A 71,896-nucleotide genomic window follows, 5' to 3' on the forward strand; every position below is an offset into this window, starting at 1 on the left:
CTGTGAGGAAAGTTATTTATTAATATAGCCAATTGTGGCTGGTTCCCAGCCCTGCGAGAAGAAAGGGACTGCGCCAGAGGCATTCACACCAGCTCGCCCAGTTTTATTCTGTCCTGTGGCTTAGAGTTGAAGTTCCCCAAGTGAAATAAATTGTCCACAAAGGAGGAAAGGAACACATTTTCTTTTATTTTTCCTCCCCTAAAAAGCAAGGGTGAAACCAATCTAATGTGCCCAGTGGAGCAAGATGGGCCATGAAAGGCTGGGTGTTAAAAGTAAAAGCGGGCTGTGCAGCAAATGGGATGGAAAATTAAATGAAATTAAATAGCTTGAACGGCCGTATTGTCCCTTATTAAAAAGACACATTAATTACATGGTCTCAGCCTTATTCAAAGACAATGTTGAGACTCAATCAAAACATTCCACTCGGCTTTTTTAGGGACTGAAAATGGGCGTCCGGAGGCCCCGTTAAAGCGAAATCCCTTCTACGCCGAGGTGCCGGACCAGGCACGTTTGTGGGCCGCCCCGCTCGCTGCCCAACGCGGAACTGCGCGGCCAACACCGGCGTCCCGGTAACAGGTTGCCTCTAATCAGGCGTGGGCGCGGGAGAGCGGCGGCCCTCCCGCCACGGGACCAGCCCACCCCGAGCCGAGCCCCACCGCGCCGCAGGGCTCTGCCGGGCAGCGCTAGGGGGAGGCCCCGCCCGCGCCTGGTGGCGTCGGAGCGCCGAGCTGGATACGCTGCCCGCGCCGCGCACGTGTAAGCAGGCTGCGCTGCGCTTGGAGGGAAAGAGCCCCAGCAAGACTTCGCGCTGAGCTGGAGTCTCCGCGGCTCAAAGCCCTGGTGCCTCAGATTCTAGTGGGGCCCAGTTGGCTACTCCCCGCTCCCCCGCGGCCCTTGACCTTGAGGCCCCGGGTGTTAGGGAGTCACCAACGCCACCACCCTCCCCAGCCGACGCGCAGAGTCCCGAAACCCCGGGAAGGAGGGAGGGGCGCGGGGTCCAGGACTGCTGGCGAGACGGCGGGGGAGGCAGAGGCCTGGGGACTCCGCCGAGCTGGGGCCAGAGGTGACGGGGGCGCGCCCTCCGAGGGTGTCCGCGCCGGCCGGGAGGGCGGGTCAGTGCGGACCAGCTGCGCTGCCCCCGAGGCGCGGGTGGGACATTAAGGCCGGGTCTGAATAGGGCGGCGGAGACGGGCTCTGGGAACGCCACCAGATGACACGCCAGCGACGGGGCCATTTTCCCCTAATTGCGAGGCCGGTGGGTGCGCAGCGGCCGGGGACTCCAAACGCGCGCCGAGGACGCAGCCCGGACGCCGCTGGTGGGTTTTGTGGTGCCTTTTTTGTTGTGTTTTAAGTCCTTCATTGGAAGCGGCTCAATAAAAGTATTCAGAGTCCCTCTCAAGTTGCCTTTTAACCGGAGTTCCCGCAACTTATTTCTTGGTTCTTTCGGTTGACATGGTGCAAAGAAAAGTCAGCGAGCGTGTTGCTGAATTGCAATGTCTCGGGGCACCTCCACATTCAACGCTCCTCTGCCGGCCGCTGCCGAATGAGCCCGCACTCAATTCGATTTTCCTTGCTGTTGGGCACATTTAGGAGCGCCTCTATTTGTGAAGTTCATTTCTAGGCAAATGTATTCAAGAGCTGATGGGAATGAATAGGACCGTGTGTCAGCCGCCCCTAATTGGGATTAAAGCACTTAGGAGCATATGCAGAGAGTGACAGAAATTCTCAGGTTGCATTGTGTTCAGACTTCCACCCGCTTGGACACTCCTCCTCCAAGGGAGATTTATAAAGCTTGCAGGGAGAAACTGAGGAAAGAAAAGCGAAACGGAAAAGAGACGGGCTAATGGCTCAGGATGGGGCTGTGGTTCAGCAAGTGGTGGTGACAGCTTCTGAGAAAAGATGTTGGGGATAATTGAAGGCGGGCGGGGGAGCGGGTCTGAACTCTTTAATCAGAAAGGCGGAGAGTTAAAAGGCGAAATAAAGATGTTCTTTAGATTCCCAGACGGTTTTTCTCCCCCTTTCCCCGCCTCCCCTCGAAGAGCTCGGCTTTCTTTCTCTTAATCTCTGCCTCCCATCCCCACCGCCTAAGAACATACCCTCTCTTGGGGCAATAATAAGAACAATTTGGTATTTGAATTGGGGAGAAAAAGTCAAAAGAAACAAAAGTATCTTCTTGTGTATGTTAAAGAGAACTTCACATCCAAATAAGTCAATAAAAGTATTTTCTGATGTTTGTGTGTAAAATTCACACACAATAGTTAAATCACAAGCATAATGATGTGTCTCTATACAGTCATATGTGTATGAACATAGAGTCAGACGTATGTTTTCTTGTAAATCTCCAAAGAGGCCGCTGGGTTTCTGAGCTGAAGGAGACAAGGCCTTTTAAAAAGCTGGAAATCAGTCTGCTTTGAGGCTGGGACAGTTGTTTAAGCAAAGAGCAGTGACAGCCTCTTTTAGCCCCTGAGGAGCAGGGAAGCCAGAAATGACATGAAAACTAAAGAATACCAAGGGGAACACAGATTATCTGGATTTCCTTGTTTGTTTCTCAGCTTGGGGCCAGATGGAGACATCTCAGTTTTGGTGTCATTTTGGTACCTAAGAATGTATTTCCTCCTCCCTTTAATTGGAATGTATTTCCAATTAAACTTATTTTGAGATTTAATTCTGTTTGAAAATCTACATGCAGCAAGAGAAAAAAGAGGAAGAGAAAAGGCAGTTGATGTGTGCACCTGGAGAAGGAATAATATAACCAGTGGTTTTTGTAGTAAATTTCTACTCAAAATTGGTTCCCAGACTCAGTATATCTAGAGACACGTCCCCCTCCTTGCCTGATGGGAAGGTGAGCTCTCCAATTACAAGGAGGATTTCAGGTCAGAGAAGATGACCATGTGGCAGAGGGACAATCCCCATTGGTGAGCCATGAGTCAAACATTTTTTTCTCTCTTCAGTTCCTCCACGGACCTAAAGACTTCCTTTCTTCCCAATCAAGCCCACCTCATGAAGAAAAAAACATGTAAATTTATATTCAGGAAGCACAGAATTTTCCTTTAACCCATGATCCAGTGGTACATATGGGGCAGGGGGATAGGGGGGCAGGAAGCTGCCTAGCAGGCACCGTGTAATTCCTAGGACAACCTGTGAGCAATGGAAGTTCATTAAATAGTCATTATGATAGCAATAGAAATAGAACAATTAAAAAAAAAACACCCAGCTGAATGTCACAACTAAGAATCAAGTTCAGGTTCATAACCAGCATCTCTGAATAACAATTAGTAGATTCACTAGTAGGAGTAGCATCCTATGTACTCCCCTAATTCACCACTAGGTATGTGTTTGTCCAGTTGAAAAGTCAATTTCATCACTCATGTTATTCATGCTTGTGCTATTATGTCCATGACCAAATGATATGTTTTAGCTTCCTGAAAGCATGTTTGAATTTTATAGTAGGGACTTCACATTCAGAAAAGCTTTCCAAATAGATATATGATCATGACATAAAAAATTAGGTGCAGTTACAAAAGTACATTTTTATACATATATACAAAAACATTTTCTTCGTTAAACAGTTTTATTGAGGTATAATTTACTCACCATACAATTCACCCATTTAAACTGTACAATTCAATGTTGGTGGGTTTTATTTATTTACTTATTTTTAGTATATTCACAGGATTTTGCAGCCATCACCAGCAGTCTGATTTTAGAATATTTTTATCTCCTTTCCCCAAAAGAAAGCCTATACCCATTTGCTATCACTCCCCATATGTTCGCAAACTCCCTAGTTATAGGCAAGCATCAGTGCATTTTCTGTCTCTAAAAGTTTGCTTACACTGCACATTTTATATAGATTGAACCATGCAATACATGGTCTTTTGCAACTGAATTCTTTCACTTAGCATAATTTATCAAGGTTCATCCATGCTGTAGCATATGTCAGTATCTCATTTATTATTGTGAATGACCTTTTATTGCATAGATATATCATATTTTGTTTATCCATTTATCAACTAATAGACCTTTAGTTTGTTTCTACCTTGCTATTATGTATAATGCCACTGTGAACATTTGCACGCAACTTTCTGTGTGCATATATTTTTTCACTTGTTTTGGATGCATACCCATGAGTTAAATTGCTGGGTCTGTATTAAACTGTTTGACCAACAGTCAAACTGCTTTCCAAAGTGCTGCACCATTTTACATCCTACCAGCGGTTTACAAGTGTTAAGTTTCTTCATATCCTCCAAGATTTCTTATTATCTGCCTTTTTTTTCTCTTTTTTTACTATACCCATCTTAGCAGGGGTGAAGTAGAATCTCACTGTAATCTTATCTACATTTACCTAATGACTAAATGGCTAATGCCCAAGCATCTTTTCATGCCCTTCTTGCAATTTGTTTACCTTCTTTGGAGAAATGTCTATTCAAATCTTTTCCACATTGTTAACTGTCTTGTCTTTTTATTATTGAGCACAGATACATTTTTATAACTTAAAAAATACTCAACAAAAAAACAGGCTATTAAGTTTAACCATCATAACACCACTATGAGGTAGATTTTATTATTTATCTTTTGCCAATGAGAAAAGTTCAGAGGGGTTAATAAGCTTGCTTACAGTCACACAGCAAATAATAGAATTCCTCTCACACCGTCTGAGAACCAAGCCCAGGCTATTTTCACCTGACCACATTATATTCAGAACTTTTAATTGACTTCACATATCTTCACATGCTCCTTTCTGTGAGGATCATTAAGTTATCATGGGATGTCCTAGTGGTTGAGAGAGTGGGCTCTAGAGGCAGACTGCCTGGATTCAAATCCTACCTCTGATAGTTACTATGCATGTGACCTTTAGCAAAGGTAACCTTTCTATTCTTCGGTTTCTTCATCTGTAAAATATGCATAATAAGCAGACCTTCTTCATAGGATTGTTGAGAGGATTATGAGATGTTGATGAAAAGTGCTTAGCATTAGAACTCAGGACAGAGGATATACTCAAGAATGTGAGTTATTAATACTTTATGATACCTATGCTTACCATTCACTGAGTCCTATGATAAGGTATTGTACTACTAGGCTGGAAATTGTACATGATAAGTTAAATCAAGCCGGATTTCTGACACCGAGGACCACTTGCTAAGGCAGTCACATAAGATATATAGTCATGTGTGTCTCAGGGCAACAAATAATTCATGAGGGGAAGCATCATTTTATAGACACATGCTAGCTAACAAATGAAGGAAGAGTTCAAGAATTCCAATATTATGGCAACCCTTCATAGAATAATAGATAAAGTCAATGATGTTCAGTGATGACTAGCATCACAAAGAACAAGCCTCCGAATGGAAGTATACAACACTGCCTATGAAATAGGCTTGTCAAAACAAGCAAGCAAGCAAAATTGAACCTGAATCTGATTCCTCTGATAATAGGAAATAGAGAGGACCAATGATAAACAAACCCATGAGGATACAGTCAGAGAAACAGACGGTGGAATCCTCTACTGGACAAACGACCTGTGTCACAAGTAGGTTGCAGGGGCGAGTAGGAAAGAAAGGGGGAAGCAAAAGATTTAAAGAGGCTTAAAGAATGTCATGGTTTTAAAATATGTCCACAGATTCTTTGACAATCCTCCCCTCTAAAGGTGGAGCCTTGAGTGTGAGTCAGACTTAGTGATTTGTTTGTCACCAAGTTGCAAATGTGTGATTTTTGAGACTAGGCCATAAAAGGCATTGAAGAGTCCACCCTGATAATTCTAGAACTGATTAGATATTTAATGATAATTAAATAATGTTAACTACAAGTGGAATAATTGTAATTATTAATAGTATAATTGCAATTGTAGTAAATTTTTAATCCTTATTTTTCAGAAATACACGCTGAAATATTTAAAGGTTGAATATGATGTCTAGGGTTTGCTTCAAGTAATTCTAAGGTGGGAGGCAGTGGGTACAGGTATAGATCAGGGTTTTTCAACCTCAGAGCTATTGACCTTCTACATGGTAATTCTTTGCTGTGGAAGCCGTCCTGTGCATTGGAGGATATTTAGCATCATCCCTGATCTCTACCCACTAGATGACCAATAGAACCCCTCCCCTAATTATGACACCAGACATTGCCAAAATGTCTGACAATGTCTAAGGGTAAAAATTACCTCCAGTGGAGAACCACTGAGTATGGTGAAACAAAATTGGCCATAAATTGATAATTGTTGAAGTTGAATGATAGAAGCATGGAGCTGATTACGCTATTCTCTCTACTTTTCTATGTGCTGAAAATTTACCAAATAAAATGTTATTTTAAAATAAGACTAGGACTTTCCTGGTGGTCCAGTGGTTAAGACTCCGCACTTCCGCTGCAGGTTTGATCCCTGGTCAGAGAACTAAGATCCCATATGTCGCCTGGCTCAGCCAAAAAATAAGCAAATAAATGAGTAATAAAATAAGATTTAACTTTTTAAAAATAGTAGGGCAGAAGAGATCTGAAGCAAGCAATAAGTATGTATATGTTGCTTGTATCCCACTGAGATGCATGAAAAAAAAATAGATTCTTTGTTCTGTGTTCTTTCAAGAAGCTATACGAGAGATGCTTCTTCTTAAAAGGTCACAGAACAAAGAACCCTATTTTTTTTTTTCATGGATTTCAGTGGGATATAACAAAGGATGGGGTTTCCCTGGTGGCTCAGACAGTAAAGAATCCACCTGCAATCTGGGAGACCTGGGTTCAGTCCCTGGGTTGGCAAGATCCCATGGAGGAGGGCATAACAACCCACTCCAGTATTCTTGCCTGGAGAATCCCCATGGACAGAGGAGCCTGGTGGGCTAGCTACAGTCCATGGGATTGCAAAGGGATTGTCAGAGGAATGTGTTGAGTTTCAGAGTCTGTGATCTAAATGGCCATCTGGAATCTTCACAGCTACAGTGGTACCCCACCAGGCCTAAGGAGCCCACAGGCAGTGTCCAAATCTCTCACAATCAGAAATGCTAATCCGGTGGCATTAAATAAAACTTGTTCTCCTTTTCTCAGTTGTAAACAGAAACCACCAAACATGCTCTGCACTTAAGTCAGTTATAAATGGCCTACATTTGTTGCATTTGTACAAATACCTTCCTTTAAAAGAAATCAATAAAGTTAGTCTACATCCATCCTTGACATTTCAAATCCTGCAGTTTTGTTTTGGAGAGACCAGTAGAAGAGGAGGCAGCAGGGAGGAGCAGAGTCTTCTGTATTACTGCTGAGTTTGGGGTACTGTGCCCCTGACTTGATGCCCCTGACTTAAGACATCCCTTCATCAGGGAGGGTTCTTATGTATTGTTATGTGTTGAATTGTGCCCATCAAAGTTCATACATTGAAGTTCTAACCCCCAGTATCTCATCTGGAGATAGGGAATTCACAGAAATAATCAAGTTAAAATGAAGCCATTAGGGTGGGCTCTAACCCAATATAACTAGTGTCCTTATAAGAAAATGAAATTTGGTCACAGACAAGAATATAGGGAAAACATCATATGAAGACAACTGTCTATTAACACAAGCCGAAGAGTTAAGACCTGAAAAAAAAAAAAAATGGAGCCACAGAGTAAGATAGTCTCATCAAAGTTGTAAAGGTCTTAATAGATTCTGGTAGCAAAAAAATTATAATAATAATATGCAATTTCACTACATTACCTTATTCATTGTAGTAAAGTTTTCTATTTGCCTCCCAAGTATCGATTTTCTCCATCTTCTAACAGAACTCTTAATTACATCCCATTTCAGTTGGTTACATTGCTGTGGCAGCAAGGCTATGTGTCCCAGCTTTTTTGTAGCTAGACCTGGTTAATGTGATATAAGCAGAGTGCTGTCTGAGACTAAGAAGACAACTCAGTTCCCTTTGCCTTTCTCCATTCCTAAGTGCAGACACAATGGCTGGCACAACAGGCTTTTTGGTCTATGAAATGACCCTGGGTATAGAAGCCATATTAAAAAGCAAAGACATCACTTTGCTGACAACAGTTCATTTAGTCAAAGCTATGGTTTTGCAGTAGTCATGCAGGGACGTGAGTTAGACCATAAGAGGGCTGATTGCCAAAGAATTGATGCTTTCCAATCGTGGTGCTGGAGAAGACTCTTAAGAATCTCTTGGACAGCAAGAAGATCAAACCAGTCAATCCTAAAGGAAATCAACGCTGAATATTCATCGGACGGACTGATGCTGAAGTTGAGGCTCCAATACTTGGGCCACCTGATGCCAAGAGCTGCCTCACTGGAAAAGACCCTGATGCTGGGAAAGACTGAAGGCAAGAGGAGAAGGGGGTGGCAGAGGATGAGATGGTTAGAAAGCATCACTGGACATGAATTTGAGCAAACTCTGGGAGATAATGAAGGACAGGGAAGCCTGGTGTGCTGAAGTTCATAGGGATGCAAAGAGTCGGACACAACTTAGCAATTGGACAACAATGGCAACTTTTTGTTTTTTAAGAAACGTCTGTACTGTTTTTCATAGTGGCTGCACTAATGTTGATTCCCACCAACAGTGGAGGAGGGTTCCCTTTTATCTGCACCCTCTCCAGCATTTTTTGTTAGTAGAGTTTTTAATGATGGCCACTCTGACTGGTGTGAGGTGGTACCTCAATGTAGTTTTGAACTGCATTTCTCTAATAATTAGTGATGTTGAGCATTTTTTCATGTGCCTATTGACCATCTGTATGTCTTCTCTGGAGACATATCTATTTAGGTCTTCTGACCTTTTTCATTGGGGTTTTTTTTTTTTTTTTTTTTTTTGGTTATTGAGTTGTACGAGCTGTTTGAAGATTTTGGCAATTTAGCCCTTGTCAGTTACATTGTTTGCAAATATTTCCTCCCAGTCCCTATGTTGTCCTTTCTTTTTGTTTACTTTCCTTTCTATGCAAACACTTGTCAGTTTGATTAGGCCCAATTTGTTTCTTTTTGCTTTTATTTCTATTGCCTTGTGAGAGCGAGTGGTCAAGTTCTTTGGAGAATGCTAATCCCTCCAAATCCCAGGAACTGGAATTTGTTTATGTCAAATCTTTACGTGAATTAAGATGAGCTTACAACAAATACGACAGTTTGTTTTCTCTTACTGGGATTGGTTTAGAAATGTGCATGTGAAACAATTCTGGCCAAAATTACAGGAGGGTAAGTTTTTTAGAGATACCCAGGAAAGGTTTATATTGATCTTGGAAAGGGTGTACAAAAGGAAAGTAAGAGTGAGAATGTTAGTTGCTCAGTCGTGTCTGACTTTTGTCACCCCATGGACGGTAGCCTGCCAGGCTCCTCTGTCTACGGGATTTCCCAGGCAAGAATACTGGAGTGGGTTGCCATTCCCTTCTCCAGGGGATCTTCCTGACCCCGGGACTGAACCCAGGTCTGCACTGCAGGCAGACTCTTCACCATCTGAGCCACTAGAGAAGCCCCCCATTAATTCTGTCTTTGAATATGTGAGGATGAGATTCCTAGAATAGTGACAATCAATCACGAGGAACAAACCAGAGGACAGAAACCAATATGCTAATGAGACTAGACACTTGTCATTGAGCCATTCTGAGACATTGAATTAACCAGTCTTACAGTGGCTCAGATGGTAAAAAATCTGCCGGCAGTGCAGAAGACCCAGGTTCAACCCCTGGGTCAAGAAGATTCCATGGAAAAGGGAATGGTAACCCACTCCAGTATTCTTGCCTGGAGAATGTCATGGACAGAAGAGCCTGGCAGGCTACAGTCTGTGGTGTCACGAAGAGTTGGATACAACTGAACAACTAACACTTTCACATTCACAGCAGTTCTATCTTCAGATAAATAAATCCTATCTGAAATGATAAGTGCTATGAAAGAAAATAAAGCCAAGCAAATGGTAAAAAGATTGATGGAGGAAGATTCTAGTTTATATGAAATGGCTAGGAAAGGTCTGTCGGATAAGGTGATTTTTGAGACTCAAAGGAAGTGAGAGAGAAGGCCATGTGAGATATCTGGGGGATGTGCAAAGGCCCTGAGGCAGAGGTCTACCTAGTAACCTGCAGGTACAGTGAGGAGGGCAGTTTGACTGGAACACAGTGTGTGAGGAGAGTGGTAGGAGATGAGGTTAGAGAGAAAGTAATGGGGCCTATTCATCTAGGGCCTTTTGAATCATGTTAAGGACTGTGCTTTTTTTTTTCCTCTGATGATATGGGTAATCATTATAGAATTTTGAACAGGGGTGTGACACAATTGGAATTTCACTTTAGAAGAATGACACTGGCTGCAATATGAACAACAAGGTAAAGGGGAAAAGGTAAAGTAGAGACCAGTTATGAGACTAACAGTATCTGGGGAGAGATGATGGTGGTTTGGACCAGGATGGTAGTGGTGATAAGAAAAGGCAAACTTTGGGAGATGTTTCCAAGACAGAGCCACCAAAACTGGATTGAAATGTGAAAGAAAAAGAAATCAAGGGTATCTCCTAGGTTTGGGGCATAAGCAAATGGTTAGTATGGATTTGTTATTTACTAAGATGAAAAAGACCAAAGAAGCAGCAACTAGGGGAAACACAAGTTTGTATTAGATGTGAGATGTCTATTAGCATCCAAATGGAGAAATGCAGAAGAAAGTTGAAATATATAAATTTACAATTTAGAGAAGCAGTCAAGCTGGAGATGTAAATTGGGAAGTCATCAGTATATGTATGTATACATGTATGTATACTCTGTCATGACTATATATATAGTCACGATAATGGATGAGCTTCTTAAAGGAATGAGTGTATATACCGATGAAAATCCAAAGACTGAGCACTTCAACTTCAGAAGTCAAAGAGGTGAGGAGGAAACAGCAGAGAAGACTGAAGGAGCAACCCGTGAAATAGGAGAACTGAAAGAGGAGTGTCCCGGAAGTCAAGTCAAGTTTCATAAAATAGAATTATGATATCTGTCAAATGCTGGGGAGAGATCAGGTAAGCTAAGGATTTAGAAGTTGACCACTAGATGTGGCAACATGGTGGTCAATGCTGACTTTGGCAGAAAAAGTTTCCATTGGACTGATGAGGGTGAAAGTCTGATGGGATGGGGTTCAAAAAAGGATGAGAGAAGAGGAAGCAGGGACAGCAACTATAAGCTACTTTTAGAATGATTCTTGCTATAAAGGGAATCAGAGAAATATGGTGGTAACTGGAAGAGAATATGGGATCAAAGACTTTCGTGGTTGGCAGATACTAGAGTAGGCTTGTACAATGATGCTAATAATGCACAAATGAGGAAATATTAATGGTGCAAGAAAAAGGAGGAGACAACTGCTGAGTTAATTGAGTTAAATCAGAATGGTTGATAATATATCCCTGAAAACTTGTAGCATATTGGAAGATAGGCTCAACAACTCAGTCCCTAATGCTATTCCACCTCACCAGGCTTCTTTTTATGCTTCTGCTCAGTTGCTCAGTCTTGTCTGATTCTTCATCAGGCTCCACTGTCCATGGGATTTTCCAGGCAAGAATACTGGAGTGGGTTGCGTTTCTAGTGTAGATTAAAGAGAGAAGGTGACAGAAGCAATGTCCCCCTTTCATCTTGGTCCTCTCAGGCATCTTCTTGGAAGTCAGAAGGGTTGACCCTATCACCTGTAGGCCCTCTGCTGCAGGCAGGGAGGCCTGCAGGACCTGCTTGGCCCACCAGCTCTCCTGCAAGCAGCCTTGGGGGCCCAGACAATTTGGGTAACCAGGATCTAAATGGGGTTTTAGATGCATTCATATAGAGGGTTTTTAAAAATATTTACTTATTTGGCTGCACTGAGTCATAGTCAGGGCACTCGGGATCTTCAATCTTCTTTGTGGTTGGACAGCTCTTAGCTGTGTTATGTGGGATCTAGTTTCCTAACCAGGGATCAAACTCAGGCTCCCTGCCTGGGGAGCTCAGAATCTTAGCCAATGGACCATCAGGGAAGTCCCAATATAAAGAGTTTTGATTCTGGGTCTGAAACCAAGAGAGTTTATGGGCTAGTTTGAATTCATCATTTCCTCTGAAGTAGAAAAAGTGAAGTGAGCTCACTCAGTTGTGTCCGACTCTTTGCGACCCCATGGACTGTAGCCCACCAAGCTCCTCCATCCATGGGATTCTCCAGGCAAGAACACTGGAGTGGGTTGCCATTTCCTTCTCCAGGGGATCTTCCCGACCCAGGGGTCAAACCTGGGTCTCCCGTGTTGCAGGCAGGCACTTTACCCTCTGAGCCACCAGGGAAGCTGTTATCTCCCAAATCTTAATGAATTCCCAACCTTTAACACAGCTTTACAAAAACATTGTCATTACTTGTTTACTAGGCAACTCTAAAAAACATTTGTATTGTGGTTCATGAAGTCAAGGATCTCAGAACCAAAGGGACATCTAGGGGTTCCAGGTCCCAACCTTCATATACCTTTATAAAGTAAAATCTGTACATGCGTGTGTGTGTGTGTAATGAAGCAAATAGGTCTCTTCTAGGTTCTAGGTTACTGAATTAAATAAAATCCTACAAGATATCTTGAATTTATACTTACTGCAACAGGTGGCCATCTGAGAGATACAGGTTCTTATGTTCCCTTCTTCATTTCTCTACTCTCAGTTCAGTTCAGTTCAGTTCAGTCACTCAGTTGTGTCTGACTCTGTGACCCCATGAACCGCAGCACACCAGGCCTCCCTGTCCATCACCAACTGCTGGAGTCCACCCAAACCCATGTCCACTGAGCTGGTGATGCCATCCAACCATCTCATCCTCTGTCATCCCCTTCTCCTCCTGCCCTCAATCTTTCCCAGCATCAGGGTCTTTTAAAATGAGTCAGCTCTTCACATCAGGTGGCCAAAGTATTGGAATTTCAGGTTTAACATCAGTCCTTCCAATGAACACCCAGGACTGATCTCCTTTAGGATGGACTGGTTGGATCTCCCTGCAGTCCAAGGGACTCTCAAGAGTCTTTTCCAACACCACAGTTCAAAAGCATCAATTCTTTGGCACTCAGCTTTCTTTATAGTCCAACTCTCACATCCACACCTGACCACTGGAAAAACCATAGCCTTGACTAGATGGACCTTTGTTGACAAAGTAATGTCTCTACTTTTTAATATGCTGTCTAGGTTGGTCATAACTTTCCTTCCAAGGGGCAAGCGTCTTTTAATTTCATGGCTGCAGTCACCATCTGCAGTGATTTTGGAGCCCAGAAAAATAAAGTCAGCCACTGTTTCTACTGTTTCCCCATCTATTTGCCATGAAGTGATGGGACCAGATGCCATGATCTTAGTTTTCTGAATGTTGAGCCAACATCTTTAAGCCAACTTTTTCACTCTCCTCTTTCATTTTCATCAAGAGGCTCTTTAATTCTTCTTCACTTTCTGCACTAAGGGTGGTGTCATCTGCATATCCGAGGCTATTGATATTTCTCCCGGTAATCTTGATTCCAGCTTGTGCTTCTTCCAGCCCAGCATTTCTCATGATGCCCCTCTACTCTAGGTACACCTAATCTTCTTTGGTCTCAATATTTTATGGTCCAAAAGAGACACTTCCTTTCTCATTATAACATATAAATTATACCAAAAATGGGGGAACCCCATGCAAAGTCACTTTAAAAAATGAGACAGCAGGCATAAATTCAAGGAAGGTTATTATATCCAATAATATCCCTCTGTAGAAACACCTCAAGATCTTGGTATGTTTAAGAGAAAAAAAAAAAAGAAAGGTTTAACTTGAAAACAACTGAAATATCTAAAGAGTTATAAAAAGTGAGCAAATGTTTATTTAGTAATAAGAATACTGAAGATACAAGCTACATTTTCTTGAATTTTATTCCATTTTAAGGAACCATAGCTACTCAGTCAAGACTAAATTACCCAGATATCCAAAATTGTTTTTTTGAATTATTCTTCTTTAATGGCTGGATAGTATTACCCTCAAAATTCTAATTCTGAATATTTTACATAATGAAGATGATGAGGATGGAGAATTTACTAAACTCCACATAATATTTACAGAGAAAGTAAATTTAGTATGTGTATACTGAATTTGACCTCTGAAACCATTCTTACCTCTTTCATACTGTCTATATAATGAAGAATGAATTTTCAAGGCTTCTTGTTATTAGAATGGCAGGCCAAGGAGGTAACATATGAAAAAGAAGAGTAAATATTGTTTGATCTCAGGAAGAAAGTTACACCCTCTTCCAAGCTGAAAAAAAATCTGTGAACTAAGGATGGTTGTGATTTATTCAAAGCACTAACCGATTCTCAGCACCCAAGACAATAAACATGGGAGAAAATGAAAATTAAGAATATTATCAATTTATTAATAAGTTTATTACCAAATAAACTTAAGACTAAAGATATTTGGATCAGTCTAACTGAAATATTCATTTTAAAAGAAGGTATTTGCAGAACATGGTGTTACTTAGAAGAGGAAAGACCTTTTATTCTCAGCATGGAAAACTTATTCTTTCAAAACACATTTTGAATTAGGCAGTACTTTCTGTTTTGCTCGGTAGAATTGTTCCATGTGAGAAGATCAAGGAAGGTTTAGCTTAAATATATAAATTTTAAAGAACCCGTGTTTCAACTATTGAAAAGTCCCACCCTAAGGAAAGTTTCTGCCCAGCTTTTTAAGCATAGGCAGTTAGATTCCATATCAAAAGATAAAGAAATGTGGGGTGTTTGAATAAGTTGACAATATCTGTAATCTAAATGTGAGATGTGGGTATTTTGCTTTGCTGCTTCTTGCAATTTGGGCAAGAAATTTGAAATAGAAGAAAGAAAATTGCTGGGAGCAGATTTATAAAGGGGGACCAGTTTATATTTGCTGTTATAACTAATTTTTCTAACTAATATTTCCCCTCCTGTGCTTTGCAACTAATTTACCTTTAAGCATTGGTTGGTCTTTTAAAAACTGGTTACAAACTTGTGACAAAATTGCAACTCTTAGAAAATATTAATACATTCAAACAGTCAATTCTACATTCTGGCGATAACAAACGTTGCGGTGAATGCTGGAATCTTAAAAAGATTTTTCTTTCTGGAGCAATGCATTTAGCCGGATTTCCGGTGACTAAATGGGTCATCTCCAACAAGAAATGACTGATTGCTCGGGGCATGAGATTTTACTCTATTCCATCAAAGTGACGTTCAGGTGCAGAAAGCTCCACACATGTGACAAACAGAAGTGAGAAAGGAATGAAATGTGAGACATTTCATTTCCCCATGTGGTCCTTCAGCCCCCTGAAAAAACTGACCTCCGGCGTTGCAGAAAACGGAAGAAGGAAGCCCAGGCAGAGAGAGCAACGTTGGGGATCTTTGAGGGTTCGGCGGAGGCCTGCCCCCTGCCACCGAGGAAGGACGTCCCAAGCGCTGGTGACCCAAAGAGCTCCACGGGACAGCCGGACTCAGGCGCAGAAGAGCGCGAGGTCTGGCCTCTGCCCTACGGCCGGCGCCCCGGGGAGGAGGGCCCGGGTCTCCTCGGGGACTTGGAAACTTCGGGGCGCTGGATTCCTTTGGCTCTCCTCCTGGGATTGGACCCACTGGCGAGCCAGACTGTTTTGCTGTGCAGACGGAGAGAAAAAGCTCCCCCTAGACCTCGTGGGACCTACGTCTCTCTTCCCGTGAATGTCTCATGCCGCCCTCACACCTTTTTAGTAATGGGCCTGCGTCGCGGTGGGGCAGGGGAACTACGAGCTCCTGGAAAGCAGGATGTGTGACTACAAAGTGCCGGGTTCCTGGAGCTGCGGGCAGAGGGCGGGCAGAGCAGGGCGGCTGGTCTTGCTGGCCCGGTCTGCTCCCTGCGTGAACTTTGTCAGATGCTCGCGACCCGCGTCCTGCTCCGCGTCCGGGCCCCACCTTCTCCCCAGCCTCGAGCGCCGCTAACCTGCAGAATGCAGGGCAAAGCAAGCCGGGCCTTGGGGCCCCAATGCTGTGCGGCTCAAGAAAAGCTGAAGGAGGTTGGGGGCTGGGGCGGGGGAGGGTAAGTGGGTACCAAAATCGGAGCGAGGCCGGTGCAGCCATGACTGTACTGGGCTGGCGTGAGACTCCCAAGGCAGGAAGCCTTTTATAATAATTCCTTTAAATGCTCTTTACTGATAAAGACATAAATGATAATAAAAGAGAAGGAGGAGCTCACATTTGTCAGCCAAAGTTAGAGTAACGAGCCTTTTGGCCTGAGCATCCTAAGTTAAGTCTCTCATCACTGTCCGTGACAGGTAATGAGCACTTACTGTGCGGCAACTCTACTGATGCTTGATATGCACCATGCTAAGCCCACGCAGGCCCTTCAAATGTGATCTTTCCCCACGTTTTCAGGAACACTGCAAGGTAACTGTGACATAGATGGTTTTCAAAAAGTCTGGAGAGCTTCGTGACCATTACAAAGGCGTGATCTCGCACAGAAAAAGGTTGTACAATTCTACCTGCATGTCTGGAGTCAGATCTAGGTTTTGAAACTTAGGGAAAAAATGGACCAAAGTCAAAGGCTTGGTGCTGCCTGTGGAAAGACCAGGAAGACTCCAAAGGCCATTTCTATCATGGTTATTGTTCATTTAAAAAAAAAAAAGTTTGAACGTGTAAAATTATTTCCATTTAGTCAAAGAATTACAACTAGAGCTGAATAAACCCGTAGTCAATATATGTATTCATATCCTAAGGAAAAATACAGAAAATCGGTGAAACAGTGATTGTGAAAGGTAGTGAGTGGTTTCCTGTGCCCCTAGTGGGTAGCCAGCATGAGTCTGTGTATTGGAAAATACAAGAAAGCATGCTTAACAAGAAGGAAGACTACTTTTGGAAATGTTTGTAGGTGAAAATGTTGAAATTGTCAGATGAAGTCTAGCATTATCGTCAAGGAAGACACGGAGCAGGAGCATACAGATGCAATAATATTTCCCGTATAAGTTTAACTCTTCTAGTAATCCTGCCTCCCACCCTCACCCCCAAATTCACTACACTACAGTGGCAGCTGACAGTGTTTGGGGTTGTCAGGCAGAGGTAATCGAGCTTCAGAGCTCTTTGCTTAAATAAAAGTTGATTAGTAGATTCCCGAGTGTCCCAGGATGGGCACGTTGGCAAAAAGCTGGGAGGAGAAGGAGACTCGCACACTGCCCAGCTTTCCGCTGCTTCTACTGCCGTTTACTGTCGCCCTGCCAGCTCCAAGGCGGCAGCCGCGCTCCCATCTCCAGAGCTCTTGCGGCTGTTTCAGGGTTTAAGACACAGGAGGAATTCCAAGTCCCTGAGCACTGAGAGTTTCCCTGGCTCCAGCTAAACCTGGCTGGGAGAGGAAACAACACAGCCGCCAATTTGACCCTGCCCGAACCGAAGTGAAAACACCTCTTGCAACCCCCCCCCCCCCCCCCCCCCCCGCCCCACACACACACACCCGGTTCTCGTCGGGGGAAGATGCAGGATCTGCCCCATAGGCTGCACCCCACACACTTCCCCCGGCTGGGGCAGGTGAAGTCTCTGAAGAATTTGGAGATTGTTGCGGCCCGCAGCCGGCGGATGGGGGCGTATCGCTCCCTGGAGTCTCGCAGGCCTGAGCCGCAGCTGGGCGGACGCTGGGAAGACAGGTGTGTGCTGCCCAACCCCGGAGCACCGGGAAGCGTCTGGGAACGAGATAGGAACGCCCGGGGGCTAGTCCGTCGGGAGGAATCATCTGGCATTCAAACAGCTCCAGGGTCTGTTGCTGCAGATCGGTCCGCGCCGCGGGAGCCAGAGGAGAGCCAGGCCAGACCCGCCAGACGCGCACGCCACCCAGCGCCGCCTGGCGCAGGTCTCAGCCCGGCGTTCCTTCCCTCCATTAGGCAGAACGCTTGGCGCGTCTGTTTTTGTTCTCTAGCGTGGGCTTCCACAGGAACCGCAATGCGGTCCTTACCTCCCTTTTCTCAGCTTCTGGAGCGGTACCCAGCACACAGAAGTTCAGTAAAATAATGGTTCGTTCATTTAACAAGTATCTGTTGAGCGCCCACTATGTGTCGATGTGCCGAGTAAGGATACAGAAGTGAACAACACAGACAAGGCATCTGGCCTTAGCAAGCTTTATTTCCAGTTGGTTGAATTAATGAAAAAAGGATCAAGTATCAAGAGCAGCTGCAGCAAAGATTCTGCCTCTGAACAACCTTTCCATTGATCACCTCATAAAGGACAGGAAAGGAAAACAGGACAAAGGAGATAAAAACTAGAACCACCCCCTCCCTTAGGTTCTCTAGGGATGATTGAAGAGATCTTCTTTAATGTATTCTGTGGGCAAATTAACCGACTTTCTCGTATTTAGTGCTAAGGTCTGTATCTTTGCCTCCTCCAGAACTTGTATATTGAAACCTAGGGTCCAATGTGATGGATGGAGCCTTAAGAAAGTGGTAGGTCATGAGGGTGGAGCTCTCCTGAATGGGGTTGGTGCTCTTATAAAAAACACTCCAGAGACCACCTTCCCCTTCTGCCATGTGAAGACACAGAGAAAAACTGCCTATGACCCAAGAAAAGGGTTCTCAACAGACAAAATTCTGTCTGTAGTCTTGATCACGGACTTCTCAGATTCTAGAACTGCAAGAAATAAATGTTTGTTGTTTTTAGGCCACCCAGTTTATGGTATTTTGTTACAGAAGCCCAAATGGACTGATGTTCAGTATATTTTCCATACTGAAGACAGACCTCTGTCTTTAAGTTTTAAACAAAATCTATCATTTTAGTCTCAAGGAAAACTCAAAGAAGACAAAGAATAAATAGGGTGAATAAAAAGGGAGATGAGTAATCAAGCAGTCCAATGATTAGAAACAAAAAGAATGGTAGGGTTAATTTACACCAAGTCTCATTTTCCCTTCTCACAAAGAAATATTTTGAATTTAATTCATGTGAACTAGGGGCTTCCCTGGTGGCTCAGACAGTAGAAAATCTGCTGCAGTGTAGGAAACCAGGGTTCAGTCCCTGGGTCTGGAAGATCTCCTGGAGAAGGGAATGGCTACCCACTCAAGTATTCTTGCTTGGAGAATTCCATGGACAGAGGAGCCTACAGTCCATGGGGTCACAGAGTCGGACACAACTGAGCAACTAACACACACATGTGAACTATCCACTGTTTTGTTTTTTTTTTTAAACATAGATCAAGATCTGCCAAGTAAAGGAATTCAGTTCAGTTCAGTACAGTCGCTCAGTCGTGTCCGACTCCTTGCGACCCCATGAATGGCAGCACACCAGGCCTCCCTGTCCATCACCAACTCCCGGAGTGCACTCAAACTCATGTCCATCAAGTCGGTGATACCATCCAGCCATCTCATCCTCTGTCATCCCCTTCTCCTCCTGCCCCCAATCCCTCCAGCATCAGGGTCTTTTCCAATGAGTCAACTCTTCACATGAGGTGGCCAAAGTGTTGGAGTTTCAGCTTCAGCCTCAGTCCTTCGAATGAACAGCCAGGCCTGATCTCCTTTAGGATGGACTGGTTGGCTCTCCTTGCAGTCCAAGGGACTCTCAAGTAAATGAATTCGAATCATAAAATAAGTACATCCTGATAAGCTTGCCCTGAAGGGCAAGTCGTTATTTGATAATACTCAGTACTCTTCTCCCTCTTAAGCTACGTTAGCTTTGAAAAGACCTGCTGGTCTGTGTTCTGTGCGTAAGTCTTATTTATAAAGGGGACTGAGTGACAGCACAGAGAGGTCAGTGCCACTGCAAGAAAAGTTTAACGTTTCTCACAATTCCCCTAGAAACAGAAGGGACAGCTCATCACACAGCCACAGAACAAACACCAGATTTTGATCATGAAGCAAAGGCAGGAGTGTGCAATATGTTTAGGCCAGACATTTTATTAGGGTTCTTATGGGAAAGGTAAGGTCGGGCAGCATGAACAATTTAGGAATGGCTAGTTTGAAGAGTGTCCTTGAGTTTTAGGCTATAGCTGAAATGGGAGAAAGCATTTCAGGACACAGCCGAGAACAGGCTTTTCCGTGTTGGCACAGAAAGAATTCAGCAAGAGGCAGTGACAGGTAAGGAAAAAGTTTAGTAGTGTAGGAAAGCATGTGAGATTTACAAGCAGGCGGATGAGGGAGTGCTGCCCAAGAGCTTAGTAGGCTACAGTTTTATAGTCAAAGGAAAAGTGAGGAGGTGGAGAAGACCAGCTTACTCATTCTTCAGTAGATGTCAAGCTCTATCATTAGTTCCCCCTCCACATCAGATGGGGAAGTTTTCTTGTCCCTACATGGTCAAAATGGGATTGTCATGGCACAATCAAAATAAGCAAAAAAGTGGTGACATATACTAAAATATGGTAAATCATCTCAGGTTTCAATATAATGTCACCTCCTCCTTATATTTTTGTTTTTAGTGTATGCAGAGGAGCATGTCCTAGGAATCATTAACTTACTGCCCTTGCTGGGCAGGATATGGGTCTCATTCCACCATTGTTTTATTTTATTTTTAATTTTCTGGCTGTGGCACAGGCTTGCAGGTTCCTAGCTCCCTGATCAGGGACTGAATCCATGCCCTTGGCAGTGAAAGCGTGGAGTAGGGGAACCAGGGAATTTCCCTGGAGGATTTTTTATTTCCTTCATTTGCTTTGTATTTTATTTTTTATTTTATTATATTATTATTATTTTACTTTACAATATTATATTGGTTTTGCCATACATCAACATCAATCTACCATGGGTGTACACGTGTTCCCAATCCTGAACCCCCCTCCCACCTCCCCCTCCCATGCCATCCCTCTGGGTCATCCCAGTGCACCAACCCCAAGCATCCTGTATCCTGCGTCGAACCTAGACTGGTGATTCATTTCTTATATGATATTATACATGTTTCAATGCCATTCTCCCAAATCATCCCACTCCACCATTGTTTTATTGCTTTGGGTCATGACTTATGGCTCCCTGGCATGGTTTTGTTAAGCAAACGTGCTTTCTTGAGTGATCCTTAACTTATGAGGGTCTATCATACATTTTTTTTCTTTTTCAAAAATAATATTTACTTATTTACCTATTTGGCTGTGCTGGGTCTTAGTTCCAGCACGTATTATAGATCTTCAGTTGCAGCATGTGGAATCTTTAGTTGCAGCATGCAAACTCTTAGTGATGTTATGTAAGATCTACTTCCCTAAACAGGGATCAAACCTAGGCTTTCTGCTTTGGGAGTTCAGAGTCTTAGCCACTGGACCACCAGGGAAGTCCCATCCCATACTTTTTTCTTTACTTTTGTTTCCCTAGTGGGATTACTTATTGAATTGCTGTACTTTGTCCCTTTATTCTGTTCCTATGATGGGGTGGTCCTTATTGCCTGGCACCTAACCCTGTGGTGATTAAGGCACAGGAATATGGGCCAGATAGCAAAGGTATGATGGCTCTGGATTCATTAGTTTACATATCAAGGGCATACATCTTGTTGGATCCTTTGCACTCCCTAAGAATTAGCTAGCCCTGATGCAGCAGTCTCTCCCCAGCCACAAAGATTATTTAAGATGTCAAAATGTCATACAGAAAAATTTTAAATATGATTAATGCAACTGGGGTAAGAAGAAGGGGCAGAAGTTTCCTGTGGTCTTTTGAACAGTTTGCCCCTGTGATCTGGGCAGCATACTTTCTTCTCTTTGGTGCCAGAAAATTACTTTGGAAACTGATTGGTTTGGGTGAAAGAGAGATGAAATCAAATGATAAATGCCAAAGAATAGGTTCAGAGAAGTAGAATCCAATGAAAGGATGAAGTTATCAGCCAGACTTATGGTGGGCTGTTGAGCTAGGTTTACACCATAACCAATTCACTCAGTATAGCAGAGGTTAAATGGACTTCTTGAGCTTAGAATTTGAGACTGTAAAGCCTTTCATTTGTTCAACAAATCATGTTTTCCAAAGATCACCTCCATATGTTGTCCAACATTGGAAAGCAGGCCCAGCTGGTATTGTTATTCTGACTTGTTTTTTTCATGGTAAAGACTGCTTTATTGATGGCAGTTAGTACAAGTCAATAAATACTGACTCAAAGAACTCAGTTGTGTATCAGATTTACTGGTCCACACAGAGCTAAATGGAATTGAACCAATTGATTGCTGGGAAGATAAACTGAAGTCAGTCCTGCTTTTTGGGAAATGAAACCACAGCCAGCTGATATATAGCATATGCTGTTTCACCAACTGTAAGAACCATGGTGGTTCTATATAGGAGGGCATCAGCTATCCTACCCTTCAGATGCACTGGAATTCCATTATCCTCCTGAAACAGCTTTTGTTTTGCTGGAAGCTTATTTTCAAACTGCCTGTGTAAAGCAGTACTTATGGTCCTCTTAGTAATCTAATGGAGAGATAGAAGATTCCATAGCATCTTGGCTCGGCTACTGCTCACCAACCGTGATAACTGACCATCAAGAACCATTATTCTGAGTCTAAAGCTGAGCCTCCGACAAGTAATTTGTCCAAGGCCACATAGTTAGTTAATAGAAGAGCCCTTGTTAACATTGGGTCTATTGTTCTATTCAGTGCTCTGCCCACTATTCATGAACAGTATAGTTCTGTTTCAACAAGGACATTTAAAAATTAATCATAAGTATTTATTGAGGAATCATTAGTAAAGTGTTCAGTACTGTGTGAGGGCCTGTGGGAGTGTAATATTTGCTGGTCCTTAATATGTTCAGTGTTGACAAGTACTTGGTTTGTCCCTTCTTGGCACTATTTATATAATACAGAAGTCATACCCACTCCAGACACGCAGACTGGTGCTGCATTCTGGCTCCACCATATCCCATTTGTAGACCTGAGCTGGTTGTTTAACTTTTCAGCCTATTTGCTTATCCATAAAAAGAGCCTAATAATACCACTTAATAGGCATGTCAATAGGATTAAGTAAAATATATACATGTAATTATTATTAACTATAGTTTTGGGTAGCTGGATTTGATTTCATGAGATAGAAGATCATGAATTGATGACCCAGCAGTTGAATGGGATTTTTTTTAAAAAATGTGAATATTCACAAATTTTCATGTTATCCTTGCACAGGGGCCATGCTAATCTCTACATCATTCCAATTTTAGTATATATGCTGCTGAAGCAAGCACTAAATGAGGATTTCTGTATTAAAAAATGTGCATTGAGAAGACTGCTTATATTAAAAATGTTTCTAATCATTATTAAATGTACAATGTGTAATGAGAGATAGCATTAGAGTATGAACTCACCAAATTCAAGTATTTTACAATATTGTGTTAATTTCTACTGAACAAAAACAATACATGTATATATATATGTGTGTGTTAGTCACTCAGTTGTGTCGGACTTTTTGCACCCCCATGGATTGTAGCCCACCAGGTTCCTCTGTCCATGGCATTCTCCAGACAAGAATACTGGTGTTCATAGCCATTCCCTTCTCCAGGGGATCTTTCTGACTCAGGTATCAAACTTGGGTCTCTTGCATTGCAGGTAGATTCTTTACTGTCTGTGCCACCAAGGGAGACCTATATACATACACCTATATATATTCTTTTAAAATATTTGTTTATATTTTTATTTATTTATATAAATATATTTTATATTCTTTCCCACTATGATTTATCACAAGGAAAACTTTTAGATCAAATTATACAAGGCATTTCTCTTATTGGCCATGGATCCCTGAATCTCTTGCCCCCAGTGGTGCCTTAATCATCTCTTATTAAATAAATAGCTCCCATAAGATCATTTAAAGTTTTTCACTGTGCTCTGTATTCCATGATTTCCTCACTTGTATCACATTAGAGAGAGAGAGAAAAAAAAAGTAAAATTCAGTAATGTTTTTCTTTCTCCATTTTTTCCTATCCCCATTTATCCATTGTTTTATAATTAACACAAAAATCATTTTTCAAGTTCAGTTCCAGGGGATGAGATGATTGGATGGCATCAGCAACCCAATGGACATAAGTCTGAGCAAACTCCAGGAGATAGTGAAGGACAGGGAAGCCTGGCATGCTGAAGTCCATGAGGTTGTAAAAAGTCAAACATGACTTAGCAGCTGAATAACAACAAAGTTCAGTTCCAACCATTTTTCTAAGTTGAAAATTTAAAGAGATCATGCCATTTCCCCCCTTTTCAGCATTTTAAAGTCTTTGAAAAGTTTTGAGGCTGTTTCCTCAAAGAATATATAAAAAGTATAATTTATGCTTCCTAATTTCAACTCACAAATAGTTTTTATTCAATTTTCCAAGAAGAACAAAGAAAATCAGTGTGGTATAATGTGATGGAAGTGTCTAGCTGAGAATTTCAACAACAGAACTTATTTTGGAAAGCTTCCCAGAGGAAATAACACTTCAGAGAGTCAGTACCAGATTGGCCATTTCCTCTTGCCCTGGGACACTCTGTGCTTATAGAATGTGCTTACCATATTTTGTCCTAATCCTTCTCTCTCCTTGTCAGTTAGGATGATCTTGTCTGTGGGTATTAGAAATGGCAACTGAAAGTTGTTTAAACAATAAAGGGACATTATTTCCACATAACAGGAAGTCTGGAGGCAGTTTTTTGAGGGTGGGTTAATTCCACAATGAACCAGTTTTTTTCCCCTGTCTTTCAGTTTTGTCATTCTTAGCCTGACTGCCTTGTCCTCATAATCATAACACACTCGTCTCACCATATATATCACAGACAGAAGTTTCTCAGACTTGGCACTACTGGCACCTTGGGATGGATAATTCAGCGTTGTTGCACATACAGCATTGCAGGATATTTAACAACATACCTGGCCTCTACCTAATAGATGCCCTTAGCACCCACCTCATAGTTGTGACAAGCAAAAACGTCTGTAGATATTGCCAAATATTCCATGAGGTCAAAATAACCCCGAAAGTTCCATCTTATGAATAGTGGGAAGTATGTGCATGTATTGTTTGGAATTCTTCAGTAAGGAGGATTTATCTCTTTTTACCCATTTATTTATTCAAACATATATTTGTATCAATATGGATTCAGGTATATTTATTTTATTTTTGGGGATACAATAGTACACTATTTTGTTGTTGCTATTGCTCAAGCCTTTCCACCTTAGGCTACTGGGGTCTTTTTCAAGTTGACTGCTGTGTCCTTTTGATACATTTCCTTCCTTCTTTTTCATTTTTGCTCACTTCCTTCCTTACTGGTAGTATGAATTAGGATCATCTTGCATTTTCCCTGCCCAACCTTATAACTGGCTATTTCTCCAAGGATCCTGGGTTCCTTTTATTGGAGAACAGTATTTGGAAACTAAGATCTGGTGTGAGTGTCCTGCTTGCAGTTGGGGTGTCACTGCTCCTAGCTTCTCTCAGCAGGTAGAACTAGGAAATATATATATGTATACTAACACCTGTGTACAAACATATCTATGATTATTTTATATCTGTTTGTGTATATAATGAGCTAAACAGAGTTAATTCTCTGATCTCTAACTCTAATTCATTACCATAGAGTTCAGTCTATCCGTTCTCCGTTGATTATCTGTAACTTCTTTATCTGATAGTAAGAAATCTGGCTCCCATTAGCTACTATCCATTTACTTATTTGTTCAACCTCAGCATACATGCAAAGCATATTCAGAATGATTAGCCTATATTCTTATGAAAAACGGATGTACAAACCAGAGTACAATGTTTCTACAGTTCTTTTTGTTTTTGACTTTACAGTCTCCAGTGGAGTACATTTTTTATTCAGAATGTTAATACAGAAAGAAAGCCACAAAATTTTTTGCCCAAGAATCCATATCTTAGCAGCAGCCTTGTTCTGTCTCACTAATCCCATTATAACTTTGTGTGCATATTCTTCCACAGTTTTTCCTTATTCAAACTTAAATACATATCTGCTACTGCTAAGTCACTTCAGTCGTGTCCGACTCTGTGTGACCCCATAGATGGCAGCCCACCAGGATCCCCCGTCCCTGGGATTCTCCAGGCAAGAACACTGGAGTGGGTTGCCATTTCCTTCTCCAATGCAGGAAAGGGAAAAGTGAAAGTGAAGACGCTCAGTCGTGTCCGACTCTTCGTGACCCCATGGACTGCAGCCTCCCAGGCTCCTCCATCCATGGGATTTTCCAGGCAAGAGTACTGGAGTGGGTTGCCACTGCCTTCTCCATACATAATACATAATACATATACACTGTACATTATACATATACATATACATATGTATACATTATACATATACATATACATATGTACATTATACATATACACTGTACACTATACACTGTACATTATAAATACATATACAGTCATATAAATACATGTATATGTACATTAGTTCTACAAAATATTTTGGTCTGGAAGTGAAGCTTGAGAAACACAATGTTTGATGGCTCCCACGGTAAAGCGTCTGCCTGCAACGCGGAAGACCCGGGTTCGTTTCCTGGGTCGGGAAAGTCCCCTGGAGAAGGAAACGGCAATCCACCCCAGCACTCTTGCCTGGAAAATCCCATGGATGGAGGAGCCTGACAGGCTACAGTCCATGGAGTCGCAAAGAGTCGGACACGACTGAGCGACTTCACTTCACTTCACTTCCCGATCCCCATCCCCGCCACAGGTAAACTCTAAAACAGTCAAGGTTAGGGATCATCCTCTTAGCCAGTCATGGTAATTCTAATCAGGACTGCCCCTGGCTGTATGGTGTGGAATCCCTGAAAAATATGTTTTTTGTGTTACCTCTACGTATATGAATAAACCAGAATAGAAATGGTGCATGAAATAGAGTGGAAGCTAAGTTCAAAGTTCACGATGTAAATAAAAGCTGAAGAGCACAAAAATTAGCTACAGTGAGCAGAGACTATGAAGTAGACAGAGAATGGAGGGAACTACACAGGCTAGCTGGAAACAAGAAAACATAAGAAAGAAGTAAGCCTCCATGAAAAGATGCTCAAGTTTGCTAATTATTAGAGAAACTACTGCAATGAAGTACCACCTCACACCAGTCAGAATGGCCATCATTAAAATGTCTACAAATAAAATATGCTGGAGTGGGTGTGAAGAAAAGGGAACCCTCCTACACTGTTGGTGGGAATGTAAGTTGGTGAAGCCACGATGGAAAACAGTATAGAGGTTCCTCAGAAAACTGAAAATAGAATTACCATATGACCCAGCTCACTCCTTGGCATATATTCAGACAAAACTATAAAAAGATACAGGCACTCCTATGTTCATAGCAGCAGTATTCACAATAGCCAAGATGCAGAAACAACCTTAATGTCCATCAACAGATGAATGGAGAAAGAAGATGTGATCCATATTTACAATGGAGTACTACTCAGCCATAAAAAGAATAAAATATCTGCAGCAACATGGTTGCAACTAGAGATTATCATGTTAAGTGAAGTAAGTCAGAGAAAGACAAATACCATGTGATATCACTTATATGTGGAATCTAAAATCACACAAAAGAACCTATCTATGAAACAGATTCACAGACATAGACACAGACTTGTTGCCAAGGGGGATGGAGCTGGGGAGGAAGATATAGTGGGAGGTTGGGGTTAGCAGATGTAAGCTATTACATATAGAGTGGATAAACAAGATGATCCTACTGTATAGCAGAGGGAAATATATTCAGTATCCTATAATAAACCATAATGGAAAAGTATTTTTTTAAAAAGGTATGCCCTGGGATTTCTTTGGAGGGAATGATGCGAAAGCTGAAGCTCCAGTACTTTGGCCACCTCATGCGAAGAGTTGACTCATTGGAAAAGACTCTGATGCTTGGAGAGATTGGTGGCAGAAGGAGAAGGGGACGACAGAGGATGAGACGGCTGGATGGCATCACTGATTCGATGGACGCGAGTCTGAGTGAACTCCGGGAGTTGGTGATGGACAGGGAGGCCTGGAGTGCTGCGATTCATGGGGTCGCAAGGAGTTGGACATGACTGAGCGACTGAACTGAACTGAACTGATGTATATGTATAACTAAATCACTCTGCTGTACAGCAGAAATTAACATAACATTGTAAATCACCTATATTTCAACTTTTTAAGCAAGTCTAAAATGAAACCTAGTTTAAAAAGATAATTAAAAAAGAAGTATGCCTCAATCTTGCATAGTTTTCTAGTTACGGTTCTATTGTCCATTCACGTTTCTTTGTATAGTGAACTGTACATTTCTGAAAGGAACATTAGCAATCAAAGGAGTCTAATTAAAACACACAAATTTGAAAAAAGAATGAATGAAAAGATTCATTCATTGAAGGAAATTAGCCAGTGTTCCAGGAGTAAAGGATGTGATGGGAGCAATTAGGAGAGCCTTTCAGTCCACAGCCAGACTGTGAGATCCATTCTGAGTATGAGTTTGAAAAATATATTAAAGTCAGATTTCAATCACTTGGGAAGATTACTGAGACAGATGGATTTCTTCAGAGTTTTACAATCTGGCTTTTATTCTCACAGATTCAGAAACCTGAGCTGCCATTCTACCAAGTCTAGACCATCTCTTAGGTGTGGACACACATTAACCAAACACACAGAAATTCATATGTTAAAAAGCCAGTATAAATTTGTTAATCTATGAGGATAATAATTGCCAAATTGACCAAATACTTTTGTTCACTACTCAGAGCATTATGTTTCTATAGGCAAATCCATGTGAAAAGCCAAATTATTACTGGAGGACTACTTAGTAAGTGAAAGTGAAAGTGAAGTTGCTCAGTCGTGTCCGACTCTTTGTGACCTCATGGGCTGTAGCCTACCAGCTCCTCCCTCCATGGGATTCTCCAGGCAAGAGTACTGGAGCGGGTTGCCATTTCCTTCTCTAGGGGATCTTCCCGACCCAGGGATCAAACCTGGGTCTTCCGCATTCCAGGCGGAATTATTTCCTCAGGGCAAGAATTCTTAAAAAGATAATTTTTTTCTTCAAGCTTTCTCTGGAGTCTAAAGAATATTGTGACCACATTGTCAAAAATAATATTTTTCTCTGATCATAGTTTTATAGCCAGAATTTAGACCAGACAGTGCTCAAGTTGGTCCTTATAACAAGGGCAGATTGGTCCCAAGCAGGGATTGTCCCTCTAGGGAAGTGAGGGTCTTAGTTTGATTAGCCCCAGGCTGTTAATTACAGAAGGAAGTCCTAGACATAAGGGAACTTTAGTCCATTTTCCTATCCTATTGTCAATAAAGATCTAATATTTTAGGCCATTTTTCTTGTCACAGCTATAGATTGACCAGTGAAAAAAAAATCTGTTTTTCCAAGGGGTTCCCAGGTGGAGTGTGGAACCTTAGAATGAGCAATTCCCATATTAGCTCGAGCAGTATGTACCAGATGTCTGCACACTCAAACCAAACCAAACCAGAACTTCACCAGGCAGGAGTCACATTCCAAATTCGTCTGCACTCCCCAAGAATGGGCACAAGGGGCCGATGCTGGTACCAAAGCTCCGGTTCCTCGTGGAGTCCAGTAGAAGGAAGGAAGTCCACTCTGGGTCCCTTCGTGGTCACAATAACTGTTGACTAAAAAAGATGTACAACTTGAGAGTGGCAAGTTAAGTTTTACTGGGGACAAAATGAGGACTGCAGCCCGGGAGGCAGCATCTCAGATAGCTCTGAGAGACTTCTCCAAAATGGCAGTGGGGGGAAGTCAATATATAAGATTCTGGAGAAGGTAGAGTTCAATACCACAAAGCACTCATTTTACAAAGGTTTTCTGTAGTTATAAGAATCAGTAGGATCCAGGGCTATTAAGCTATATCACTCTGAGGCATCACCTCCATTCTAAGACCATACCTGTTGAAGAGCCTAGATACTTAAGTCCGTGAGCCAGAGCCATTGAATAATTGGAAGGCATTACAGAAGTCAGAATAGTGCACCCCATCCAAAGATGTCCACATCCTAATCCTCAAACACCTGTGAATAAGTTAGGTCCAGGGTCCTCAACCCCCTGTTATGAACCAGGCACACAATGGGAGGTGAGTGGGTGGGCCAGCGATCAAATCTTGAGTTACAGGGCAAAGGAAAACTGAGTCTGAAAATGGAGTTGAGATTGCTAATAGGTTGAATTTAAAATAAAGAATCCAGCTTATTCAGGTGCACCCAACGTAATAGTCACAGAGTATTTTAAATGCAGAAAAGGGAGGCAGAAGAGTCACTGTCAGAGTGATGCCATGTGAGTCAATTGGCCATTGCTGGCTTTGAAAATGAAAGGGGGCTGTGAGCTAAGGTATGTGGGCAACCTTTAGAAGTTGGAAAAGACAAGAAAAAATTCTCCTCTAGAGCTTTCAGGCAGGAACACAGTCTCAGTGACTCTGTGACTTTAGCCCCAATGAGAGACCCATGAATTTAGGACTTCTGACCACCAGAACTGTAAAATAATAAATGTGTGCTGTTTCACATAATCAAGTTTATGGTCATTTGTTATAGCAGCAATAGTAAACTCAAACACACACCTTGCCAAATTTGATCTTTCTGACATCCATTTACATATTTCAGAAATTTCCTTTCCTTAAATACCTTCTTTCTTAAGAAAAATAATACAGTAACTTGGTGTAAACTTTTAGAAAAATCACAATTCAGACAGGCTTCTGTAATTGGTTCATGCTGGCTAGGCTTAGCATGTTTATCATTTAGACATTTTTTTGTTCTGGAGGATCTTCTTGGGAATGTTCCATTTCTTGGTCCTGGGTGTAGGGTAAGGGAGTTAGAGAAGACGAGGTTCGGAAAAAGAAGGAGACCAGCACTTTACAGGAATAGATCACCTTTAATGAGGCAAGAAGGGGCATCAGTCAGATTAGTGAGCTACTGCACTAACCCAAGAAAAGAGTAAGTATATTACAGGCTGCTGCTGCTGCTGCTAAGTCACGTCAGTCGTGTTCGACTCTGTGCAACCCCACAGATGGCAGCCCGCCAGGCTCCTCCATCCCAGGGATTCTCCAGGCAAGAACACTGGAGTGGGTTGCCATTTCCTTCTCCAATACATGAAAGTGAAAAGTGAAAGTGAAGTCGCTCAGTTGTGTCCGACTCTTCGAGACCCCACGGACTGCAGCCTACCCGGCTCCTCTGTCCATGGGATTTTCCAGGCAAGAACACTGGAGTGGGTTGCCATTTCCTTCTCCATTATACAGGCATATATGTGGAAATCTACTGTCTTAAGGGGGCCTGTTCTTCTCCAGGGTTGTTCAGAGTTGTTATCTCTTAAATGGCTGGGGCAAGGAATTCTGAAGATTGGGCAGAGGCTGGGACCAGCTGGGAGCTGGGCGTAATCAACCTTAAGTAAGTGAAGTCATTCAGTTGTGTCCGACTCTTTGCAACCCCATGGACTGTAGCCTACCAGGCTCCTCTGTCCATGGGATTTTTCAGGCAATAGTACTGCAGTGGATTGCCATTTCCTTCTCCAGGAGAGGATCTTCCTGACCCAGGGATGGAACCTGGGTCTCCTGCATTGTATACAGACACTTTACTGTCTGAGCCACCAAGTACTGTAAAATTTTTTTTCTTTTGTTGTGAGAGTTCTTTGTTTTGCATAGAATGGTGGGGAGGACGTGGAGGGGAGTTTTGAGCTGTGTAACTTTCCTTCACTGGGAATCTTCAGACTGATTTAATATCAGTGAGTTCAAATTATATGTGTAGTAAGGACTGAGAAAGAATATTCCTAAACTTATAAAGGAAATTTAAGTATCAGAGAAAAAAAAAAAAGCCGCCAGCAAACTTACATGGCTCATCACCTTTTGCATCCAGATAAGCTGGGGTATTTAGACATTTTAACAGCTTTTGTAAATTGCTGCATTCCACCAGAGATATCCTAAACTAGTTTTTCAGTTTAGTCACTCAGATCTGTCAGACTCTTTGCGATCCCATGAATCACAACACATCAGGCCTCCTTGTCCATCACCACCTCCAGGAGTTCACTCAAACTCATGTCCATCGAGTCGGTGATGCCATCCAGCCATCTCATCCTCTGTCGTCCCCTTCTCCTCCTGCCCCCAATCTCTCCCAGCATCGAAGTCTTTTCCAATGAGTCAACTCTTTGCATGAGGTGGCCAAAGTATTGGATTTCAGCTTCAGCATCAGTCTTTCCAATGAACACCCAGGACTGATCTCCTTTAGGATGGACTGGTTGGACCTCCCTGCAGTCCAAGGGACTCTCGAGTCTTCTCCAACACCACATTTAAAAAGTATCAGTTCTTCGGTGCTCAGCTTTCTTCACAGTCCAATTTTCACATCCATACATGACCATTGGAAAAACCATAGCCTTGACTAGATGGACCGTTGTTGACAAAGTAATATCTCTGCTTTTCAATATACTATCTAGGTTGGTCATAATTTTCCTTCCCAGGAGTAAGCGTCTTTTAATTTCATGGCTGCAATCACCCTCTGCACCATTTGATTTTGACCTAAATCAAATCCCTTATGATTATACAGTGGAAGTGAGAAATAGATTTAAGGAACTAGATCTGATAGAGGGCCTGATGAACTACGGACAGAGGTTCATGACATTGTACAGGAGACAGGGATCAAGACCATCCCCATGGAAAAGAAATGCAAAAAAGCAAAACGTCTGTCTGAGGAGGCCTTACAAATAGCTGTTAGAAGAGAAGCGAAAAGCAAAAGAGAAAAGGAAAGATATAAGCATCTGAATGCAGAGTTCCAAAGAATAGCAAGGAGAGATAAGAAAGCCTTCCTCAGAGATCAATGCAAAGAAATAGAGGAAAACAACAGAATGGGAAATACTAGAGATCTCTTCAAGAAAATTAGAGATACCAAGGGAACATTTCATGCAAAGATGGGCTCGATAAAGGACAGAAATGGTATGGGCCTAACAGAAGCAGAAGATATTAAGAAGAGGTGGCAAGAATATACAGAAGAACTGTACCCGAAAGATCTTCACAACCAAGATAATCACGATGGTGTGATCACTCACCTAGAGCCAGACATCCTGGAAAGTGAAGTCAAGTGGGCCTTAGGAAGCATCACTATGAACAAAGCTAGTGGAGGTGATGGAATTCCACTTGAGCTATTTCAAATCCTGAAAGATGATGCTGTGAAAGTGCTGCACTCAACATGCCAACAAATTTGGAAAACTCAGCAGTGGCCACAGGACTGGAAAATCTGAGTTTTCATTCCAATCCCAAAGAAAGGCAATGCCAAAGAATGCTCAAACTACTGCACAATTGCACTCATCTCACACACTAGTGAAGTAACGCTCAAAATTCTCCAAACCAGGCTTCAGCAGTACATGAACCATGAACTTCCTGATGTTCAAGCTGGTTTTGGAAAAGGCAGAGGAACCAGAGATCAAATTGCCAACATCCGCTGGATCATGGAAAAAGCAAGAGAGTTCCAAAAATACATCTATTTCTGTTTTATTGACTATGCCAAAGCCTTTGACTGTGTGGATCACAATCAACTGTGGAAAATTCTGAAAGAGATGGGAATACCAGGCCCCCTGACCTGCCTCTTGAGAAACCTATATGCAGGTCAGGAAGCAACAGTTAGAACTGGACATGGAACAACAGACTGGTTCCAAATAGGGAAAGGAGTACGTCAAGGCTGTATATTGTCACCTTGCTTATTTAACTTATATGCAGAGTACATCATGAGAAACGCTGGGCTGGAAGAAGCATAAGCTGGAATCAAGATTGCTAGGAGAAATATCAATAACCTCAGATATACAGATGACACCACCCTTATGGCAGAAAGTGAAGAGGAACTAAAAAGCCTCTTGATGAAAGTGAAAGAGGAGAGTGAAAAAGTTGGCTTAAAGCTCAACTTTCAGAAAACGAAGATCATGGCATCTGGTCCCATCACTTCATGGGAAATAGATGGGGAAACAGTGGAAACTAGTTTTTGGTTCAAGCCAATTCAATTCAACCTACATTTATGGGGCCCCTCAAAGGTGATTTACCTTTGAACTAATGAAGCCTAAGCTGATGCTCCTGACTTGCAGGGCCACTGCTAAAACTGAGGGATGCTGGGCATTTAGACGCTGGAGTTCTGGGTAGGAAGCAGAACCCAGGTTGTACACGGGAAGTATTTCTATGTGGCATTCTGGTAAACTGCCTGAGAGTTCACAGAAGGAAGGGACCTGAATCTCCTAGCTTCTAGTAATTTGTCGTAATCTCTTTTTGCATTGTTTCGCAGTCACTTCATTCCAAAAGAACTCCATTAAGAACCTATTTGGCTTGTTAGGTTTTGAGGCCAAGTGAAAGTGTCAAAGTCGCTCAGTCGTGTCCGACTGTTTGCGATCCCATGGACTATACAGTACATAGAATTCTCCAGGCCAGAATACTGGAGTGGGTAGCCTTTCCCTTCTCCAGGGGATCTTCCAAACACAGGGATCGAACCCAAGTCTCCCGCATTGCGGCTGGATCCGTTACCAGCTGAGCCACAAGGGAAGCCCTTTGAGGCCAAAATTAACTTTATCTCTCTTTCCAAACACAGGAGAAAGAACAGAAGTCAGGAAGTCGTATACTTTAATACAAAGCCACTGTGCTGCTTTGGAAGCCTGTAAGATGGGAGTAAACTTAACCCGAACAAGGGACGGTTTCCCCATCCTACCCATTCTCCGTGAATCGGAGCTGCCACAGACGCCCGAGCCGCGCGGGCTCTAGGCCGGAAATGACGAAAACCTCTCGAGATATTTTCCCAACTGCCGCGAGACTTCGTGAGAGTCAGTTCCCGACTCCTTTTTCAGTGTGCGCAAGGGCTATCTCCTCCCCGCCTCTTTCCTCCGCTACCGCGGGGCGGGCCGGAACTTCTATGCGTAGGAACTGGTTTGTACAGCAGAGTGTTGCCGGCCGGCGTCAAGGAGAATAGGGTGCTATCTTCCTCTCACCGTCGCCGCCGCGGAGCGGAGCCGAGTCCATCAGATCCAGGAGCGCGGTGACCGGGAGGGTTGGGTCTATGGTCGCTCCGCGCTCCGCTCCGCCGGCTGGTGCTTTTTTATCAGGCCAAGCTGTGTTCCATGGCAGGGAACTTTTGGCAGAGCTCCCACTAGTAAGTGATCTTCCGTTTTCTCCGGGCCTGGCTCTTGGAGGTGCTGGGTGTACGGGGCCTGCGACTCCTTTTGGCCTGGATCTCGGCCCCTGTCCGAGCGCCGCGGAGGCTCCAGGGAGGCGGCGGCCGGAGGCGGGATGTGCTTTTTCTTCGGCGACTCTCCTCACCGCGCCCCGTTGGCCGGGTTTTGGAGTGGTAGAATATTTCTTGGCGGGGGTGGGTAAGAGGGATTGCGTCTCCGGAGGAGGAAGGTTCGAGAGTTTTAGCTTCTGATTTTTGGTTTAGCTAGGCCAAGGTTGGGGGCAGGGGAGAGGCGGGGCTGGCGAGGGTTGGGATATGGGATGGACACAGGTATGGGAAATGTGACAGTTCAGAACTGTGAGGCTGGCTTCTCAGGACAGTTGTGGTTCGCTCTCGCCTGATATTTGTAAAGTAGATTGGCATCAGTAGTCGTTTGTCATTCTTCTGTGTTGAGTGGATTAATGTTACTCCAAGGAAAGGGAGTCAGGCTTGTTTCTGCTCATGAACCGCATTCTGCCACTGTCTTTAAGCCTATATGGTTTTTATGTTTGTAAGTTATAGATCCAGTGCTCTCAACGTTTGTCCATTTCGTTAGTCTGTGTCTCATGTTTTGTTTTAAAAGTGTATTTTCTAGAGACTTTACCAATATCTTTAACGTGTTTTCGTGAATAAGTTTTTGTTGACGTCTGTACCGTGGAAGAACTAGAGTAATATTGAAAGCATTTCTCCCTAAATACATTTGTGTAAGCAGATAGGACGATGGTGATGGGACTAATTGAACTTTGGGTAGGCTGTACAGTGTATAGTTGAAAGACGAACAGAACTTGATGATACCTTGGTGTAAATAATTTTTCATGCCAAGAGAGCATAAGTAAATTTTGTGAGGATGGATTCCTATATTATTCAATTGGTATTTTAGCCGTTTGCACTAGAAAAAAAGAAACAATGGGCTTTAAAACCTGTTTTCAGAAAAGCAGGTTTTCTTGCTGTAAGTGGTTCTGTGGAGATGAATGGCTATAGAAGCTTTACTTCCGATCATATTTAATTTGCACTGTGTTCACTGACTGAAATATTTGCTTGGGCAAAATTAAAATATGGAAAATTTCTGTAGTGAAGTAGTAGTATTCTGGTTAACTTTGAAAGAAGCTGAAAAAATTGACAGGTAGCCAGTTGTTGATTATCAGAAGTTACAGCCCTTTTTCAACTTAAAAAAGAAAAAAAAGATGTTTGACCCTTTGATAAGTCTTCTCATTATGCTTTCATTTACTGTTGGCTTATTAAAAAGGGGCCAGGATGTATTTTATAAAATCAATTATTTTTTCACTTTTCAAATATAAAATTATTATAATGTTAAATGTGCTGTTTTTAAAACTTGTCCTTGCCTTCCTAATCAAATAGTCCTGGAGGAAGGGGCCACTTTATCTTACTCAGATCCCTTGGGAATCATGGAGTCCCTGATCTGCAAAAGGTAACAAATATGAAAGACAAGACAAGCAATTCAGGAAAAACAAAAAGATTATGAAAGCCATTGTTTTAGGTGATTTTGGTGAAAGAGAAAGATTGATATGATTTTTCATGGCTTAAAATTGCCCTTTAACATTAACTGCTGCTAGCAACAGTTAAAAAATGGATAACATTGCTGCTATCAGCATGGCAGTTTTTGTTTCCCTCAGTAACATAGGAAATAATGGTGAATCTTTCAATCATGTGTAATTTTAAATTTGAGAATATGTGGCGTTAACTGGTTTGTCTTCCATGCTGTGTGCTGTGAAGAAAAACTTTAAAGTAGTTGTTTGTGGAATTTGTTTTTAAATATTTGAAATGACTGTGGAGAAGAAATGGATGATTTTGAAACAGAGACACTGGTAGTATTTTTCAGGAAGTTAAGTAGAACACAATACATTCTTTGACCATGATGCAGTAAAACTAGAAGGACAGTAGACATTTGCTGGTTGACTGAAATAATGAACAGGTGACAAAAAATAAAACTACAAAACCAACTCTGGATACTTTACTATAGCAAAGAGAACATTTAAAATACAGTTACATATTATCTAGGAAATAGTATAATGAGATTAATATATATTCATATCTTTGGGATGTGGCCAAAGCCAAATTTATAAGAAAGTTAACATCTTGAATAACTGAAAAAGAATAAAAATTATATATTTTACTTCAGAATATTAAAAAGGAAACAGTGAAATAAACCTAAGAAAAACAGGCATAATAAAGGTAACACTGATATTGAAAAGGAAAAAACAGTCAAATTAAAAGAGCTGCCTCTTTGGAAGGGAAAACCAAAACAGTAGACTAAACTATGCTACTGAATATAGGGGAAAAGAAATGGTCAGTTCAGTCCCTCAGTCGTGTCCGACTCTTTGTGACCCCATGGACTGTAGCACTGCTAGGGTTCCCTGTCCATAACCAACTCCTGGAGCTTGCTCAAACTCATGTCCATCCAGTTGGTGATGTAGAAATACAAAATTAGGTAGGAGAAAAGTAAGTAATCACAGATGTACCTTTGGGTTATCTTCATTTTCAAAGTAAATTTTAAAGCCAGAACAAAGTTATCAGAGAGCTACTTCTTTAAAAATTGCTCCAGGCCCACATTATTTCATAGGTAAATTTTTACCCACTTTCAAGACGATCTGCCATTAACGTTGTTCCAATTCACATGAAAAGTTTTCCGGTTCTCTTGAGGCCATGGTAACACAGATAAAAATCTAGCAAATGTAGCAACAACAATGGTCACTTTCGAATATTGATGTAAATGTAAATTACTATCAAACAGAGTCCCACATTACATTAAAAGTATAAAAAATGACACTGGTTTTATTGTAGAAATTAGTTAATATTAGGAAATCTGTTAGTAAACAGTGAAGACATTAAAAAGACACCTAATAAAATTCATTTTTTTTTTCAACATTCATTCTTGACTAAAGCTCTTACTAAAACAGAAATAGGATGGTAATGTCATGAATACATATCAGAGCATTAATGGTGAAACATTAGGAAAGTTAGGATGCCTCTTTAAAGTTGTTCTGAATGTGCTACTATTAATGTAATTAGTAGGATGCTCGTGCTTGTGCTTAGTGACGTCAGTCATGTCTGACTGTTTGCGACCCCGTGGACCGTAGCCTGCCAAGCTCCTCTGTCCATGAGATTATCCATGGACAGTTCATTCATTCTCCAAGAATACTGGAGTGGGCTGCCATGGCCTTCTCCATGGGATCTTCCACCATTCAGGGATGGAACCCGGGTCTCCTGCATTGCAGGTGGATTCTTTACTCCTGAGCCACTGGGGAGGCCCAATTAGTAGGATAATGAAACATGACAAAATTATAAATACAAGGAGATAAAATTAACCAGAAAATGTAATTAATTGAAACATTATTAGAAATAATAAAGGTTTGATAAAATGACCAGTTAACAAAATTTAAAAATTGAAAACGTTCTTTTAATGTTGATGGAAAAAAATAATTTACAGTGTAACAGAAAATATAAACTACTCAAGAATAAATTTAAATGTGTAAGACTTGTAGAACATAAAGATTTTAATAAATGAAGTTTGAATGCTAGCATTGTAAGGGTATAATTTCTCCCTAATTGACCTTTAAATATAATGCAATCCCAAACAAAATTTTGTATGAATTTCCTTTTAGGGGATGTGATATAATGATTCTAAAGTTTGTGTTTTAGAATAATATATAATTATAATAGAATTGCCAGAAATCTTCTGAAGAATAGTAGCAAGAGGTTTTTTCCATACCAGATTTTAATTACTTGATTTTGTATGTTTTAAATTTGGAGAAGGGACTGACAACCCAGTCCAGTATTCTTGCCTGGAGAACCCCATGGACAGAGGAGCCTGGTGGGCTACACAGTCCATGGGGTTGCAAAGAGTCAGACATGACTGAGCAACTAAGCATATATGTTTTAAAATAATATGGTTTCCCCTGTGGCTCAGAGGGTAAAGAATCCACCAGCAATGCAGGAGACAAGAGATGCGGGTTCAATCCCTGAGTTGGGAAGATCCCTCTGGAGGAGGAAATGGCATCTCACTCCAATATTCTCGCCTGAAAAATCCCATGGACAGAGGAGCCTAGCAGGCTAAAATCCGTGGATTGCAAAGAGTCAGAAATGACTGAATGACTAAGCACAATATGTTTTAAAATAGCATGGCATAAGAACAAGAAAAACAAATTAAAAAGAAGAAATTAGAAGATCCAAATATAATGATAGAATTATACACTGAAATTCTGATGACATTTGAATAACCATTTAACAAAACATTTAGCTGGATCCTTACTTTATACCCTATATCAGTTTCCAGATGGATCACAAAAACTGAAAGAAGAACGCCTTAGGGGTATTAGAAAATATGTAGAAATGGTGTTGAAGCTGAAACTCCAGTACTTTGGCCCCCTGATGCGGAGAGCTGACTCATTTGAAAAGACCCTGATGCTGGGAAAGATTGAGGGTGGGAGGAGAATGGGACAACAGAGGATGGGATGGATGGATGGCATCACCGACCCGATGGACATGGGTTTGGGTGGACTCCGGGAGGTGGTGATGGACAGGGAGGCCTGGTGTGCTGTGGTTCATGGCGTCGCAAAGAGTCGGACGTGACTGAGCGACTGAACTGAACTGGAAATTTTTTTGTAAGTCATTTTGTGTCAGGGAAGGCCTTCCCGTGTGTGACAAACATAAAATCAAAGTAAAATGTAAATAAATTTGAATAAATATATGATTCAAATTTCTGTATCACAAATCATTAAATATTGAGAAATCATGCTAAACTTGGGGAATGTCTAGAGCATATTTGACAAAGAAATGATTTTTTAATCCATAATATACAAATTTTAGATCATAAGACTATCTGAATCATAAAAAAGATGACCATAATTCTATTAGAAAAATGGTCATGTAAGAATTCAGTTCAGTCGCTCAGTTTTAGAATTACAGTGTACCAAAGAACTTTATTAAATCAATAAAGGTTTTACCTTAGAAGTAAATTTAAATAAAACAGTGAAATGCTAATTTGCCTTAAAGTTGTAAATTATGTAAAAGATAGGTAGTGGGAAGAAAGGACAACAGAAGACTGTCTAAAGGATGTCTGGCTTCCTTATCATCTCAGGACTCTAAATACTCTAACAGCTGTCCAGTGCTGGTGATTCCAGTGGACTGTATCTCTGTAAAAAAACACAATTTTGCCTTTTTATAATTCTGTTTGAGAAAGTTGGAAGTTTAATTAGCTTTCCAACCAACCAAATTTCTGCATTTGAGTCTTAATGATATTTTAAGTGTTACTGTGGCTTCAAAGCAGAGGAGGCAATGGCACCCCACTCCAGTACTCTTGCCTGGAAAATCCCATGGATGGAGGAGCCTGGTAGGCTGCAGTCCATGGGGTCGCTAAGAGTCGAACACGACTCAGCGACTTCACTTTCACTTTTCACTTTCATGCATTGGAGAAGGAAATGGCAACCCACTCCAGTGTTCTTGCCTGGAGAATCCCAGGGACAGGGAAGTCTGGTGGGCTGCCGTCTATGGGGTCGCACACAGTCGGACACGACTGAAGTGACTTAGTAGTAGTAGTAATAGTAGTAGTAGTAGTAGTAGTAGTAGTAGTGGCTTCGAAGAAGCTATTGTTTCTGAAGTAGTGGGTTTTGATTGAGTTGGCTGTTTTTAAAAAACTGTTTGGATTTTAATTGTGATGCAAAAGTTATAGTAACGAACATTTGGTTTTGTACAGATATTATTTCCACTCTGATGGATAAGCTCAAGAAAGGTCATATCCCAAACTAGTTGTGTATAAAATTTGCTTGTTCACAGTAGGAACAGCTTTGTTTTGAATAGGTATCTTACCTAGCAATAAATTAAGCACATTTCTTCCCTTGAAATTATTAATTCTGTCTGTAGATCAACAAAGTTAAAAGGCCCAAGTATTTTTTAAAAATACTGTGTAATGAACTATTAAAAGATTTTAAAACTTAAAAAAATAAAAGGTAGTAACCTGTTGGGTCAAGTATTTTACGACACACTCATGTCTCTTGTGTGAATGGAAACTGCTGTGGGAGGCCAGCTGACAATGCATATCTAAATTACCAGCAAAACTGACCCGTTCTACTTTTAAGAATTTATTCCATATATTAATCAAATATACAAGGGTGCATTACAGATGTTCATTAGAGCATTACTTGTAATAGTGGAAAAAATAACTTACATGCCTATCAATAAGGATTAACTAAATAATGATCCATCATCATGACATGCAACAGTTTAAAGGGATGCTGAATAACAAATTCACTGACACAAAACTTTCAAGACATACTGAGTGACAAAAGCATGTTGTAGAGTATTTTGTGGGATCATGTCAATTGCCTGTCTATTTAAAAATAGACTAGGCAGGAGGAGGAAACTATTAGTAAAATAAATTCTGAAGCAATAACATGAATAGAATTTGTGAAGTGGGATACTCTAGTTAGTCATGAACAACTGAGAAAAGGTATACTTCAAATCTTAGGCACCATCAGATAATTTCTTTGTCACTAAGAAAGTGTAAATATTACTGCCTATTAAAATGCTAGGCAAGAATAGTGACGAGGTGGGGGTGGGGAGAGACAGATCAATAGACTGAGAAGGAGGGGATAAAAGAGCAGATTTTTTTTAGGGCATATTTACATTTATTAGTGAGATCATTCTCAGTATCAGTGTTCCAAGAAATGTGAAAAATACTGTTTTTAAAGGTTACTTGTATTCTGTACTTCTCACAATATTAGCAGCCTGTTCAATCTTAGAATATTTTATATAACTTTGTTAGTGAATTTTCTATGAAATGTCTGAATCTTTGCCTTTTTTAGTTTACAATGGATTTTGGATAAACAAGATCTGTTGAAGGAACGCCAAAAAGATTTAAAGTTTCTCTCGGAAGAAGAGTATTGGAAATTACAGATATTTTTTACAAATGGTAAACTTCCCTTTTAATTGGTTGAAATGGTGTGGTTGGTTACCTCTGAATTAAATGTTTTTCTGTAGTAATTTGTGATGTACTGTTTTAGTCCCTATTTTACATTTTTATTTGCATGTATCTTCTTTTTTACAATTTATATATCATTTTAAAAGTAATTTAAAGTCTTTTGTGAATCTTAACATGTCAGAGACCCTCAAGACAGTCCAAAAGTATTAATTTCCCAAAGCTTTTATAATGTATCATTAAACTTAATTTAAGATTGGCTAAAGCAAAGTTCTTTGAGGATAAATGATTATTTGGATTGGCATCCCTTATTAGTCATTCCTATCTTACAAGTATGCTTTAGGATTTAGTGTTAGAAGATCCTTGTTCTGCCACACGATAGCTTTGTCACAGAATCTTTACTACTCTCTGTCCACTTTTATTGCAAAACTACCTCTCTGTTGTTTTGAGGATTCATTTTGGGTTTTTTATCAGCTTTATTAAGTAATTGTTATAATGCTGATAAGTGTCTAATGATATGAAAAGCATTAAAAACACTTAGCAGGTAGAAGGGAAACAATCATTCAATCTCCTTGATTCAAGAATAGTTTTTACTGTGATATAATTTCTGTTTTTTATTGTTTATGTGTCGCTATATATTTTTAAAGAAATTTGCAGCCCTAGTAGTAGACCACTGTGATCCAGGTAGAGCTGTACAGCATGTATAGGTTTTTCTCTTTGTTAAAATGAATATAGTCATCATTTAACAACAAATAAATTATTGTTAAATGTTAATTATATCAGAAATACATTTAACTTTATTTCTCTTTTAGTTATCCAAGCATTAGGTGAACATCTTAAATTAAGACAACAAGTTATTGCCACTGCTACGGTCTATTTCAAGAGATTCTATGCAAGGTAGGGATGTGTTATTTTTGAAATATTTTATGTATATTTTAAATCCTTATCTAATGTTGATGACCTTATATAAGTGAATCATGTGTTTGCCAGAGTTATTCTTTTTTCCCATATAAATATTTTCTATATGAAATGTTTTCATATATGTTTTGTGTATGAATGACATTTACCTTCATTTAATCATATTTTAGGTATTCTCTGAAAAGTATAGATCCTGTATTAATGGCTCCTACATGTGTGTTTTTGGCATCCAAAGTAGAGGTATGAAATACTTTTCTGTTCTTCATCAAAGTACAGTCAACGTATATTGGTTAATCTATTCCAGTTTTCACATTACCTGTGTAAAAATAATAACAGATGGTGATTTATATAAAATACTGAAATTTGTACGGGATCAAAGAAATATCTTCTGCCTCTAACACATTTATTGTTTGGCACTAAGGCGCATTGCATACATGCTACAGCTTGTCTACTGTAAGCTGAGAATGTTCTTCCTTTTCCTCTGCATGCCTCCTGAGTTCTGCTGTTTTCCCTTCTTGCCTCCTGATTGGCTGCCTAGTGGGCTGTGGGGAAAGCAAGCATTGGGGTGGTTATAGGTATTATATGCTTTCTAACGAAGAATGGGTTGGGTGAGGGAAAGAGAAAGATCAGAACTTTCAGCTAAGACCAAATCTCTTTTCACCTTACTTAGCCTTTACAGTATTTTTGAGAGAGTTCAGCTAAAATCCAGATAATAAAGCAGATATAATTAACTGGTTTTTATAATAATCCATTGTAATCTTTAGTAATATGAATCCTTTATATTTCTATTTTTAGATGCTGTGTTTAGAATAGTAATTGTATTTCTGAATACTGAATGGAATTTAATTGTAAGTGGTAATTTAAGGAGGTAGAACCAACCCTGTTTTTAAGTTCTTTAATGGAAAAGAAGGTGTTTATAAAAGGCCTGTGTTATGGGGTGGCTTTTCCAAATACTACCATGTAATGGAATGTATCTGAAGGACAACCAGTGTGGGAAACTAAGACAGAAATCTTTATAAACTTCTTGTAGATTAACTAGAGTTTTAATTTGTCTTCTTTGTTAGATATCTTTTGTTACATGATTTACTGAATAGAACTCTTATAATAATTTACTAAGTGAAAGTTTTTGCCTGAAGAATTTTGGGTAGAATTATCCTGGAAGATCATGTATTCTTTCATATTTGGTTATAGCATTTAAAAAAAAAATCTTTTAACTTTGACCAAATCTTTCTATGTTTTGTCCAGTTGTGTGAGAACTGTATTGAAATGTCATATAAGAAATGTCTCAGGCATTTAAATTTCAGTTTCATTTATTATGGCTTGAAGTTTATATGAAACATATACTACAGGCATACATGGGTTCAAACACAATTAGATAAGGATGTAGGTTGAAGGTTTTTGGACAGGCTCTCGTAGTTAGTTTCTTTTTTTGACTAAGGAACCAAGTCTTGATTTTTCAGTTTTAAAATGAAGCTTTGGGGAAATCGCTGGTGGTCCAGTGGTTTGGACTCCATACTGTCACTTCCGAGGGCCTGGGTTGGATCCCTGGTCAGGGAACTAAGATCCCGCAGGCTGTACTGTGCAGCCAGAAAAAAAAAAAGAATACAGCCTTTTAACTTTATAAGGTTAGCTACAAATTAATTAAGACTATGTAAGGTAGGTCACCTGATAAATTTTAGTTATTTTTACAGCAGGGGTATATTAAGTTCAGAGAATAAATAGGAACTAGTGTCCAAAGTCGTAAGGCCATACCATGGAAAGGAATTTGAGTCCAGAAAACTGGCACTGTCACTTTAGGGCTTTCTACTTTGGTGGTAGTGGTGGTTTAGTAGCTAAGTCCTGTCTGCCTCTTGTGATCCTATGGACTGTAGCCTGTCAGGCTCCTCTGTCCGTGGGATTCTCCAGGCAAGAATTCCTGGAGTGGGTTGCCATTTCCTTCTCCAAGGGATCTTCCCAACCCAGGAATCGAACCCAGGTCTCCTGCATTGCAGGCAGATGATTTACCAACTGAGCTATTTACTTTGGTACCTTCCAATAATAATAAATTATAAAATTATTTAAGCATTTGTGTTTAAAGTAATTTTAAGGAAAGGTCATAAATTTAGATATTTAAGTACATCATTCCTTTGCAAACATCGGAGAAACATAGGAAATACTCTGTTTTGATAGACTTCAGATATACTTAGGTTCATTGGGTTACTGTGTACTTATTTAGTCTCATTTACTTTTCTTTGTCTAGGAATTTGGAGTAGTCTCAAATACAAGATTGATTGCTGCTGCTACTTCTGTATGTAAGTGCGAAAATTATATCCTGCTTTAAAATTGTAATTCTGAAGAAGGCTCCATAGGACATAGATGTTTTGCAGTTTATGAGAGCTATGAGAGATTAGTTGAATCTATTAAATCTCTTGAGGTGAGGTTATTTGAATACTAAAAATGGATAGTTACTGTTGATCTAAAAACATCAGTTCTGTGGCTCTTAATTGTATAATTAGGGTAAAGAAAATATTTATTTTTCAATTTTATTATACTTTATTGCTCCATAATGACTAGCTATTGTGTTACTTTTGTGGGTGAAATAAACTATTTCTTTAGCAATTGTGATTATGTCTTTGATGGAGATTATGTGTTTTTCCTCCATATGGGAAAATATGGTGCAGGAAAATATGCTGACTCTTTAGTCCTAGAGCTGATTCTAAGCACCAGTTTGGGTCTAAGCAGCAGCTATGTAACTTTGAGCAAGTTGCTCCACCTTTTGGACTTAGTTTTTTATCGAAAAAGATGGGGTTTATCTACCTGTGAGTGATGGAATTAAAGGAAATAACATTGTAAAGTACTGTACACAACGTAATAACAGTGTTATCTTATGCTCCATCTTCCTAGGTTAAGCCAAAAGATATCACCTAACAAAAGCTAATTTTTTTTTTTTCTCCTGTGATCTTACACAGAAGAGGCAGAAGGTGTTTTAAGTTTCTGAGCCAAGGTTTCATATTATGGGGTCATTCCCTTTTCTGAAAAGAGTGTATTAATATAATTGAATCTTTTTCATGTCATGTCTTATTTTGAGGATAGAAGAGTAATAATCAGTGTTGCCATAGAGTTTAATATACCAAATATATCCCAGTGATGAAGTATTAAATTGTCATCTGGAAAATCAGTATTATTAAAAAATTGAAAAATGACTGCAAGGAAATCTACCAGAATATTAGCAGTGCTCATCTCTGAGTAGATTATAGGTGCCTTATTTTCTTCTTACTTTAGTTAGTCTCTGTTATCCAGATTTTTTTAGAAGGTGTATATTTTAAAAAATGTAAAATACTTATTTCCAAGCTTTTTTTTTTTTTTAGTAACCTGCAAATCACTTTATTTTTTTTTTCACCTTAATACATATAATTTTTATTAAAAGATAAAATCCTAATCAAAAGCTAAAGCCAAACAATTTAAATTGAAATTGTCATTTCTTTTACCTGGTTGCTACTTACGCTGCTTATCTAGAGCTTCTGTTTCTTGGGAATGTTTTTCTTGGCAAAAGGTAAAGTGTCCTAGCTCTGTGAAAAATACCACTGGTAGCTTGATAGGGATTGCACTGAATCTGTAGATTGCTTTGCGTAGTACACCCGTGGCAGATTCATTCATTTATAGTGTATTATATGGCCCAGACAGCTTAGGTTTCAGATTTCAGCTCCAGTGCTTTTGACATGCAAATTAAGCAAAATATAACCTCTCTGTTATATGAGTATATTAATAACATCTATGTCGTAGGGTTGTTGAGAGGATCAAACAAGTGAATATTAATAAAGCTTTTAGAACCATGGTTTGCTCAGTGTGTTATTAGTAGTTTCCTAGGGCAGCCATAACAAAATGCCAGAGCCTGCATGATTTAAACAACATTTATTTATTTTCTCAGGATTTTGGAAGCTGGAAATCTAAGATTAGGGTGTCAACAAGTTAGATTCTATTGAGGCCTCTTCCTGGCTAGCAGATGCCTACGTTATTGCCATGTGCTCACATGCCCCTTTCTCTGTGTGTACATCCCTAGGATTTCTTCCTTTGTAAGGATACCGCTCTTATAGTATTAAGGCCCCATGCTTATGATCTCATTTAACCTTAACTGCCTCTTTAAATGCCCTGTCTCAAAATCTAGTCAGATTGAGGGTTAGGGCTTCAAAATGTAAATTTGGTGGGGAGGGACATTATTTAGCCCATAGTACTCAGTAAACTGGTGACTGTCATCATGTTCATCAACAGCAGCATCAGTCATCACTGGAAAACACCACACTGGATGCAGTGGTGGATAGAAAAATAAGTACAAAGAATTTCAGGACAAGAAAATAAGACATCAATATACAAATACTAATACAGAAGGAAGTAAGTGGCATAAAAGAGGAACAGAGGATGCAGTGAATGTTTTACGTGGGAAAAGATGATTTGTTAGATGAATCCAAAAAAGACTTAAATAGAATTTGATAAAGAATTTGTACCCAAGGAAATGCAGGGGAAAGACAATCTAGGAACACTGAACAGTTCAGTTAATAAATATATGGAAAAGCTAATGAGTTACATTTGCCGAATGGTGAGTAAAGAAATAGTGGGAAAATAGCACTACCTGCCTAAGGCCAGATAATAGATGGCCTTCAGTGAGGAATCTGTAGCTTGTTCTTTGTCAGTGGTGGTACCTTTCATAGCTTTTTTTCCAACATGAGGGTGATTCTAGAATTGTGTGTTGGGAAGTGATTTTGGCAGAATTATGTAAGATGAATTGGAAGAGAGCTTGAGTGTAAGTCGATGGACAAATTTTGAAGTTTTTTATGTGATACGGCATGGATGAATCTTGAGGATACTATGATAGGTGAAATAAGCCAGTCATAAACAGGTAAATCTGTGTGGTTCCACTTACATGAGGTAATTATAGTAATCAAATTAATAGAGATGGAAAGTAGAATAGTGGCTGCCAGGGGCTGGAGGGAGGGAGAGAAAGGGGGCATTATTGTCTAATGAAAACGGGGTTTCAGTTTCGCAGGAGAAAGCGTTTTGGAGATGAAGTGTACCTGCATGTGTGCTCAGTCACTTCAGTCATGTCCAGCTCTTTGTGACTCTGCTGACCGTAGCCCGCCAGGCTCCTCTGTCTGTGGGATTCTCTAGGCGAATACTGGAGTGGGTTGCCATGTCCTTTTCCAGGGGATCTTCCCAACCCAGGGATCGAACCCTTGTCTCTTATGTCTCTGGTCCTGGGAGACAGGTTCTTACCACTAGGGAAGCCCATACAACATTGCAGATGTAATTAATACTACTGAACTGTATACTTAAAAAGAGTTAAAGATGGTAAATTATATGTAATCTATATTTTATCACAATTCAAAAGCCACCAGGAGTTTCCCAGAGAACCAGTGGTTAGAACTTGGAGCTTTCACTGCTGGGGCCCAGGTTCAGTCCCTGGTCAGGGAAGTAAGATTCCACATGGCATGCAGCCTGGCCAAAAAATTTATTTAAAAAACAAAGAAAGCAGAGAGGGATTTATAAATCTTAGAAACTTTAATAGGTGATAATTTTCAAGTTATTAATAACTAAAAGGAGAGGAAAGGAAAGGTTAAGTAGACAATTCCTAATGTCAAGTTTAAATGGCTTAAGATTTCAAATCTTGACAGAAGTTATCTATCTAAATTAGCTGTTAGAATACTCAATTCCTACCATTTTTGAGGAGACAAAGGATTGATTAACTGTTTTCATTTGTACTTTTTTGGTGACTAAGTAGTAACTGTGTGTGTATGTGTGTGTGTGTGTAGTTTTAAAGAAAATCCTAGAGACCTTTGCATGTATGTTCATGATTTTATTAAAATGTATCATTTGATTAAAAAAATACATATTATAAAATGTTTAGAATGTTCAGATCAGTAAAAATCCTTAAATCTCAGAGATAACCACTGTTAACATTTTTTGGTTGTATTATCCTTCTAATATTTATATATACAGTTTACCTTGAATAACATAGGGGATCAGCACACCAACTCTGCTACGTTGAGAAATCTGCATATAGAACCTTGGCTCATATAGTACTTACTTACTGGAAAAATCCATGTATGTGTAGACACAGTTCATATCTGTGTTGTTCAGGGACCAGCTGTGCTGTGCTTAGTTGCTCAGTTGTGTCCAACTCTTTGTGACGCCATGGACTGTAGCCCACCAGGCTCCTCTGTCCATGAGGATTCTCCAGGGCCTTCCTCCAGGGGATCTTCCCAACTCAGGGATTAAACCCACATCTCCCACATTGCAGGCAGATTGTTTACTGTCTGAACCACCAGGGAAGCCCACGGTCAACTGTATATATTTACAAATATATAGATACTTGTAAACACATATACAACTCTTGTTCCTTTTAAGCTAAATTACTAAAGAATATAGAAATACCATTCTAGAGCTGAAAAGATTTTAGAAATGATAAAAGCCATTGATTTTTTTCCCATTTCCTTTATTTTTTAAGCAGCAGAATCCTGTCTTAATATATTAAATATATCATTGAAACTCTCTAATTGTAACTTGGATGGGGTCCTAGAGCTTTCTGCCTCTCAGTCTTTCCCATTGCCTGAGAAAGGAAGAAAAATCTGCATCTCTAAGCATCCTCAAGAGTTCTTACTAAAAATGATTTAGCTCCGCCATCAATATTTTACACTGTATTAAAAAAGTTTGTGTTAATGAACTCCCCATTTTCTCAGTTACAGTTTTTTTGTTTGTTTTCTCAGTGAAAACTAGATTTTCATATGCCTTTCCAAAGGAATTTCCTTATAAGATGAACCATGTAAGTATATTGTATAAAATAAAACTACTTGTCAAAGCTGTATTTATAAACTATACCTCCATTTTATATTAAAATAAACTGAATAGTCTCCTAGAAATGGCAATTTAAAATTGTACGAGAATGTGGACTTTATTTCTAAATTAAAGCTAACTTGCTCCTACCATAAAAAAAATAATTTATAGTTGTGGTTATTAACCCTGGGTACCCATTAAATCACATACTGATGTCAGGGCTGTCTGGAAAAGATGAATTTCTATTGCCATTTTAATAGAAATATTCTTTTTCCACCTTGCAAGGGTTTTTTTTTTTCTCTCTTTAAATTGTATTTTTGTTTCCTTTTAGTACTCTCTTCTATTATTGATTTGTAACAAGAATGATATTTAAGTGGAGATAATTGCGTTTTTGCATTTGTTGAGTGGAAAGTGTATTGTAAAATCTGAAGTTTATACAGGATATTTTAAATAAAAACAAGTAATAAGAATGCTTACATGAGACTGGCTTTTCCTTACAAGAATTAAAATGTCTCATAATCACAGTTGCATGCATTGTGTAAAAAGTAATTTTTTATAGCATATATTCATTTTGACATAAGCTATTGTTTTCTTAAAAATATTTTAGAACTTTTAATAGCTATACATTCTTAAGTTAAACTAAGACTCAGTTTAATTTGCTTTCATGTTGACATTTATAATCTTTTCCAAACAGGTATTAGAATGTGAATTCTATCTTTTAGAATTAATGGTAAGTATATTTATTCCTTATGGTTAATAGAGTAAAACTTACTTTCAAATTTAGTGAAGTCATAAATTTAAAGAAATAATTGTAGGGAGGTGCATTTTAAAACCATCCGAGTAATATGTGATGGTAAACCATAGTTCCTAGTGGCGTCATCACCTGTATGCTCTTGGAAGCCTGTACAGTTGTATATCTTACTTAGGATGGGAAGTGTTTTCTGTTCTGTAGTAACTATAATAGGATTACAATCAAACCAGTCAGGACAGTAAACCACTGTAAATTATTTGCACAGTTTGTGTATATGTGTGGGATTATTTAAAGATAGATTATGTCTTTGGCAGAATTCTGCTCCACCAGTTGGGAATTATGGATTTATAGGCTAATAAGAGGTTTCAGTGTGTTGCAGATGTGACACTTTGAGTCTCTAAGGGAATGGATGCTGACTGACTGCCAACCGATTTACCAAGGTATATTCCAGAGAGAGCACTGCCTTCACTGTTACAGTAGAGTTTAGGGCTGCCATGCTGCTTGCTTAAGAGAATAAGAGGGAAGCAAGCATGAGTTAGAAAAAAAATACATTTTGAAATACACTATTAAAAATCAGTTGGGTAATGATAAGGTTTTTGTGCTATAATAAATCTGTTTTTATACATACACATTTTTTAAACTGTTTCTAGGATTGTTGCTTGATAGTGTATCATCCTTATAGACCTTTGCTCCAGTATGTGCAGGACATGGGCCAAGAAGACATGTTGCTTCCCCTTGCATGGTAATTAGAACAGAAGTTATTCATAGTGTAACATGTTATTAGCTAGGAAGGTTGACAATTAAATATGAAATTTAGCATTTTTAAAGTAAGTAAACCGTGCCCCAAGATATTTTATGTTGAGTGAAATATCTGCTTATTGAATTTTAATAACTATATGGGAATAAATGCTAAAATGATAAAGATCTTTAAATTATTTATTTGATGGATATTTCCATTAAAATTTGATTCTTATGAAAAACAGACTGTTTAAATGAAAATTAAGATTTTATCTTTAAACAATAATGGAATATATAACTGAATCACTATGCTGTACAGAAGAAATGAACACTGATTTCAACTATACTTCAGTAAAATAAATTTTAAAATGTTATCTTTAATCAGAATATTTTGGGTGGTATTCAACATACATATTAATATTTTGTATAATTTCTAGTTTCCTAACTGATTTTCTAATTTTAGAAAAAATTTTATCTTATATTAAAATTTATTATGAAGTTTTAAAAATTTAAATATATTTAACTGTAATTTTATTCAATAAATTGGCTTATTGTCACATTCATGTATCCATCTTTTTCCTTTGATGTTTTCACCTTTATGTCTGTTAAAGTAATATAAAAGAGATATAAATATATACAGATAGGGAAAATCTGGCCCTCTCTGGAGGGAAATGTACAATCATATGAAGTAGTGATATTATGATTTACATTTCTGTAGGAGGATAGTGAATGATACCTACAGAACGGATCTTTGCCTACTGTATCCTCCTTTCATGATAGCTTTAGGTATGTAAACGTGGTGTACCTTTATTAGCTAAATTATTATAAACCTATTTAGGTCATCCTAAAAGAAATTTCACCCTATTGTGCTTTATGTTTTTATGTTCCTTGAAGTAATAGACTATTCCTTGCATGTGAGCTTTCAATAATATGAACTGCAACTGTCACAAATCAGGATTATTCCCCCCCCCACCCCCCTTTTTTGGTAAGTTTTTTTTTTTTTAATTGCTTGAAATAATTTTAACCAGTATCTGAGTTTTTCGGCAGAGAAGTTTGGAATTAAGGCTTTTAACATTAGTTGATATTTATATAAAATTAAGTCTGCTTTCCTGAGCCCAGTTAAGTCCTCAGAGGTCAAGTAAAGGAGCCTTTTGTGGTCCTTAGTGCCTTGCTGGAGGGAAAGTTAGCCACCATTCTGTCAGTTTTATCTGTGAAAGGCAGTACTGTCATGAATTACTAATAAAACAGATGGTTTTAGGTTTAAACTTCCTTTAATTTACATTTGTGGGAAAATTACCTAACCCTTTCTGAGTTTGTTTCCTTAATTATAAAATGTGGGCGGTACTAAAAACTGTATAAATTTGTTACAAGAATTAAACAAGCTTTCTTTTAAATAATGCCTGCCATATATTAGGCACTTGTTAGTTTCTGTTTCCTTTCTGTTTTCATTTCCATAACTCTTGTCTTCTTGATTTCCTCCTTATTCTTTTACCAGTTCAGACTTATTTTCATTGGTTTCTCTATATTCAGTTACCCCTTTAATGTTTATGTTTCTCAGCCTTCTTACATGAGGGATGGCAAAAAGGTTATATTTTAGAGTACTGGAGGCTCGCTGGAAGTCCTGTGTTTAGAAGGATTCTGAAGTGGCATCTGGTTCAGTGGGGAGGAATGCTGAGATCTGCATGGGTAGGAAGGCTGTGTGCCACATCCTTGTCATCCATGCCGTTTTGTTCTTCCTCGGGCAGGCTCATTGATTCTGCTGTCTCTCTGTGTTGAAACATTTAAATTTCTTTATTCAGCCAAGATTTGCTCCTGAACTGGTCTTTATATCAGACTGCCTTTTGGATAGCTTCCTTCGGCATCTTCCTGGCCCTCAGACTCTTGAACAACAGTTTGCTCCAAAATATACTTTTGAATGTCTTTGTTATGTTGATGAATAGGACTATTTAGTTGGAAATCCAGTAGTTAGGCTCTTTTATCTCCCTCGATACCTACTTCTAGCTGGTAACCAACACCTATTGTATCTCTCTTTAGTAATCTCATAGCTATCTTCTCATTTTTATCCAGATTATTACAGCTATCTCCTTCCTGACTAATTGGCTTCCAGCATCCCTGTTCTCAGAGAGCCAGTCTGTCCTCCACACTTGAGCAGGGCTAGAGGTTCTCAACCAGGGATAATGTTGCTCCCCACAGGATGCGTGGCAGTGTCTGAAGATGGTTTTGGTCATGACAGCTGGGGTGGGATGCTCCTGGCTTCTAGTGAGTAGAAGCCAGGGATGCTGCTAAGCATCCTGCACTGCATAGGGCAGTCTTAAAGAATTGTCCAGTTCATAAAGTCAGTAGTGCTGAGATTTAGAATCTGAGCTGGAAAGAACTTTTTTAAAATGCAGAATTTGTGCTCCAATTAAATCTTTCAGTGCTCCTCCCAGTTTAGTTCAGTTCAGTTGCTCATTTGTGTCCGACTCTTTGCGACCCCATGGACTGTAGCATGGCAGGCCTGCCTGTCGATCACCAACTCCCAGAGTTCACTCAAACTCATGTCCATTGAGTAGGTGATGCCATCCAGCCGTCTCATCCTCTGTCGTCCCCTTCTCCTCCTGCCCCCAATCCCTCCCAGCATCAGGGTCTTTTCCAATGAATCAACTCTTCCCATGAGGTGGCCAAAGTACTGGAGTTTCAGCCTCAGCATCAGTCCTTCCAATGAACGCCCAGGACTGGTCTCCTTTAGGATGGACTGGTTGGATCTCCCTGCAGTCCAAGGAACTCTCAAGAGTCTTCTCCAACATCACGGTTCAAAAACATCAATTCTTCAGCACTCAGCTTTCTTTGTAGTCCCAACTCTCATCCATACATGACTAATGGAAAAACCACAGCTTTGATTAGACGGACCTTTGTTGTCAAAGTAATATCTCTGCTTATTAATATGTTGTCTAGGTTGGTCATAACTTTTCTTCCAAGGAGCAAGCATCTTGTAATTTCATGGCTGCAATCACCATCTGCAGTGATTTTGGAGCCCCAAAATATAAAGTCTATCATTGTTTCTACTGTTTGCTTATCTATTTGCCATGAAGTAATGGGACTGGATACCATGATCCTAGTTTTCTGAATGTTAAATTTTAAGCCAACTTTTTCCCTGTCTTTCACTTTCATCAAGAGACTCTTTAGTTCTTCTTTGCTTTCTGCCATAAGGGTACATCATCTGCATATCTGAGGTTATTGATATTTCTCCTGACAGTCTTGATTGCAGCTTGTGCTTCATCCAGCCCAGTGTTTCTCATGATGTACTTTGCATATAAGTTCAATAAGCAGGGTGAAATATACAGCCTTGATGTACTCCTTTCCCTATTCAGAACCAGTCTGTTGTTCCATGTCCAGTTCTAACTTTTGCTTCCTGACCTGCATATAGATTTCTCAAGAGGCAGGTCAGGTGGTCTGGTATTCCCATCTCTTTCAGAATTTTCTACAGTTTATTGTGATCCACACAGTCAAAGGCTTTGGCATAGTCAATAAAGCAGAAATAGATATTTTTCTGGAACTCTGTTGCTTTTTCGATGATCCAATGGTGTTGGCAGTGTTGGCAGTTTGATTCCAACTTCTGGATAAATCCATAGCTTTGTTTTAGCATTTATATACCTGTCATTCTCTGCTCCACTCCTACCTTTTGTAAAAAGCCAGCTTAGATATCATCTCTTTAGTGACATGCTCCCCAACTTCGTACTCCCCGCATCACCTGAGTCTTTGTTTAGGATGTCTCTGTCCCTAGTTTACTCTGTGTATGCCCTGAAATGGCATTTTCCACCGTATTTTTTTAATGTATTTTTATAATTCTGACCTTTGGCCTTTCAGTTCATCTTGGATGAAGCCCTACTTTGTAACTTTATTTAACTTGGGGCAGCCAGTATGTTGTTTCACATTTGAATTGTTCTTTGCCTAGAATGTCACTCTTAAAGTCATATGGTTTAACCTGACCAGGGAATATAATATTTAATAAGCCTGTGTGGGATCAGGGTAGGCAGGCTGCTTGGGAAAAATTATAGTAGGCAAAGTTATGATTTAGATTGTCATCTTTGGGCTCTTTCATTATCTTTGTTAGTTTGTATTATAAGCAATGTATATAAATACATTGTATATAGTTCATTACAGTTTTTTTTTCCTCAGCTCTGTTGGATTACAACACTGAATTCTGTATAGAATGCCCAGTTTTCATCTAACTTGATCATATGCTAATGACTTGAAAAAGCAGAAGTAACACTGCTTTTAATTGAAATACCAAAACAGAGTAGTGTTGAAATTTATCATTGCATAGATTGGCTGGTTTTTCTGGTTTGTTTTTTTGTCACTCTGACTTTTGGGTGCATTTTGACCACTGCTTTGTACTACTGTTCAGGGATTCTTCCCCTGTGCTGATTTTCTCAGTGGACTTTTTCCTCTCTGACATGCCCTAACTGTCAAGGCAACTGCACCATGACTAGCTCACCTCATGCTCACCATGAGGAGCAGGTGTCAAAAACGTTAAAAACAAAAATTATATATATATATCACCCAGTAATTTTTCCTCCCTGTAAGATTAAATTGATGGGATGGTTATATAATTAATAAATTATATGAATCTATAATTTTTAAAAAGAATATAATAAAATACACATAAGTGAATGAATCTTTCTGACTCCATACATTCCATGTGCAGTTAAACATGGAATTTGTGTCTCATTTTCTCTCCAGCTTGCCTGCATGTAGCCTGTGTTGTACAGCAGAAAGATGCCAGACAGTGGTTTGCTGAGCTTTCTGTGGATATGGAGAAGGTAATCTTTAGAATTCCCTTAACTGAATATAAACTTGAATATTTTGAAGTTAATGTCGTATGTATTTACCATGTGCCTAAAATTTCATAATGTCAGCCAGGCAATGAGTACTTTTTGGTTTTAAAAGAAAAAATGTTAAGAAATATGTTGGGAAGAAGAATTGATTTTGACCATTTAGGTTATATTTCTCTTCAGTTTAGGATTACATAGAATGGTAAACTTAGAGTTTGACTGGTTGCAAAGCAGTCTCTAATTGCCAAAATTATTTTAAAAGCTACCTAGTGACTACTGTAATACTACTGTAAACTCCAGTAACACAGCCTATCTCCTGACAGTGGATTGTTGCCCTTTTTTCTACCTTTTTTTGCTGAAATGTTCTAGAATCAGTCCAAGGATAGATTTACTCAGGGGAAAAATAAAGATCTAATTTGGAAACTGGACTTGATAGATTTGTAGCTGCTGGTTTTTGAGCACCTTAACTCATTTGTAGAGTAGTTAGTAGAGAATCAAAACAAAGTCTTTTGTGCACTACCGCTCATTAAATTTTTTGAAACAGTGGTTTTAGAGGCGTGTACTCTGTAGTAGGGCTTCCTAGGTGGCTCGGTAATAAGGAATCTGCCTGCCAATGCAGGAGACACTGGTGTGATCCCTGGGTCAGGAAGATCCCCTGGAGGAGGAAATGGCAACCCACCCCAGTATTCTTGCCTGGAGAATCCTATGGACAGAGGAGCCTGGCAGGTTACAGTCCATTGGGTGGCAAAGAGTTGGATATGACTTGAGAATACATGTGCTCTATAGTGGTATTCTCTTTCATGATTTAGACTTTTGTTTCTAGTACCTCACTGTTTTGTTTTGGTTTCAGATATCAGTAGATAGAAGGAAACCAACAGAAGAGATGGATAAGGATAAGACCTAGCATACATGTGCTTTCACATTTACTGGGATTGACTAACCTAGCTGAAGGATAGAGACTATCTTTTCACTGTTTCCTAAATGATGTCTAGGATATGATGTGTGTTCTTTATATACCAAATGTTGCTTGATATTGCCACTGAGAACTTTTCAAATATTTTCTTCTAGATTTTGGAAATAATCAGGGTTATTTTAAAGTTGTATGAGCAGTGGAAAAATTTTGATGAGAGAAAAGAGATGGCAACTATTCTTAGTAAGATGCCGAAACCAAAACCTCCTCCAAACAGGTACTTTGTAGAGTTTAATTATTGCTTTTATTTAATTATATATTTCATAGGCATTATCATATTTTTAATAGAGTATGCTATTTTGTTTTTATAAAATGTCTTCTAAAACTTCATGATACGTGTTTTTTTGTGACTTAATATTTTGAAGACATCTCATTTAAAAAAATATATTAATCTGATCATCTGTTAAGTAACTTTTCCTGATATAATGGCAGGTCTATTACAGGTATCCCTCAACATATGGCTATATACTTACATAAATTTAAACAGAACAGAGATAGGCAAGTCTGTTTAAAATTCAGGGATAAAGCATTTTGGAGTAGTTCCATGTCAGTTTCACTCTGTGCCATCTTTTTTCCCCCAGTAGTGGCTGTTAACCCTGTTGATAAAGTTCAGTATCATTTTTCAAAAACTTAGATTATTGATCTGATAATGTAAAGATAAATAAGTTTGACTTTCGAGTGACTCAGAGATCCACTGCACATGATAACATAATTTTGCTAAGTATGAGTTACTTGTGCTGAAAGGGTTTTTTTGTTGTGGTGGGGTTTTTTATGTGTTATATTGTTTTTTAACTGGTTTTTAACTTAATTCATTTAAGTTCAGTGGTTTTCAGATGTCAATGTACATCAGATCATTTTGTTTAGGGGAAAAAGGTCAGAAGGGAAACTACCCATCTTAATCATTTATCAAGAAAAATAAATAAGTTATATAACATTAAGGTTGATTTGTAGATCTGGTATGTTAAGGTTACCATTTGGAAAAATTAATACTTTTACAAGGAGCTGTTTAAAGCAGTCATTCAAACAGCTGCCTTTGGATGCATTTTTTGCAGAAATTCCCTGAGTGATTCTTCACTAGTTGCAGGGCCTGAAGCTGCAAGATGCTGATGGACAAGATAAGGCAATTATCCTATTGCCACAATTACTGGTATTTTCAGTTTCAGTGCTTAAATATTCAGTGCTTTACAGGAAATTACCATATTTCTTTCTGACTTTTAAAGGTTTGCTGTATTGACGTATGGTTTTATTATGCCTTTGGACAATGATCTTTTGGAAGAACATTTCTTGATTTTCATTATTAGTAGGAATAAGATTTTCCATGTATAATTTAATTTCATAGGAAATTTGTCTAGAAGAATCTCTATGTTGAGTGATACCTGTAATGACAACAAAATACTCTAATTTAAATTTTTGAGTGTGTATGGACACTAACTTCCAGAATGCTTGCTATATGTGTGAGGGCACCAAGTTACATAAGAATAAAAACATAAAACCAAATGTAGTCTTCTGGATTTTAATTTTTCCACATCTGTATCTTATGATTGGAAATGTCTTGTTTGTAAAGCTATAGCAAAGAATAACTTTAAAAATTAGTAGCTTACTAGGGTTTTTAAAATGAGTCTTTTAATTGGTGTAAAATCTCTTTCTTCCCCACTTGAACAGTGAAGGAGAGCAGGGTCCAAATGGAAGTCAGAACTCTAGCTACAGCCAATCTTAAAACATTCCGAAGAATTTCATAGTGGACCAGTTGGAAATAAACCATTGGACAGATTTCAGTAATGTCTTCAATGGAACACAAATGAAAATGAATAGCTTGTTTCTGTCAAGCATATTGGGAAGTGATTTTATTTTTGCAAAATGTTTTCCTTACCTAATTTGATTCTAATACATAATTGATTAAAATCTATTGTTTATGAAAGTTTGCAAAGGTTCTAAGAGGACCTACAGACAGACATACATAGACTTTTGAAAATTAATAGCTTCTGATTAGTGTAATTTTTCTTAATTTGGATAATAGAAATTTTAACTCTTTATTAAGCCAGAAAACATGAAACATAATTTGTTTAAAATTATCTTTGGTCACTGAATGACCAAAAAAAGGAAATAAGTCAAATAAATGAGGGTCTTTTTTTTTCCCTCCTTAAGTTAAACTTTAAAATTGTATTTAAGGAATCAAATCTTACAAAATCCTAGAAGGTTTTGGTGATGATGATGATGATGATGATGATTTCAGGGAAATGAATCAATTACCTATGATTTTAAAATGTATTTTATTCAGTAGTTTTGGTATCTTGCCATGGAGGATACTAGCCCAGCCTAGCAGAAAAGTGCAATATGTACAGCATACTTTGACATTTTAAAAGTTATACTGCATAACCATTTTGAAATGCTGGGCAAACATTAAAAAAACTTACATTTAATTCAGTTAATCAGGCATTTTGAAAGCTAATTGGATGAAAACTGTAATATGGTTGAAATTTGGTAACATTTTTGTTATTTTTACTGTGAAGTTTTTAAATGATGTACACACCCTAGTTTATTTTTGTGTCTTAGTGTGGACTTACAGATTTACTACAGGAATCCTGAGCCAGGAACACAGTCAGGTTTCAGGCCAGTTAGATACTGGCTGTTCTTAATTCTCATCTGAGTGTAGGACTTCAGAATAAATGTTATATCAGTGGGACTTTGCTATCTGTAGAAGTTACTAAATTACATGATCGTTTTCTTCAGACTTGAAGGAGAGTGATAAAATTTGGAGTCATAGGATATTGATGTACAATTTAAGGATTAAAAATTTTTATAATTCAGTTGTGAATAATGGATTATGTTGACTTCCTAGTATAAAATTACAAGAATAAAAATACATTCTCCAGCTATATTGGCTAGTGTCTTGAATTTATCTTTTTTGAATCTTCTTTCTGTTTTTGGAGTCTTTCTTCCTTTGGATAAGTATTAAAGCCTTCTATGGTTTATCAAGTAGTAATTTCATATAGTTTATAAACAGACTTTTAGAGTTCTGCTTCCTTGTGGAGAGTATGACATAAGCTGGAAAGAGATTATAAAGTCAGTACCATTGACAAACATTGGTCTCCTAGGATTATGAAATTAAAAAAAGCTCTCCTCAGGTCTGAAGGAATTAAGATTGGGCTTGGGTTGGAAGGGCAGAGTGATTATATATATCACAATCATTGACTTAACCCTAATTTTTTTTTTAAGCCTACCTATATTTCTAAAAAGTTTTTAGTTTAAAAATATATATGCCTGATACTTTTATTTTCAACCTCTTAAGCAGAAAATGTAAAAAACATACAAGAGTAGATAAAATGTTATAATGAGCCTCCTTAATACCTATCAATTCATGGCCAATTTCATTTTAAACTCCCACCACTTCCTCCAATATGCATATTATTTTGAAGCAAATCCAAAATATTTTGTCGGTAATTATCTTAGTATGTAATCCTAAGAGTAAAATACCTAGAAGAGAATTTGTCAAAATAGTTTTGTAATAATCAAATATCTAGTGTTTATATTTTTAGTTGTCTCCTTAATATCATGAAAATTATTAAATAATTCTACTTAGGATCTAAATATAGACCACATGTGTAATTCATTGGTAAATCTTTTAAAATTCTTGGATTCCTCCTTTATTTCATTTCAGAAGTTCCCCATTTTGGTTTGCTGTTCATTAAGAATTTCCCATCATATGTACTTTGCTGATTGTATCTTTGAGGTGCTACTTAACTTGTTCTTTTTAATGGAATGCAATAGCTTGATCAGGTTCAGGCTCAGTTTTTCTTTTTCCTTTATAAACTACTGTATAAAGTATGGATATTTTCCCTCAGGAGGCATATAATGGCTGGTTGTCTCTTCCTTTACTTAGCAGCCATTGAGGATGTGTATTGTTTTTAAAAACTAAGTATTACCGTAGGCTGCATTATTTAGTAAGACAGCCGCTAGCCACATGTGGCTACTGTACACTCAAAATGTGGCTATTCTGAATTGAAGTGTGCTATAAATGTTGAATTTTAATACTTGGTACAAAAGAATGTAAGATATCAAATTTGTTTATAATGATTATATGTTTTAAATGACTTTTTAGATACCTAGGAGTAAATAAAAATATTAAAATTAATTTCACCTCTTTTATCTTTTTAAATGTAAGTAAATTAAAAATCACATAATGGCTTGCATCATAATTCTTTTGGACAGTGTTGCTATAAGACATAAGGAAAATGTCAGATTCAGTTCCATTTTATCTGCTTTTTATTCCTGCTCTAAGAGCAACTTTTAGTCATTTCTTTCCTGTTGTGTTACTTCCACATTTTCAAGTAACATGCTTATCGCATTTATTGAGCACTTACTATGTAACAAGTATATTCTAAGCTCTCTACCTAATGAAGTCATTTAATTTTCAGGCAGCCTTTTCAGAGATGTTCTTGTCCTCAGGAACAGAAAGTTAAGTAATTTACCCAATCACAAGTCAAGAGCTTGGATTTAGTTCAGTTCAGTTGCTCACTCGTGTCCAACTCTTTGCGACCCCATGGACTGCAGCATGCCAGGCCTCCCTGTCCATCACCACTCCCAGAGTTTACTCAAACTCATGTCCATTGAGTCAGTGATGCCATCCAGCCATCTCATCCTCTGTTGTCCCTTTCTCTTGCCTTCAATCTTTACCAGCATCAGGGCCTTTTCCAGTGAGTCATTTCTCCGAATCAGGTGGCCAAAGTACTGGAGTTTCAGCTTCAGCATTAGTCCTTTCAATGAATATTCAGGACTGATTTCCTTTAGGATGGACTGGTTGGATCTCCTTGCAGTCCAAGGGACATTCAAGAGTCTTCTCCAATACCACAGTTCAAAAGTATCAGTTCTTCGGCACTCAGCTTTCTTTGTAGTCCAACTCTCACATCCATACATGACCACTGGAAAAACCATAGCTTTGACTAGACGGACCTTTGTTGTCAAAGTAATGTCTCTGCTTATTAATATGCTGTCTAGGTTGGTCATAACTTTTCTTCCAAGGAGCAAGTGTCTTTTAATTGCATGGCTGCAGTCACCATTTGCAGTGATTTTGGAGCCCCAGAAATTAAGTGTGTCACTGTTTTTACTGTTTTCCCATCTATTTGCCATGAAGTAATGGGACTAGATGCCATGATCCTAGTTTTCTGAATGTTGAGTTTTAAGCCAACTTTTTCACACTCCTCTTTCACTTTCATCAAGGGGCTCTTTAGTAGTTCTTCGCTTTCTGCCATAAGGGTGGTATCATCTGCATATCCGAAGTTATTGATATTTCTCCAGCAAGCTTGGGTTAGATTTTTATTAAAATCTGGGTAAGGGACTCCAAGGCCCACGCTCTTAAACACTTCACTTTACTGCCTCCTCTGCTTACCCTCCAGTTTCTTTTAATTTTTTTCAGTTTTAAATATTATCACAACTTCCTACTATTGAAGATTTAACTTTCCTGCATACCTCCTATTCTCTATTCCAACTCCTATCCACCCCACCACCACCCTGCCCCCACACTCATTCTACCCTGGGACTTCTACTCCCATCATCCTCCCAGGTAAACTGCATAACTGTTGTTAAACTTATATTCAGTATATATTAAGTATACACAGATAATTTCGTGTTCTGTAGTATTTCCTTTTTATTTGAATATTTTTTGCCTTCTGGAAGCAGGGGTTTTAACTAAGTCTGGTATGTTTATGCAGACTCTTCACCCTGGTGTATTTACCTATTCCTTGTTGGGTCAAGTACTTCAGCAGCAGTTCACTCTCTATAGTTTTTCTTCTCTGTGAGCTTGTGGCTGTTAATATCCTCACTTTGTTAATATATATGCCCTAGTAATATTTGTTTTTATATAAATATAATTTGCTTAAAGGCAGCAAAGATTTGAAGAGTCACAATCTGGGGAGAAGGAGAGCTGAGGAGGATGAGCCAACATCGAAAAGTGTATCTGTGTGTGTGTGTATTACATGTATTTTCCATCTTTCTAGTTCTTGTAGGGAGTTTGCTCAGCTAGAAACTAGACTGATGTGTCAGAAATAGAAGTTCAAGGTGATAACATCACATGTCTACCCCAGATTCTCTAATAGCTCAATAAATTATTTAGGACAAAAACCAGGTCCTTAAAATTAACTTTCCAGGCCTTACATGTTCTGAGTGACTATATAAATGAGACTAAAAACAGATGGGTCCGAAGAGACAGATGGAAGAAAGCACAAAGTTGTTTTACCACTCATCAGTATATGAGCAAGTATAGGACTTAACATTCTAAAGGTATATACTTATGCTAGTGGGAATCATTTGCATTTAAACTTTCTTCTAATATTATTTTCATTATTTTTAATTGAGATATAATTACAGATAGTTTATCATTTAAAAATGTTCACTTCAGTGAGTTTTGGTAAATGATTATACCTGTGTCCCAGCACCTCAATCAAGATAGAGAGCGCTTCTGTCACCCTAGAAATTTTCCTCCTTGTTTTTCTAGTTCATCTCTTATCCTCAACAGAGGCAACCACTGTTCTGATTATTATCCCTATAGATCATATTACCTTTTTAGATTCCAAATTGTATCACTACCATGTTGGTCATAGTGCCATAAGTCTTTGCATATTGTTAATATTTTTCATTGTTTCTATTTCACCTATTTTTCATCCCAGATTCTTGGTATTTTAAGGTTAAGTCTGTTTGGTAATCTACTGGTCTAGCTCATAGCCTCTTTGATGAAGAGTATAGAAGCTATGCTGAACACCTGGTCACACATGATAGTTAAGTAATACAAGTAACTGGGTATTTTGGAATATACTATTGAATAATACTAAAATATTTAAAAATTTATTTTAGAATCCCTTTATTTTAGAAACCTTTATGTTTCCATGGTGAGTCACATACATTACCTTAATCATCATTAGCCTTTGGAAATAGGCTGGGGGATGTGGTATTCCCAATTCATAGGTGAGAAAAAGATTCAACAAAAAATAGTTGACATATACAAACTCCCTTTCCCATTAACCAGTGGTTCCAGGGCTACATTCTTATTCTTTTGCCTATTCCACTATTCTGGGCTGCATGTACACAAGGAAAGGTTCAGCTTATATTCCAAAATTCAATTTTCTTGTTTCTTCTCTGAAAGTTCATAGGTTGCCCATTCCTTCCATCCTCCAGCATAGTGTTGAGCACTAAAAACATACATCAAATAATTAGTGCTCTAACCATTTTTTCCTGCTTTACAGCACAAGGTTCACAGGAACTTTAGAGATAAGATGACTTTAGAGATTTAGTAGTGCAATGACTTTTCACCATAGTAGTTACATTTGAAGCATATTTAAAGGATCATAGAATGAAAAGTACAGCCAGTCTATAATAGTCTGTACTCTATACTTCCATTAATATAGTGAGTATAAAATTCTTCAGTAGACCAGTAAAAATATGCCTAGGAAACACTGCAATACATATCCCAAACCCATTTTTATTGTTAAGCTGCTGCTGCTGCTAAATCGCTTCAGTCGTGTCCGACTGTGCGATTCCAGAGACGGCAGCCCACCAGGCTCTGCTGTCCCTGGGCTTCTCCAGGCAAGAACACTGGAGTGGGTTGCCATTTCCTTCTCCAATGCATGAAAGTGAAAAGTGAAAGTGAAGTCACTGAGTCGTGTCCAACTCTTAGCGACCCCATGGACTGCAGCTCACCAGGCTCCTCCGTCCATGGGATTTTCCAGGCAAGAGTACTGGAGTGGGGTGCCATTGCCTTCTCCGTATCCTTAAGTTGCTTACCTGTTAAAGCCCAGAGATACTGCTGTGACCATAGCCTTCTTGCTTCTCACTCCAGCTAAACAAGAAAACACTAGACTGTCAGATTTGGATGGCTTTACTTCTTTGTACTTCTCTTTGAAGTCTTTTGGGTTCATCTGTAGAGCTTCCCCTACATGATCCACTGAAAGAAAATGTTAAGAATTTCGATTAAATTTTAGATACAGTCAATTACTAGATATATGTTTTCTTAATAAATGAGGTTAAAACACATCACTTACATGGTATATTGACAGACCCGGGGATTTTTCCAGACTCATGAATTTCCCATGGCTCTCTAACATCAATTAACATAATTTTTTTGGACTTCAGGAGGTTTTTAAGTTCCTTATAAGTGACATCTTCACAAATAGTGGTACAAAAATTGAGGCAGCTTTTTATTGACTTCAAACCTGGAAAGAATAAAATAAATTAGCTACCTTCAAAATGACACTTCTATTAATATCTGGAAAGAGTAAGTCAAAGGAGTTTTCCCCACTGTTCAAGTCAGCTCACCATATCAGTCTTTTGATTTGACTTCTTATATAAAGTCTCATTTTCATAGTGGAAAGAACAGGGGTTTTAGAGTCAGATAAATCAAGATTCAAATCCTGGCCTGCACATTTAGCTCTGTGACCCTGGGCAGATTACTTAAACTCTCTGGGAGAGTAAAATCAAATATTATTATTTAACTTTTAGAGTTGCTGTGAGGTTTAAATGATCTATACAGTACACAATAATCTCTTTTCACCTTTCCTTCATGATCTATGCACATTGTTCCTTCTGAAGGGAACACCTTTCTCGTCTCTACCTGGCACTCTTTAAGCCTCCTTTACCTCACTTACCACTTCCCCTTTGATCAAACACTTCCACTTCTAGGTATCCATTCCTGTAAAATACTTATACACAAAGAAGGGTGTACATATACAAAAAGAAGCGTGTACAATGATAATTTTTGAAGAACTTTTAATAATAGCAAAGAAATTGGAAACTAAAATATCCATCAATAAGGAACTAGCTTTAGGGTAATTCATAGTTATGGGGTATATGCAGTGGTTAAAAGAGTTTTATGTACTGCCATGAATACCTAAGCTTCTGAATACCTAAGTGAGAAAAAAAATTACAGAAAAGTAAGTTCAGAAGATCACACTATATATTAAATATTTCCCAGTGGCTCAGCTGGTAAAGAACCTGCCTGCCAATGCAGGACATGCAAGAGACACATGATCCCTGGGTTGGGAAGATCCCTGGAGAAGGAAATGGCCACCCACTCCAGTATTCCTGTGTAGAAAATTCCATGGACAGAGGAGCCTAGTAAGTTACAGTCCATGGTGTCACAAAAAGTCGGGCATAACTGAGTGTGCACACACACATAGATTTGTTTAGTTGCTAAGTCATAACTGACTCTTGTGACCCCACTGTAGCCCACCAGGCTACTCAGTCTGTGGGATTTCCCAGGCAAGAATACCCAGATTAACATTTCCTACTCCGGGGGATCTTCAGACCCAGGGATTTAACCCTCATCTCTTGCTTGGCAGGCAGATTTTTTATTGCTGAACCACCTGGGAAGCATGTACATTTATTTAGGTATACTCATATCTGGGGAGAGTATGTAAAGGGGTGTGCTTTATTGTTTTAATATAATTTTTGCTTTATTGTTTAATGAATATAATCATGTATTACAAGTATTTTTTTTAATGAAACAGGCACCTTTTCTCTAACACCTCCAACTCCATCCTTTCCAGTGCAGTCTCACTCGACTGGGTTGTGTATGGTGATGGTTTATTTGTGTCTCTCTTACCCCCAAATGGGCTTCCCTGGTGGCTCAGATGGTAAAGAATTTTCCTGCAATGCCAGAGACCTAGGTTTAATCCCTGGGTTGGGAAGATCCCCTGGAGAAGGGAAAGGTACCTACTCCAGTATTCTGGCCTGGAGAATTCCATGGACCCATGGGGTCGTAAAGTCAGACACGACTGAGCTACTTTCACCTTCACCCCCAACTGGTGAAGTAAACTGTATCCCAGCAGGATATCTGTCACATTAGGAGCTCAAAAAATGATTGTGGACTAAAGGTAAAACCAAATAACAGAATTTGTATGAATGACACATCTTCAACTACACAGGCTATACCAAGAGTTAACAAGGGACTAACGGAGGGGGGGGGGGGGGAGTGTTACACGGGAGCCCCTGTATCTTTATCCACAAAAGTTGTTGCTAAAGGAGAGGCAGCATATTAAGCAGAGAGAAGGGACAGGAGGTCTGCTCTGAGTTCTAGACCACCTCCTCCACTAACCACCTCCGCTTCTCTGGCTTCTGTTCGGCCAGTTGTGGTACTATTACAGGCCGAACGTGGTATCTAGGTTTGATCAACCCGTGAGTGCTGCTCTCTAGTGGGTCATAAGTAAAACTCGCAAGACGGCTTCTCATTGCGACTCTCCAGGGCAGAAATTGAACACGGCTCATTTCCCTGAGTCGCGAATTGACCTTTATTGCTCAGTCAAGCACCATACCTTTCTGTTCCCACGAGAGCCCCCTGAAGTCATGTTTACCTGTCTTTGTGTCTGTGGAGAGCAACCCCAGACCCCAGTAGCCCGGAATCTGAAGAAACAAGGACTGTAAGTGGGTGTTACATTCCCAGGGCTCAAGTGTACTGGGTCTGACTTTTAACTGGAAGCCTTAAAGAAGCAAACACTGTCACGAACGCCATCCTTTCCCAGGGGCTCGAGGTTAGGCGTCCTCCCTTTCCCCGGGGACCACTGAGCTCACCCCAGAGTGCAGTCTCCGCAGACCCGAAGACCGTCCGGCAAGTACTCCAGGGCAGCAGGCGCTGCAGCACCATCGCTGCTAACCCCTTCGTTCTCCTGTTTCTTCACTTCCGGCCGCGCGGCGAGCGGTGCCGGGCTCTCGAGCGCCGTCCAGCTAGGCGCGGGCCGAACTCGGTAATGCCACTAGGAGTAATCGCTTTAAAACTTAAAATATTAATGGGAAAGAAACAGGGTTGGGAAGAAACTGAGGTACGGGCTTTTTTTTTTTTTTTTAATTTTTAATTATTTTTTTTAAGGAGAGGCAAAGTTTAAAAGTGAAAAGAAAATATAAAGAAGGCAATATTTAAAGGTATAAAGTAAATTCCTCCGGTTTACTTCAAAACAAGGATTCTTATGTATTGGATTAAAGCAAACTTTAACACACGGACACTTTGCTAAGAATCACTCTTAACTCCCATAGCTGACTCAACTGATGTCAGTATTAAGATAATCTCATCTTTTCCTCACTCATGATAATAGTTGACTATATTTGATGATAACATGAATGTGTTGGCTGGTTGGATGGCATCACTGACTTGATGGACATGAGTTTGAGCAAACTGGGAGTTGGTGATGGCCAGGGAAGCCTGGTGTGCTGCAATCCCTGGGATCGCAGAGTAGGACAAGACTGAGCGTCGGAATTGAACTGTGTTAGTTTGCGATTGCTAATGTAACAATTATCACAAATTTATTGACTAAACACAATTTTATTATGTACAGTTTTGTAGGTCAGAAGTCACTTGGTGAAAATTAAGGTGTCAGCAAGTCTGTGGTCCTTCTGAAGGTCCTTCTGAAGGTCTGAAGGTGTCAGCAAGTCTGAAGGTCCTTCTGAAGGGGACAATTTCTGTACTTAACTTTTACATCTACTGAAGGTTGCCTGAATTCCTTGGCTATTTTTACCCTTTCTCCATCTTCAAAGCCAGCAGTTTGTCATCTTCAGATCTCTCTCTGACTCTGATCTCTGCTTTTGTTGTCACATCCACTTTTCCTAACCTTTTTGCCTCTCTTTCACAAGGAACTTTGATTACAGTGAGACCATTGGGATAATCTTAATCATATGTGCAAAATCTTTTTGCCGTGTAAGCTAGCATAATAATAGGTTCTTGGAATTAGAACACATTGTATGTGGTTGTGGGGAGAGCATATTAAGCCTGTTGGATAAAGTTTCTTATTACCTTGTTTTTATTTTCAACTTGGCTTATTACCTTATTTTTAATTTATTCTCAATTTTGCTTCCCAAGGATAATGAAAGCCATATTAACTGCAAATTGATTCACAGTGAAAATTTTAAAAATAAGTTTCCAACTGGCATTATTAAAGTATGAATCCAATGAATAATTTCATTAAGGGTATACTTTTATTCAGTTTTAATATTTTAATAATTAATAAACCACTTCAGATTTCTATACTAATGACATCACTTACAATTATGTTTTTTCCAAGTCATTTGGAGTTTAACCGTAGTCTGTGTAGATTGACTTTGAACTAAGATGTCATTAAATACTGTAGATTCAAGTACTCTCTGTAGCATCCCCATTATAAACCACAAGTGGAATGGACACAGATATGAAAACGATGTACTTGACTTCAATGAGTCACATTTAATCTAATTTATACTTTTGCAAGAGCATATATTACTAAACAATTATTTTTCAAGTGTTCATTGCTACTTATTTGAGAAATATTTTTCTGTAGGTTTTTTTTCCTGAAGAGATGAATTTGTCCTTCTGTAACCAGCACAGTGCCAAACTTAGTTTATTTAAGAGGCTTAGAGCAAAAAGATTTTGTCAAACAGAAGTACTGATCATTGCTCCTTGAATAAATGTCCCAGGTTCTTCATTCAGAATTAGTGTGAGGGAAGGAAGTAAGGCTTAAAGTGGGATGCAAGGGAGAGAAATCATGTAACTTTTCTGGGAAAGGTCTACTAGTGCTGAGTTGATATCAGTCATTCTCAACTCATTCTATTTTTTGCCACAATGCAGGTGAAAGACAATCAGAAAGGAGAGGATTCTTAAGAGACTTAGCACTTTTTCCATTTCTTTCTAAATCCACATCAAGCCCCCACATTTTAGATAATTGAATGAAGAATTAGGAAATTTATTGCCCTTCATGCAACAAATTTTTTTCAAGAGTTTCTATCAAAACTTGTTTTGACACAGCATTTTCACTGTTAATCATTTATTGAAAATAATCATTTATTGAAAATACCCGCACAAGTGAAGTGAAGTCGCTCAGTCATGTCCGACTCTTTGCGACCCCATGGACTGTAGCCTATCAGGCTCCTCCGTCCATGGGATTTTCCAGGCAAGAGTGCTGGAGTGGATTGCCATTTCCTCCTCCAGCGGACTTTCCCGACCCAGGAATCGAACCCCGGTCTCCTGCGTTTCGGGCAGACGCTTTACGGTGGGAGCCATCAGGGAAGCCCAAGTACTGGACAAGTACTCACAGATAAATGTACACCAAGAGGGGGCTGATGGGAAAAAAATGATACATCCATTCATTGGAATTTTAAACAACCAGTAAAAAGAATGAGGTTAGTATGGTGATAAGTTCACAATATATAATCAAGTGAAAAAGAAAAATCAAGTTGTAGAATAGAAGGTAGACCATAATCTAACCTGACCATGATCTTTTTTAACAAATGGTAATCATATAAAAATGTCGTACAAATGCATATCATGTGCAAAGACAATTCCTGAAACTATACACAAGAAACAGCAAATAGAGGAGAGGAAATGTTACCTCTGAGGAAGAGAATGGGAATGTGGAAAGGCGGAAAAGATGAGGAACGTTATATCAAACTCTCATGTATTACTTTTATAATAAAGAATGTACCTTTTAAAACACATGATAAAAGTTTAATATATGTATAGCCTATAGCTTAGCAAAGTACTCCATACATTTCTAGACAACAATGATGGTAAAATTAAGATATTTAACATTATTTGAAATGTATACACAGCCGACCTTAAGCAAACTTATATTTCTGTTTGATGTTTTGTCATAATGTCTTTTTTTTTCATAATGTGTTGACAATAGCAATAAAAGTATACTTACTAGGTATTATTTAAAGATAATTTCCTTCCTTTGAAGCATCCATCGAATAATAAATTTCACTTTAACTGAAAAGATAAATAATTTGAATAATATCAGAAACAAAAACAGTGTTAGACAATTTCCCTTAACTCCTGTAAATTTTTACGTGGAGATTGCAGTCTCTGGAGATTTGGGTACATCTGCTGGAAATCAAGATAACTTTGGAAATTTGTCATTTTCAAGAAAAATTTAAGTATTGTATCATGATTTGCATAATTCCTGTTTCTTTTTATGAGAGAGAACTTAAAATTTCATATTCTGACTCAGTCCCCTCCTTTTTTTCCTGGTAAATTGGATTCCAGTATATGATATATTTAAAAAACCAACCCCTTTGATTATAGTGTCCTTTATTTATTTTTAATTTTGGCTGTGCTGAGTCTTTGTTGCTGTGGGCTTTTCTCTAGTTGCAGCCAGCCAGGGCTACTCTTTAGTTGGGGTTAATGGGTTTCTTATTGAGGTGTCTTCTCTTGCTGCCAAGCAGGGGCTCTAGGGCACATGGGGTTCTGGTTCAAGCTGCTCCTGGTTCAATAGCACAGGTTCAATAGTTGTGGTTAGTTGTGGTTGGTTTAAGGTGCTTAGTTGCTCTGTGGCACTTTGGATCTTCTCTGATCAGGGATAGAACCAGTATCTCCTTTATTGGCAGGCAGATTCTTTACCACTGAACCACCAGGGAAGCCCCTGTAATGCAATTTAGTATTCAAATTATTTAGATTTGCTCGTTTTCATGTCCTTTTTCCCTCCATGTTCTGTTTCCGATCCAATGTTAAATCATTTATGAAGCAGACATTTTTTACTTTAAAATTACAACACAACCTGGGTTTATTTGTTGAGTATTTTCTTTTTCCCTAGGGGGAAAAAAATTCCCTACCCTAAAACATGATTATGTACCCCAATACTTAGCACAATGACTCACATACTTGTATTCAGTTCTATTTGTTGAATGAATGGTTTCCATACACAGAATGCCAATGTCTAATAACTTCCTTGGCCAAGTTCTGTATGTGTAAATAATTGTAAATAATTTAAACTATTTCTTAAGAAATGAACCAAAGTTTTTAAGAGAAAATCATAGTTTTGGGAGGTTTATTTCTAGTAACTTTTGACTCGTAATCCAAGACTCTCTCCGTAAGGCCACATCTGTCCCTTGGCTGAAGAACTGCTAAAGATTACGAATCTTGTCTCGTAGCATTTAGCCATAACTAGGGTGGATGTTTGCTATATTATTCAAACAAAATATTTTTCAACCAACTACTTTTACTAAACATGCAAAGTGCAAAACACTTTGAATAATCGCGCTTCAAAGAGGTTTAGGTATAGGTCAGGAAATTTTCAAATGAAGAAGAGAGAACGGCAAGTAAAGCAACAATAATGGAAAAAAGCAAGAAAACAT

General features: G+C 39.2%; 2 protein-coding genes and 1 non-coding gene across 3 annotated transcripts; 1 reads left to right on the forward strand and 2 right to left on the reverse strand.

Moving 5' to 3' along the window:
• Window positions 1–22,887: 22,887 nt before the first annotated feature.
• On the reverse strand, window positions 22,888–22,991 carry LOC128053616 (U6 spliceosomal RNA). Its single transcript, XR_008199937.1, has one exon. It is a non-coding gene; the product is annotated as a U6 spliceosomal RNA (small nuclear RNA).
• An 11,745-nt stretch (window positions 22,992–34,736) lies between these two features.
• CCNC (cyclin C) lies at window positions 34,737–58,795 on the forward strand. Its single transcript, XM_052645657.1, is given in 13 exon segments — window positions 34,737–34,751; window positions 34,753–34,829; window positions 41,711–41,817; window positions 42,636–42,720; window positions 42,912–42,981; window positions 44,981–45,032; window positions 49,479–49,534; window positions 50,240–50,275; window positions 50,947–51,038; window positions 51,753–51,820; window positions 55,757–55,836; window positions 56,917–57,035; window positions 58,481–58,795. Coding segments are annotated over 13 exon segments (912 nt in total). The 3' UTR covers window positions 58,536–58,795.
• Window positions 58,796–63,692: 4,897 nt separating this feature from the next.
• TSTD3 (thiosulfate sulfurtransferase like domain containing 3) lies at window positions 63,693–67,467 on the reverse strand. The gene is made up of 4 exons (XM_052645658.1): window positions 67,373–67,467; window positions 64,849–65,019; window positions 64,592–64,751; window positions 63,693–63,999 (listed from the first exon to the last, which is right to left on the reverse strand). The coding sequence occupies exons 1-4, from the start codon at window positions 67,443–67,445 to the stop codon at window positions 63,927–63,929; spliced, it is 477 nt and encodes a 158-aa protein (XP_052501618.1). The 5' UTR covers window positions 67,446–67,467; the 3' UTR covers window positions 63,693–63,926.
• Window positions 67,468–71,896: the final 4,429 nt, after the last annotated feature.

The sequence above is a fragment of the Budorcas taxicolor genome, chromosome 9 (genome assembly GCF_023091745.1).
Source record: "Budorcas taxicolor isolate Tak-1 chromosome 9, Takin1.1, whole genome shotgun sequence".
Taxonomy (NCBI): Eukaryota; Metazoa; Chordata; class Mammalia; order Artiodactyla; family Bovidae; genus Budorcas; species Budorcas taxicolor.

Bases quoted from the DNA above. Each gene is read 5' to 3' on its own strand.
- TSTD3 (XM_052645658.1), bottom strand. From the start codon at position 67,445: ATGGTGCTGCAGCGCCTGCTGCCCTGGAGTACTTGCCGGACGGTCTTC. The intron at 65,020-67,372 runs GTGAGCTCAGTG...TATTCTTTCCAG, and splicing joins TGCGGAGACTGCACTCTGGG to GTTTGAAGTCAATAAAAAGC. The intron at 64,000-64,591 runs GTAAGCAACTTA...GTATGTTTTTAG, and splicing joins GTATCTCTGGGCTTTAACAG to TGCTCAACACTATGCTGGAG.